This window comes from Peromyscus californicus, unplaced genomic scaffold (assembly GCF_007827085.1).
Source record: "Peromyscus californicus insignis strain IS unplaced genomic scaffold, ASM782708v3 Scaffold_23__1_contigs__length_62951481, whole genome shotgun sequence".
NCBI lineage: Eukaryota > Metazoa > Chordata > Mammalia > Rodentia > Cricetidae > Peromyscus > Peromyscus californicus.
Window position 1 is genome coordinate 13,624,501 of NW_026294534.1, and position 60,196 is coordinate 13,684,696.

A 60,196-nucleotide genomic window follows, 5' to 3' on the forward strand; every position below is an offset into this window, starting at 1 on the left:
AGTTCAAGGCTTGATAACAAGTTATACAACAGTTGAACAGTGGCTGGCCAATCAAACTTCCTGTATTTCTTCAAACTGACGGACCAACCCTAAATTAGGGGAACACTCTTTAGAGGCTTAAAAATCCCAGCCCCAAGAAGAGATTAGATTTTTTTGGCTGAGTCTCTGCTTTGTAGAGGGTCTTTTTTTTCCCCTGTATGTCTGCTGTGTGCATGTTTCCTCACCCCAAATAGTCACCTTTCTTCAACTACTAATTCTGTCTGTGCGGTTTGAGATTTCTCTGCTGCCACAAAAACGAATCTGATCAAGACCTCTAGACTGTATCAATTTGGGGCTACAGAGATAGCCAGGATTATAATCTTACAAGGTAAAAAGCCACTGAGGCTATACAAAGGGTTTAATGCATGTCTTTCCCCTATAAATGAAATTTCTAGTGAGATTCCTGGAAATGGAAACTTTATGGTTGGGAAGAGAGAGAGCCTCAGGCTCATGATTGTATCAGAAATCTTGTTTCTCTGTCAACAAAGGCTGACATCTAACACTGTGATGTCAATGCTTCCACAAATGGGTCATCTAACTATCTGGTGTATGCCACTGGCCAACATGCAGAGAACCCCGAATTTCCAGAGACCTTCAGGTTGGCTCAGTCCCTGCTTTTGATGGGGTCAATCAACAGCTCATCTGCCAGTGTGGATCTGCAGTCCATCTGCCTAACAGTTCCTTTGTCTGGACTATGTCCTGTCCTTTCACCTCTGCATCTGGATTACATTGGACACTTTGTCAAATTTGTGACCCACAGTGGCCCAGGAACAGCAGCTTCTTCCCTGCAGCTGGTTTATATGTTATCAATACAGAGACTCTTGCATCCCTATCAGTTTCTCAGCTTTGGCTTCCCAAGGCTTTTAAACTCCTTGCCCCTTTTTAACCCTTTGTAGGCACTGTAACACACACACACACACACACACATATACATATACATAAACATATAGAGACAAACTTACTGAGTGATGTATGTGGATCTCAGTTAATATTAGTAATTACTACTGCAGTAAATGAACCTGTGTTTGCCTTAGCCAGAGCTACCAAGTAAAGTGGGACTCTTTGGTGCCAGTGAAACCACTGTACTTGTTGAATTGACTGTAATTCAATAAATTCCGATATTGTGAATGCACATAAACACGTCCATCTGTTTCTGACATAGTGTGCATACGTCATGGAGTCATCTGTGTGCCTTAAGCCCATTTCAGAGGTGATGGGAAAGTAACGTGGGGCAAGAGATGAAGGAAAGTGAAGGACAAGGAAGGAGAGACAAGTGGTGGGAAGATGATGATTCAGTGGTCTGGATTGGAAAGGGAGACAACAGAGTCAGTAATTACCTCAGGGTCGCTCACAGAAATCAACATATTTACACACGCACACACAATTTAAAATTGACCTTATACAAATCTGAATGTGCACACGGACCTGTTTTCTTCTATACCTTCCAGTCCAGGGTTGCCTGGTCTCCACGAGTTAGGGCAGAAGGGCCCAGACTTCTGGATAGGTTTTTACTGCTTCTTAACCTTTCTAGTTTTTGGCGGGAAGAGAACTTATGGATTCTACATGTCTAGGAAAGCGCTTTTCTATACATTGAAAAAAAAAAAGGAGAGACGTAGGCTAGTAGGAAAAAGCACAGCAGAAACAAGGTAAAGAGAAAGAAGCTGCAAAGCGAAGCAAGAGTGGAACTTGGAAGGGTCTAATAAAGGGAGGAGACAGTCCTGGGAAAGGGGAACCAAGGCTCCGGGAGACGGACCCGGCCTCGTTCTGCATCGATCGGGCGGGAAGGAGCGCTTCCTATGCCCTCGGGGACACGGGTGGCCCTCCGGCACGCCAAGGGGCTGCAGCCGCCCGTTAGTAACCTGCGGCGCTGAGCTCCTCCTGCGCTCCACGACCCGAGTCGGCTCACGCGTGTCTTGCAGGGCGCATCCTCGTGTCCCCACGCCGCTGTCTTCAGGCTGGCCCAAGGCTGAACGCCCGCCTAGGCCCAAACCCACCTTCTCACATCTTCCCGGGCTCAGCCACAGCCAACATCCGCAGCCGAGCATGCGTCGTGACGCGGCCGGGTCCGGGCCAATCAGAGCGCGTGTTACGGCCGCCAGCCGGCCAATCAGGAGGCGCCTTGTTGCCACGGAGGTCCCGCCTCACGCCGTCTCCCCGCTTGACAGGCGCGGTGCGCCCGGGGGAGCCAAGCGAACGCGCAGAGGCGAGCGCCCCGAGGCGAGCGCGCCCGGCAAGCCGAGGCGTGCCCTTTCCGCGGTGGCGGCGAGCCGGGGCCGCCACAGTCCCCGCCGGGTCCGGGGGCCCCCGCGGCCCATGCTGGGGGCGGAGCCAGGCTGGAGGGCGGCGGCGCGGCCGGCCCCGCGCGGTGATTGGCGGGCGGCCGGCGGTGGCTGAGGTCCTGGCGGCCGCGCGGGCAACGCAGGCGGAGTCGGCGGCTGGCGAGCCGAGAGGATGCTGCTGTCCCTGGTGCTCCACACGTACTCTATGCGCTACCTGCTCCCGAGCATCTTGATGTTGGGCTCGGCGCCCACCTACCTGCTGGCCTGGACGCTGTGGCGGGTGCTGTCGGCGCTGCTGCCCGCCCGCCTGTACCAGCGCGTGGACGACCGGCTTTACTGCGTCTACCAGAACATGGTGCTCTTCTTCTTCGAGAACTACACCGGGGTCCAGGTGAGGCGCGCGCCCCCCCCCCCTTCCCCCCGGGGGACGGTGCAGCTTGCAGCCCGGCGAGCACGTGCTGCAGCACCCGGCCCTCCCGCCGCGGGGTAGGGTGCGGGGGGGGGGGGGGCGGAGTGGGGGTGGGGGAGAAGTTTGTGCTTCTCACTTGAGGGTTCCTTCTGGAACGTCCTGCAGAGGCTAAGTGTGTTCCCGGGTCCACCCCACCCCCCGCCCCGGCCGGCTGTTCCTGCCCGTCTCGGTGCCTGGCAAAGTAGGGCATTGAGTCCGAGGTGGGGCTGGTGGGACTGGCCCCATTTGCCCTGCCCGAGGTCTTGTAGATGAGGAAGCCCTCTCTCTAGACGCTGACCGGAGTGACAGTTGTGAAGGACAGCTCTTCGCCTCGCGTCCCTCCCGGGTGAAAGCGAGAGCCTGGCGAGGAAATGAATACATTGGTTACAATAGGAGCCTCACTGTGGATACAGTTCTCCGCCAGCTTCCACTGGGCTTCAATGCGGGGCTGATCGCTTGTCACATTGCTTTCTTCCTGCTACTGTTTCTTTTTTCTGTGGAGGTTGAACTTGGAAAACAATAAAAGTAGAAAGAAAAGGCCTCCCGACATGGCTTAGTTGTATGAAGTCTCATAAAAAAAAAACTTGCAAGTGTGCTTCTCTTTTAGTTTTCAGTTTGCAGGAAGAGCTCTGTTTGGGATCCCCCTCGTGTTCAGGATGGACAGAATGGAGCTGTATCATTTATGTTTTATCCCCCCCCCCCCCCCCCCCACACACACACACTTCGCAGCTCTTTTCATTCTGTGTCAGGGGATGCAGTCGGGGAGAGATCCTTATTGAGTTTGCTCCAGTTAGAATTGATGTCTGAGGAAGGGAATTAGGAGAGGCGAGGAGTCACTCATTATAAGTGTTTTCCTAGGAAACAGAAAAATCACCGTTCCATGTCGAGGTTTCTGAGCAGTTGCCTTTTAGAATAGGATTTCATTCAGAATTTTCAGGAATTCTAGGCTGATGGCTAGAATTCCTCCCTCTGCCACTTTACCAAGTGTGTCAAATGAATGTATGGTATAACCATGGGTAAGTATTTAATTTCACATATTTTCACTAGCTGTTGGGACAGCTGGGAAGGCGACTTAAAGTTGCTGACCTTGCACATGACAAGTACCCCTCAGAGCCTCAGGGACCTCAAGTGCGGCCCATATTACTGCAGAGAAATTCAGGATGAGTCAGAGTGAAGCAAAGTTAGAGAGTTTATTGATTGGGAGAGAGGGCATGCATTTGAGGACAGTCGAATGGAACCTACCCCAGGGTTACAGCAGCTGCTGTGGAGGTGATTTGAGGACTTTTGGAGTTACTAGTATGAAGGAAGTAATTTTAAAACTAAGATTAAGCCGGGCGGTGGTGGTGCACGCCTTTAATCCCAGCACTCGGGAGGCAGAGCCAGGCGGATCTCTGTGAGTTCGAGGCCAGCCTGGTCTCCACAGCGAGTTCCAGGAAAGGCGCAAAGCTACACAGAGAAACCCTGTCTCGAAAAACCAAAAAAAAAAAAAAAAAAAAAAAAAAAACTAAGATTAAGAGAGAGAGAAAAAAAATGTGCTCCTCTACTCCTTTTCCATATCGAGCTTTAGAAATTAAGAGAAAGAGAGAAAAAAAATGTACTCCTCTACTCTTTTTCCATATCGAGCTTTAGAAACAAACCAACCAGGATCTCACCATGTAGTCCTGGTGAGCTGGAATTCTGTACATAGACCTCATAGTCCTCAAGCTCACAGAGATCTGCCTGCCTCTGTCTCCTGAGTGCTGAGACTAGAGGCATGTGCTAGCTACCATGTCTGCCTTCAACTTTTTTTTAGTATATGAAACTTAAAGGGGGTTCATGATGGTACTGAGCAAATTTACACGAGGGAGAAATATGGCTAGACAGGAATATAGATTAAAATCATCGTGATCAACCGTTCATTGGTCATAAGAGTTTAAGACATAGGCTTTCTTCTTCCTTGGTTCACTAGCCTTATGAATAATAGTTTTAGAGAATATGTACAGTGTAGGATAGTCTCCAGGCAGCTGGATCCAAACTCTTACTTACAGTTCCTCCTCAGTTCCACTTGAAGAGGGAGAAGGTGAGGGTGAAAGCCTCTTTTGTTGTGCAGAAGCAGATTGTGTGGTGTAACATTGGATTCTGTGAAAATACAGGTGCTTTCCTATTCTCATTTTTGAGATCATATTCATTACTGAAATTCTGAATAACTTGTGTATCCTTTCAGGTTTCAAAAATCTGTGTGTGCATGTCCATGTGTGTATGGACTGCATGTACATAGGTATTCATATTCAGGATTATGGGGGCACTGTGTCATGGCATACATACAGAGGTCATAGGACAGCCTTGGGTGTTGATCTGCACCTTGTACTTTGAGTCAGGGTCTCTCGCTCCCCACGTGTGTGCCAGCTCAGCTGGCTTTTGAGTTTCCAGATCCTCTCCTGTATCTGCTTCCCTCTCACTGCAGGAGCACTGGATTACACACAGCAGCTTGTCTGGCTTCCTGTGGGGTCTGGGGATCTGAATTCAGGACCTCATGCTTATGTGACAGGTGCTCTACACACTGAGCCATCCGCCCACACCACTATAGAGCTTTTTTCGGGTTCCTGTAATCAGTCACTACTGAAAGTGAGCAGTGTGTCCCTTTTCCCATTTATTCCTTTAGGGTAAGTAATGGGATGTTTCTAAGTTTTATTAATCTAAAATCCATTGAAAAGGAACTAGAGGGACAGGAGCGACATCAGTGGTTAAATGGACTGCTCTTACAGTAGACCCGAATTTGCTTTCCAGAACCCACATTGGTTCCTTCACAGCTACCTGTAACTGTAGCTCCAGGGTGGAGGTCTGATAGTTCTGACCCCCCTTGGGTACTAGCACTCACACACACATATCCCCACCCTTCCATATACATACTTTAAAATTCTTTTTAATCTTAAAAAAAGCGGGGGGTGGGGTGGGGGGAGGAAAGAAAAGCAACTGGAGTCTCTTTAACATTGTAAAAAGTCCATTTCTCGAGGCTACCGCAACAGATTGCCTCAGGGTTAGTGGCTGAAACAGATTGGGTTATTCTCACAGCTCCAGAGGCCAGAAGTCTGAAGTCAAGGTTTAGTTTGGATTTCACTCCCTCTAGGATTTTTGTATCTTTCAGTTTCTGGATGCTGGCTACTTTCTTTGACTAGAGGCCCATCCGTATATGCCTCATAGTGTTATTTCCCCTTTTCTGTCTCAAATCTCCATCTCCCTTTGTATTGTGGTGACATTTGTCATTGGATTGTAACCTGTAGGCTCACCTGGATAATCTAGGATGATTTTGATCTCCTCAAGATTCTTAATTTCATCCTCAAGACTAGTTAAAAACAAAAATAAACAAAACATTTATTTACTTGTGTGGGTACACTTGTTCCATAGTGTGTATGTGGAGACCAGAGGACAACTTTCAGGAGTCACTTCTTGCCTTCCACCATGTAAGTCCCAGGGATTGAATTTAGACTGTTAGTCTTGGCAGCAAGCACCTTTACCTGCTGAGCCATCTTGCCAGCCTCAGAGACACCTTTTCAAAATAAGGGAATGTGCACAGCTTCTAAGGCTTAGGGTGTGGATGTAGGGTTTGGGGACCACAGTTCAGTCCTTTACAACAGTGAGTTCTAAATACTCAATATTTTGTTGTTATTTCTTAGTTTAGTGTTATAGCTTAGTATTTGTTTTTACTTTCTTTGATATACAAGTAAAAGGCTGGCTCCCTCTGCTCTGGTTCGCTTAAATAATCTCCTATAATACTTTAATTTCTTATTTATGAATTTGTAAATTTACCTCACATTCCTTAAGCAGAACATGTAATTAGTTGTTTAATTTTCAGATCAAGCTGATTTCTGAATAACAACTGACTTTTTTTTTTGTTTTGTTTTGTTTTGTTTTGTTTTTTGAGACAGGGTTTCTCTGTGTAGCTTTGCGCCTTTCCTGAACTCACTTTGGAGACCAGGCTGGCCTCGAACTCACAGAGATCCACCTGCCTCTGCCTCCCGAGTGCTGGGATTAAAGGCGTGCGCCACCACCGCCCGGCTAACAACTGACTTCTTGCTAATGTTTTGGTACTCTCTTCTTTTTTTAAATTTTATTTTGTGCATGTATGAGTGTTTTGCATGTTTTTATGTGTACCATGTGCCTGCCTACAGGAGCCAAATAGAGGGCATTGGATCCCCTGGGACTGGAGTTACAGATGGTTGTGAGCCACCATGTGGGTGCTGGGAATTGAACCTGGGTCCTCTGCAAGTGCTCTTAACTGCTGAGTCAACTCTCTAGCCCTCTTTTAATTCTTAATTGATTTTGAAATGACTATCTCCTGATAGCTGATAGTGTACCAAAACCCAACAATATGAGCAAACCCTTTAAACAAGACCTCATAGCAGATGTGACATAACCTTTGTTTGTTTGTTTTTCAAGACAGGATTTTTCTGTGTAGCCCTGGCTGTCCTGGAACTCGATCTAGACCAGGCTATTTTGAATTCACAGAGATCCATCTGTCTCTGCCTCCTAAGTGCTGGGATTAAAGGCATGTGCCACCACCACCTAGCAACTTGTTTTTTTTTTTATTTCAAATTTTTATTCATACTTTTACATGGTCAGATCATAACTGACTTTAAGATTATTTCTAGACAGGTTCTTTATAGTGTCAAATAGAACAATTCGAAGCCTTACAAATGAATTTTTAAAAAAAAATATGACAAATACACAATTTCTGCAAATAAAATTGTACTAATCCTTCTTGGTTTCAAGTGAACAGCTTAGGCAGATATCCAGACATTGCCCATGAATCACATAGACATAAGGAAGAAATAACTTTTATGTTGAGAGTTTATACATGATAGGACGAGGACATTGGCATTTGGTTTTGCTTTTGTACAAAAAGGACTTGGATTGGGCTGCTTGGAGACCCAGAATAAGAGGCCATGTTTGTCCTTGAGCCAGAGTTGAAGACAAACTTGTGGGGAGCTGAGCAGAAAGTGTTTAATGCTGGCAGAGGGGTGACTGGGACATCTCCAAAAAAGAAATGGCAGAACCGTGTTGTGCCATCTTTAGTTGCGGTAAAGCTGAATTTATCACATCTCTGATCAAAGACTCTAGATGAGTACTCAGGTTGAGATCGCCATATAGACTGTAGTAGTCATGATAGAAAATGAAATATCCTTATTTTCTTGTTTATATATTTTTTTTTCAGACAGGGTGTCACTCTGTAGCTCAGGTTGGCTTAGAATTCACTCAAGGGGCTGGAGAGATGGCTCAGGGGTTAAGAGCACTGGCTGCTCTTCCAGAGGTCCTGAGTTTAATTCCCAGCAACCACATGGTGGCTCACAACCATCTGTAATGACATCTAGTGTCCTCATCTGGCCCTCAAGGATACATGCAGGCATAATACTGTATATGTAATAAATAAATCTTTAAAAAAAGCAAAAAAACAAAAAAAAATCACTCGAACTTATAGTGATCCTCCTGCTTCAGCATTCTAGGTCCTGGGATTAAAGAAGGAAGCCACCACACCTGGCTTTAACATTTTGAGTGTATATTGTGTGTATGGTGCTTGTGTGTGAGTGTTCAGGTGAAGATGTACACACAGGGAAGCCAGAACAGGATTGGGTTGTCTTCCTCTATTGCTCTCCCCCTTTTGCTTTAACATGGGGTCTCTAAACTCAGTCAGAAGCTTGCCATTTTCAGCTAGGCTAGGTAGCCAGCACACTTTTGGGATTTACCTGTCTATCCATAAATTTTGAAATTATAGGCATGCACAAACGTGCTTGACCTTTTTTTAAGACTTGGGAACTTGTGGTTCAAACTCAGATCCTGATACTTGCAGGGCAAGTACTCTTACCTGTTGAATCATCACCCCAGTCCTTTTAGCTTTTTTTTTTTTTTTTTAAGTTATTAAAAGTTAATATGAGTGGGCTGGTCAAATGGCTCAGTGGTCAAAGTCACCTGCCACCAATTCTGATGATCTGAGTTTGATTCCCAGCACCCACATAGTAGAAGAACTATTTTTAAAAGTTGTCTTCTGACCTCCACAAGCACAAGCTCGGGTTGGGCCTTGTGGGGAGAGGAGAGAAGGGAACCAGGTGCAGCAGCCTGGAGGCCAAAGGTACAAAAGGGCGGGTAGCCATAATATCTGGATTATATAGGGAAGAGTTTCTGGGAAAGGGCAGCCCAGCCCCTGGACTGGAGAATTCAGGGTAGAGGGTGGGATGGGGTGAGCTATGCTAGCCATACCCTGTAATGTCAAGGAGAACCTGGAGGCCAGGTCCGCCTTGATATGTTAAATAGGTATCTCAGCCATTTGTCCCACATTTGAAACTTAACACTAAGAAGCATGAAGTCCTGAGTTCATATTCCTAACAACCACATAAAAAGCCATGCATGGCTGTGTGTACCTGTAGCCCCAGCACTGTGGTGGATAGAGACAGGATCATTGGAGCTTGGTCGCTGCCATCCTAACTTCAGTTTAGTAAAGACCCTGTCTCAAGGGCATAAGGTAGAGAGTGATAGAGCAGGGCACCAGACGTCCTGCTCTAGCCTCTAGGAGTGAGCATGGGCATGCACACATGTGCATACACCACTCATACCCACACCCCAAAATTAATTCATGTTTTCAAGTATTTCTCTTCTCATTGCAATGAAATCCAGTAAAAACTGGTTATTGGTATTTAAAGATGTCTCCTCAATACTGGTGAATGTTTTTGTCACCATTGTATTTTCCCTTAAATTTGTTATTAACAATTAGAATTTACTTTAAAATATAATTCCCATTAATGGCTTTGACTGCTATTCCCGTCTGGCCCAAATATTAGTGTTGTATTAATCAAATTGTAGTAACAATGAGTCTTAGGTTATTGTTTATTTACATATTTATTTTGAGATACAGAGTCTCACTTTATAGTGGACACCAACCTTGAATCTGGATTTCCAGCTTGGGTCTCAAGAATAGCTGGGATTGTAGGCCTGTGCCATCACCCCTTGGCTGAGATCCTTTATGTAAAATAAGTTTAAAATTTTCAATGGACCTGCTTTATGTTATAGAATAGTTTGAGAGTACTGGGAGCAGATAGTGGTTAGATCTGAGTTGCTGCTGTTTGTATAATGTGCACAGACTCTAGACTTCTCTAGGCTTTGTACCTTACACAGAAGCTTCTTTCAAGTTCTCAGAAACAAAGGCTTCTACCTGGCAGCCATATAAAGCTGGTTTGTTCTTTCTGACTTATCGAGCATCCTAAACTTCCTGAGTCAAGTTTGCATCTGATTCTTGCTGAAGGCAGCTAAATTCCTGGGATGAAATATGTTTACTTAGAGTTGGAGGGGACTCCCAGGTCATCCAGTCTGATCCTTGTATCAGGTCTGAATTCTTTCCACTGTCAGTGATCTTAAAAAAATGTTAATTGTTTATACCCTCAGTTTTGTTCCTCTTTGCTTATTTATCATCCTTGTGATTCTTAAACACACTAAATTACTTGCTTTGTTTAGCTGGGAGCAATAGACCTGGGTAGACCTGGGTGTGCCTTTGCTTAAGCAGATTGAGCGAAACCTTTGGTTCAGGAAATTAAAACACTTCCCAAGTCTAATTCTAGTCTAACACAACTTAAATCTGGCTAAGAAACTGGCTAAACTTAAGAGATTTATAAGATAATTTAGAAAAATGTAATTAAAACTTTATTTTTATACTTTTTATGAACATAAAACAAACCTAGTATTTAAATGTTTCAGTTGTGAAGTCGTCTGTAAAATAATGTTTTTATTTATTCTTTGAGAATTTTATACAATACATTTTGACCATATTCTTTTTCCTCTCCCAGTTCTTCCCAAATCCTCTGCCTTGTGTAGTCTTTTATGCCTTATTTTTCTATTTTAAATAACAGATGCTATCTTAGTTGGCATTTCTATTGCTGTGAAGAAACACCATGACCATGGCAACTTTTATAAAGGAAAACATTTAACTGAGGTGACAACTTACAGTTTCAGAGGTTTAGTCCATTATCATCATGGCTGAAGCATGGCAGCATGCAGGCAGACATGGTGATGGCTACATCTTGATCAGAAGGCAACAGGAAGTCAACTTTGACTGGGAGTAGCTTGAGCATAGAACTCAAAGGCCGCCCCCACAGTGACTCACTTCCTCTAAGCCCACACCTACTCCAACAAAGCCACACCTCCTAATAGTACCACTCCCTTTGGGGGCCATTTTATTTCAAACCACCACAGATATAATGAAACATTCAGACATTTTGAGAAAGCCATATTTCCCCATGTGCTTACTCTACACACCTCTTCCTTAGATCTGTAACTAGTTTGGTGTGAAATTTTAGACTTCTTCGAAGAACTTTAAATAAACATTGAAGTTGGGGGAGATGCCTCCATGACAGTGATATCTTGGATGGGTTTTTATCATGGCATTGCATATGACTGTGCACTTTCATGAGGAAAGCAAAGGGAAGCATGGCTGCTTTTTTTCTAAAATGATCCAAGTTTGAAGAGCTGAAGAAACTTGGGAGGTGACACTTCTTAATGGAATTAGAGGTTAATTCTTTCTGTATTTTCATCTTACAGTTTCTTAGACAGTGGTTGATATTAATAGCTAGAGAATCTATCACTAAGTAATATTCCCAAAAGGATTCTCAGAGCTTAGGTTTTCATCTGTGTATCCATATATCAGCATTCACATGTGCACTTTGTTTCAGGTGCTGTGCTGGTGTCTGATGGGTGAAGAACTGTGTGGAGCTCATATTTTAGTGGGGAGACAAGCCGTAACAAGATGACTCCCATTGACTGCTCTGTGACCCTGTTTACCCTAGGGGGTGGAGGGTAGGGCCTTAGAAAGCTGCTCTGAGCAAGTGCTCCGAGGGTGTGTGCTCTGAAAAGGGATCAGTGTGGAAGCTCTTAGGGCAGTCCAGGTAGAGATGCTGGTCAGGGTCGTGAAAGAGTACATATGCTGAGAATGACAAGAGTCCTCCCAGGTCTGTTTCAGACATAGCCAGGATGGGGGCTGGAGAAATGGCTCAGAGCATAAGAGCAGGTACTCCTCTTCCTGAGGACCTGAGCTGTGTTCCATGCCAGGTGGCTTACAACCATCTGTGACTCCAGTTCCACCGGGATCCAATGCCTCTGGCCTTTTCAGGCACCTGTACTCATGTGCACATGGCAATACACCTGTACACGCAGTAAATTAAAAATAATTTTTTTTAAAAAAGCAGGTGTGAATTTGTGATTGGTAACAAAGCCTTTACTGAATTCTACCGTATATCAGTATTGTTTATGAAGATCATTCATCCTACACAGTAGGCACCATTCTTAGCTTTTTATAGACAGAAAACAGGTCCAGACACAATGTAGTCTTCATGACAGTCCAGTTTGGGGGCTGTGTTTGAAGATGCTTTTACAGGTGGTGACTGAAGTGAGTTCACTGTTCTTGAGGTATTCCTGCTATAAAAAGCATGGAGAAACAATCGCAGAAAATACTTGATATTTGAAACTGTAGAATAGTTGTTTACTAGCTCTTCCAAATAGAGGGAAAGGAACACTTCAGAGCAACTTCTTTCTTGGGCTATTCAGATATGCTTCATTGCTGCTGACAAATTCCTTTGAATCTTCACTTCCAGTACAAGTCACATAGTTATATGATTGAGCTAGGCAAAGTGGTTCTCATTTGATACTAGAGAGAATGTGATACCAGAATTACTGCGAAGACTTCAGACATGGCATTTAAATTTCAGTTCTGCCCTGCCCTGCCGCACCATTCTCTGGTTTCACTCTACCCCATCTGTTCCTTTTTGCATTATAAAAATAGTCTCTATAGTGTACTTTTGAACTGATCCTCTACACTTAAGGTGCAGCTCAAACCTGTGCTAGTCCTCATCTGTCATCATCACACCCTACCCTTTACATTATTAACGTATCATTTTGACATGAAATTAGTATGTCATTTTACACACACACACACACACACACACACACACACACACACACACACACACACACACAGTCTCCTTTCCAAGATTGTAGTCTCAGAACTGTCAGCAAAGGGAGAATGACCTTCCTTTTGAACAACAAGGGCAGAATACCTCAGGGAATCCCACTCTAGAGGTCTGTGGCCATGTGATAAGTCTTACTTTTAAGGAATGGGGGTTCTAGAATGGTTTGCTAGGATGGTTAAGTGTTTATCTAGCAAGGTTCATAATTGCTGAGACTATTGAACCCCCAGGAATATGAAATGGGTACAGCAAAACAATGTAAAAGAATTCTGGGACTGCCAAGGAACAGAGAAACATTTGTGTGCTGGGCTTGAAAGCCTGTGATTTTAGAATTTTTTTTTTTTTTTTTTTTTTTTTTTTTTTTTTTTGGTTTTTTGAGACAGGGTTTCTCTGTGTAGCTTTGCGCCTTTCCTGGAACTCGCTTTGGAGACCAGGCTGGCCTTGAACTCACAGAGATCTGCCTGGCTCTGCCTCCCGAGTGCTAGAATTTTTAAAATTGCAACACACCAGGGCTGGAGAGATGGCTCAGTGGTTAAGAGCACTGGCTGTTCTTCCAGAGGTCCTGAGTTCAATTCCCAGCAACCACATGGTGGCTCACAACCATCTGTAATGAGATCTGGCGCCCTCTTCTGGCCTGCAGGGACACATGCAGGCAGAGCAAAGTATGCACAATAAATAAATACATCTTTAAAAAAAAAAAAATTGCAACACACCAAGGTTTCCTTTATTTCTTCCATGACACTAAAAGCAGCTACAGATGGAAGTGTTGTGAAGGTGTTTGAGTGTTTGTGTGTACAGATAAGAGGTAGTTCACAGGCTGGCAGCTTTGCTGTTACATCTTAGGCTGGGAATTCAAGGATAGGAAATAAATGAGTTCACATCTAGAAGAGTTGTGTTAAGTTCTAGCCATGTAGTAGGTGGTAACCATGGTTAGGGACCGGTGTTTTGCATTGATAAAATGGCTATCATTCAGGATAGAAAGAAGTCAGTTAATAAGAAAGAACAGTAACTGTGTAATGAGATAAGGACCAAAATAAAGACATAAATAACTTTGGAAGTAAGGAATAATGCAGCTGAATCCCAGAGTTTCTTTGAACGGGATTGGGGCTGTTCTTGGTATTAGTTAGTGATTCTCTGTGACTTGCAATGAATGTCACTTCTCTATACACCTATAGAATGACTTGTTCCTTTTCTGAGTATGTATTGCTGTAGGATATTTTTATGTTTTTTTCATTCTTTATGGTTTCTTATATCTTACCCTTATGATTAATATTCAGAATGAAAAAACTATGTAAGTTTCTTTAAAAAAATTTTTTTTATTTAAAATAGGATTTTATATAGCCCAGGCTGTCCTCAGACTCATTATGTAAGATGACCTTGAACTTCTGATGTCCCCTAGTGCTGGGATTTTTGTGGTGCTTAGGTTCATATCCAGGGTTTCATACATGCAAGGCCAGCTAGCACTCAACCAACTGAACTTTCCCCAGGCCCCATATGTGAACATTTGTAGAGAATACTTTCCTTAAGACTTTGGAATCTTGGAGAAGCCTGGGTATAATACCTTTTCCTTTGTCACACTGTATCAAGTAAGCTTCTCAACCTTGGTGTTCTTACCCTTAAATGGAATACATTTGTCCTGCTGTTTTGAAGACTTTAATGGTTAATCCGAAGTGTCAACTTGACTGGATTTAGAATCACCCAGGAGATATGCTTCTGGATCTGTCTGTGAGGGTGTTTCCAGAAAGGTTTAACCGAGGGTGTCCTCATCACATAGGGATGAGGCCAAAAGAGGAAGCCAGGTGAGCAGCAGCATTCACCTGTCTCCCAGCCATGGACACTGTGTGGCCAGCTGCGTCACACTCCTGCTACCATGCCTTTCTACCTTGGTGGACTGGATCTACTCTTAAACACACCCCATCCCCCCAGACGGAGTTTCTCTGTGTAGCCCTAGCTGTATTGGAACTCTCTAGGTAGACCAGGCTGTTCTGAAACTCAAAGGACTAAAAGAGTGTGCCACCTTGGCCGACTAAAATAAATTCTTCTTAAATGGCTTCTTTCAGATACTTTGACATAACAAGAAAAGTAAGTAATAAAAAATTAAATGAGATAATATATTGTCTAGTTCAGAGTCAGAAAAAAATGAACCTTTCTGAAGGACAGTGTCAAGAGACATGCATGCTGATTGTCTGAGTTTTGTGATATGTAAGTTTCTACTCACATATCACATGGTAATTGTTTTATATTCTGATCTTTAATCAAATTGTGTTTACTAATTTAGTCTTGTTACAAAGTATAATTTTACTAATTAGTAATATAGCAAATTTGCTATTTACTTAATGAAACATTGCAAATGGGGCTCAGAAAAAGACCACAGGTTTTGTACATATTACAGTAGAAATCTCTTAATCAAAATCTGTGTTTCTTTACAAGGGCATGCCTAGAACAGGTTCTTAGGTGATTTCATTAAGCAAACAGGAGGAGTGTGGTTGCACCAGTTAGCCTAACCAGTCAGCATGGTCTCTTAAAGCCATAAATGCAGAGTGGGAGCCTTTTTTTAAATATATAGGAATTCTCTAAAATAACTATAGTATAGTAAGTACATGAACCAGTAGTTATTACTATAAAATATTGTGCAATGGTATGTGCCATTCTTTTGTGTGACTGGAAGAATTATTTTTTTTTATACCAGTAACCCCTAGAAGATGGCTGTCATATAGGCCTTGGGAAGTTTTCAGCTCTTGAAACCTGGGGACTACTGCTCTAGTTGTCTATGCTGCCCATGGTTGGCTAATGTGTTAAATGGTGCATGATTGTTTCCTGGACATAAAAACACATTTAAGAATTCATTTCAGCCGGGCGGTGGTGGCGCACGCCTTTAATCCCAGCACTCGGGAGGCAGAGCCAGGCGGATCTCTGTGAGTTCGAGGCCAGCCTGGACTACCAAGTGAGTTCCAGGAAAGGCGCAAAGCTACACAGAGAAACCCTGTCTCGAAAAACCAAAAAAAAAAAAAAAAAAAAAAAAAAAGAATTCATTTCAAATGATTGTAAAATAGAGTTTAAACTATACATTCAATCTTAGTCAATGTCCTTGTAGCTACATTTCAGTGCAATTGGAGGGATATGGACTAGTTAGCTGTTTATTTTTTATTTTTTACTTGATAACAGTTTTGAATGAAAAGTCTGTTAGATACAGAAAATAATTTAACTATTAATCTTCCCTCCCACCCCCCACATGCTACCATACTGAGCATTAACCATTGATTTTTACCAGATGATGACTGCCAGATGTACCAGGTGTATATAAAGTAGTTTATGTAGTCTCATTTATGTCAGTGTAATCCTATGAGGAGCAATTAGTGTATTATACTTTACAGTTAATGAAATAGGTGTGGAGAAAGCAGGTATAGCACATCCATTCTTGTGTAAGCTGGAGGACTGGGATTCAAATTTACACCTTCGTCCAAGTCTAATACTTTGCAGCCTGTGATCCTAGTGATCACGTTGCACAAAGGGCAACCTCTTCTTCAGATTGTGTATCCAAGACCTGTGAATTAAATGGCCAAAGGCAGGTTAACTGTAGAAAAAGTGTCAGGTTTACGGATGTTAGTATTTTTACATGGGGAAGGGAACTGGGAAGAAATGACAAACCCTAGTCAAGGGGGTGATGAAAAGTACAGTGATGTGTGAAGGAAAGAGTCTATAAGGGATATTGAGCTTCGAGGAAATGTTATATACCTGCGGGTGGTCCTCACTTAGACTCATACTGGTCAACAGGTTTTGCTGCTGTAGATGGGGGACTGTTTTATTTAATGGGAACTTGCTGTGGAATAATGCTTTTGTACACTGTGGGATGTTCTGTATACTGTGAATATGTGTTGCTCTGATTGGTTGATAAATAAAACGCTGATTGACCAGTAGCCAGGCAGGAAGTGTAGGTGTGATAAGCAGACAAGAAGAATTCTGGGAAGAAGAAGGCTGAGTCAGGAGATGCCAGCCCACCTTCCAGGAAGCAGCATGTAATGGCACACAGGTAAAGCCACAGAACACATGGCGACCTATAGATTAACAGAAATGGGATGAGTTTAAGTGTAAGAGCTAGTCAGTGGTAGGCCTGAGCTAATGGCCGAGCAGTTTTAATTAATATTAAGCCTCTGTGTGTTTACTTGGGTCTGAGCAGCTGAGAGCCGGGCTACAGGAACTTTATGTCCCCTTTATAGGAAGTTACAGTCTGTCTCTAGGCAGAAAACTGAGGGCAGAGAACTCTACCAGTGCCTATTTCTTAGCTGTTTTCACTCAGAATCATTCTTATGCTAAAGGGCATATTTTGGAATGAGTTATGATTTCTTTCAATGTCATTTATATTTGAGAACAAATGAGACTTTTCTCAATATGTGTTATATTTCAACTTTTGCATGCTGAAAATAATGGACCCTGCTGAGATAAGTGAAGAAGACACTTTTAAATGTTATTAGTTCTTTTATGTCACCATGACCAAAACACTTGACAGAGAGAAGTGCTTTATTTTGACTCCCAGTCTTGATGGTTTTTGTTTTTAGTCCCTCACAACAGAGAAGCCTGGCGGTGGCAGCAGGAGTTTGTTCACATGGTAATAGACCAGGAAGTGAAGAACAAAGCCAGAACTAGGGGCCAGTATAACCTTCAAAGGTCAAACTTGTAACTACTTCCTGAAGGTTCCACCCCCCACCCCACCCTCAAAACAGTGCGACCAACTGGAGGACAAACACCCAAAGCATAAGCTAGTGGGAACCATTCCAGATTCAAAGCATGGCCTAACAAAGCAAGAATGTGGTGTTCTATGGAGATCTTGGGTTTTGAGTGAGTGAGAGAGAGAGAGAGAGAGAGAGAGAGAGAGAGAGAGAGAGAGAGAGAGAGAGAGAACGAGCCCTCAAGTAGTGTACATGTCATGGAACAAATTAAAAACTGTAGAAAACTGATCAGCACAAGAGATTCTATGCAGGTGAACAGGCTTCACTACAGCAGAAAATTATCTAAAGTATTTGATTGTCTGCCATCTAGTTAATTAATTGAAAAAAGGAAAATTAATCCTTTTCTCTAAAGGGACTTTGGATGAGCTTTACAGTTATTTGCACGCGCGTGCGCGTTTGTGTGTGTGTGTGTGTGTGTGTGTGTGTGTGTGTGTGTGTGTGTGTGTGTGTGTGAATGTGAAAGAGGACAGCTTTCAGGAGTTGGTTCTCGACCATGTGGACCCTAGAAATCAAACTCAGGTCGTCAGCCTTGGTGGCAGGTGTCTATATACAGAGTCATCTTACTGGCCTTAGATGAGCTTTGAAAAAAAGTGGATCAATCTAAAGTTACTTAAATAATTATATAAAATTTAAAAACATGTTTTCAAAATGCTTTGTGAAATATTTTGATTAGAGTTATTAAAGTAAATGGGAACTAGAAGGTTCACAGAATGATGTCTTTAAAAGTTTCCAGTATACTTAGCATGTTTTATTTATGTTTATTCTAAAATTTCTTTTGTGTTTAAAAGGAGACAGTTTTACTGGTACAAAACAAAAGTGTAAACTTAATGATTTCGTGAACATCTGTCTTTGGAAACTATCTAGGTGCTCAAGTCTAGGCTAGAAAACAGGCCACAGGAGAGTGTGACTTGTAAGTCAGCCTGTACAAGATGTCCTTGGCCCTCTCCTAGGACTGTGAACAGGACACCCTGTGGTACAAAGTGGCTACGATAAATGAAGCCTGTGGTCGGGCTGACGGTGGAAAGGCATCAGTGTGGAGTGAGTAACTGAGAGAGGCGCCCCAGAGAGGATCATAGAGTCAGGCGCATAGGCAATCATACGGTGATCTACAGTTTTTATATGTAGATAGTGTGTAAGTTCTTAACCCTTTAAATTTTCTTTTTAATTTTTTCCCCCAGTCTCACTCTAAGCCTTGGGTGGCCTCACATTCATATAATCCCTTTGACACAGCCTCTCAAATGCTGGGATTACAAGTATGAGCTACTGTGCCTGGCTTCTTAGCTTTTTAAAATTTGAGAACACTACAGCCTTCTAATTAGTTATATATTTGTTAATAAAATAGTAGCTGCTGGGTCTGGAGAGATGGCTCAGAGATAAAAAAACACTGGCTGCTTTTCCAGAGGGAGCCAGGTTCAATTCCCAGGAGCCACATGATAGCTTACAACCATCTGTAGCTCTAGTTCTATGGAGCTGATGACCTTTTCTGGCTTCTGCAGGCACCAGGCAGGCATGTATACACAGACATACATGCATACACATAAAACAATATTTTAAAAATTATAGAATAACATCTTGAAATTTTATATTTTTGTATGTATATGGTGTACATGTGTGTAATATGCATGTTTGCGTGTATATGGGTGTTTGTGTGCAGGCACACATGGCAACCAGAGGCTGATGCTATATGTCTTCCCGCATTGCTCACCAATGCTCTCCAACCTTGTATATTGAGGCAGGGTCTTTCACTTGAACCCAGAGCTTACTCATTTGGCTAGTGTAGCTAGCTGGCTTGCTCCAGGGATCCCTGTCTCTACTTCCCTAGAGCTGGGATTACAGGCAGGCCACTGTGCCTGCCTTGCATTTCTGTGAGTACTGGAATCTAAAGTCTAGTTCATATGCTGTGGCAAGTGCATTATCCACCGAGCCTCATCTCTAAAAATCTCAGTCTTTTATGTATGTATATATGAGTTATTTATTTATTTGGTTTTTCAAGACAGGGTTTCTCTGTGTAGCCCCAGCTGTCCTGGAACTTGCTCTGTAGATCGTCCTGCCTCTACCATCTGATTGCTGGGATTAACAGTGTTTACCACCCCCACCCTTTCCCCCAGCTAAAATCTCTGTCTTTTAAATGAAAACTTTTGGGGCTATAGAGATGGCTCAGTGGTTAAGAACGCTTTTGCAGAGGATCAGAGTTCAGTTTCTAGAAGCCATGTCCAGAACCACCCATAACTATAGCTCCAGGGGATGGATGTCCTCTTCTGGACTCTCAACAGCACCCGCATTTGCATGTACATGTACCCCTCATACATACATATAATTAAAAATAAATCTTTAAAATAGTTTCTTCCCCTTCATATTAATAAATGTAAAGTATAACCTTTATTCTTCAAAGAATGGAAGAAATTTGAATTATTTTAGATAGAAGTGTTTATTCATTCTTGGAACTTTAGAAATGTAGAGTCTTTAAAATTGTGTATATTAGATACATAAATGCTATTTATGCATTCTTTTCTTTATTAATAACTATTCAAAGTACTTGTGATGATTTGCATCAATTTAAGATTTACGGTTTGATTTTTCAGTTTGCTTTCAGATCTTTTGCAGTTTTACAAGTTGAGGACTATTCTATAATTTGAGTTTTTATTTCTATAGATTCCAAGCAGCTGTAGTTTAAATGAAATAGTTAAAAAGAGGCTGGTGCTCAGGTATCTCCTCTGAGATAATGCTTTTTTGGCCTCTTTATGTTTCAGCTGGATACAGCTGCCCTTTCACTAAGCTATTGTGCATATGGGCGAAAAAACTACAATCTACTTGTGCATGCATATACACACTTGAGTCTTGTGTGTTTATATAAATAAGTACATAGGTAAACTCTCTTAAAGGGATGTGAATTAAGTTCTGGGTGCTTTGTTTGTTTGAGGGATGGACTTTCTTGTATCCCATGTTTCTTGTATTCAAATCCAGTATATATAAAGCTGAGGATATCCTTGACATTTTCTGATGTTCCTGCCTCCATCTCCCTGGTGCTGCAGATGTGAATTACTATGTCTGGTAAACAGGAGCCTTCTGTACACTGGACTTAGCACTCAACTGAGCTACATTCCTAGCTTCATGAATTAAGTTCTTGATGCTACTTTTCTTCCTTGTTTTCTGTCTTTAAGATTAGAGAAATTAATTGGTAGAAACAGAATAGGCGGCCTTTTCTGCCGAGCTTTGCAGTCATACTTGTGTCCAAGAACAGTAGTAGACAGTTCTGTGTTTTAAAGGTACAGGTGTGGACTCTTAAGCTGACCTTGCCATTAACTGATCTTCGGGTTTGGTTTTATTTTGTTTTCAACAAGAAACTTGTGCCATTAACTGACCATTGGTTGTTTTTTGTGTTGTTTTGTTTTCTTGAATTTGGTCGCTGTTCTTATACTTTATCGTTAAGGATTATGCAAAAGTTAGCTAAGGCTTTTTTTTTTTTTTTTTTTTTTTAACTTTAATGCCTTAACTCACCTATGTGTAAAATCAGTGCTGAACCAGTCCAGAAAAGGACATCCATCCCCTGGAGCTGTAGTTACGGGTGGTTCTGGACATGGCTTCCAGAAACTGAACTCTGATCCTCTATAGCCCCAAAAGTTTTCATTTAAAAGATAGAGATTTTAGCTGGGGGAGAGGGTGGGGGTGGTACACACTGTTAATCCCAGCAATCAGATAGTAGAGGCAGGAGAATCTACAGAGCAATCTTTTACTTTAATGCCTTAACTCACCTACATGTAAAATCAGTGCTGATCCAGGTAGTCTTCTTTTCCTTCTGTGTCCTAGAATGTATTGAATGTACTATTGGTGTGTGTGTGTCTGTGTGTGTAGTGTGTGTCTGAGTGTGTGTGTGTGGTATGTGTGTCTGAGTGTGTGTCCTTGTGTTGGGGGCATGTGGGGTGTGTGTGTGTGTGTGTGTGTGTGTGTGTGTGTGTGTGTGTGTGTGTGTGTTTGTGTGTGTTAAATCAGTGCTGGACCAGGTAGTCTTCGTTTCCTTCTGTGTCCTTTAATGTATTGAATATACTATTGGGGTGTGTGTGTGTGTGTGTGTGTGTGTGTGTGTGTGTGTGTGTTTGTGTGTGTTAAATCAGTGCTGGACCAGATAGTCTTCGTTTCCTTCTGTGTCCTTTAATGTATTGAATATACTATTGGTGTGTGTGTGTGTGTGTGTGTGTGTGTGTGTGTGTGTGTGTGTGTGGTGTGTATGTCTGTGTGTGATGTGATGCTGGATGGTTGGCATGGGTGTGTGTGTGTGTGTTGCTGGATGGTGACCCCAGGACCTCTAGCATGCATGGCAGGCTTTCTGCCAGTAAATAAAGGCCATAGCTATGGTGTTATTTTATGACCATAGTGGGGGTACCACTTACTTTGTGGTTTCTTCTCTAGTCCTCTAGTCCTCATTATGCTTGTTTTATTTTTAAATTCAATACAGTCTCATACAGGACAACCTTGAAGTTCTGTCTTTTAATCCTGTGATTTTATACTGCCTTTTAGTAGTTTGTTTGCAATCTACATTCAAAAGATACATTTTAGTAATTAATATCAACCAAACCATCCACAGGAAATAGAGAAGGATGAATGGTCAGACAGACAGACAGACAGAGACAGAGACAGAGTTGTATGTGTATAACTGGCTCTTGCTGAGCAGCCCAGGCTGGCCTCAAATTCCTACTCCTCCTGCTTTATCCACTCAAGTGTCAGGGATTTCAGGCACCTTTGGATGGTTTGAGTGTTGTCTTCAGCATGGAAGCTAGACCTATCTCTAAAAAACCTTAGATCTTATCAAAAAAGTGTGTATGTGTGTACACACATACACACACATATATACATACATACACACATACACATATATATATACATACATACATACATATGTATGTATGTATCTCCAAAACACTGCTGTGTATCTGTAGTTCTTCTAAATCCAGCATGTACCCAATAGTCCTCAAATAGTTCTAGTTTATTGCTAAGAGAAGTAAGAGAAGGGTGATTGGTCATGAGCTGGCACCTCTATATTAACCCTGCACAGATCAACTAATCATTTGTTATGTACTTGTTTATAAACTTTGTTAGAAATAATTGGACACATGTGAACATACTCACTGTGCAGTTTTCTAAGGTAACAGAGACCTTAGTCTAAGTTCTTGAAATCCTGACGTTATATCATGTAGCTGTATTGTTTTCACAGAGGATTTATTAATACCTTTTTCTTTTTTGTTGTTGTTAAGATATTAGAGAGTAGTTTCACAACCAAGAAGGTAATCCCACAAACCCAAAGCCTTAGCTAACTCTTGCGTAATCCATAATGATAAAATATAAGAACAGCAACCAAATAAAGATGCCCCAAAGAAAGAAAACAAATGAGCATTAGCAGTCCTTTGTTGCTTTTATCATTGAATACTTAAGATCACAACAGAACCAGGACAGTGAAAACATGTCCTCATCACTTGGTCTGAAGGTGAGATGTAACCAGGTGGGTAGAGCGGCACACACTGCAGTCCCAGCACTCGGGAGGTGGAGGCCAGCCTGGGCGGCTTGAGACCCTGACTTGATGTTCCAGCTCAGAGAGACCCTTCTGGCTTCCCTGTTCCAGTCTCCTCACTCCTTAGCCTGAGTTTTGTTCCACACACTGGTGTACTAACAGAGGACTCCAACACACAGCTTTCATTTGGTCTTCTGTTCAGAAAACCTCTAATCTCATTGGCAGAAACCATACCTAATGAATACACCAGCTCTCCATTTTACAGATCCTTAAAATATAGAGTAAAAATAGAGTATTTTTTATAATATTTGTGTTACGTCTCATTATAGTTGATATGTATATGCCTGCCTTCCATTGTACGGTGAAGTTTTATATATTATTAGCAATCAATACGTTTTCTGGATTTTCTTACAGGGATATCAATCATCCTGCCTTACTTTATGATCATTAACCTGTCCTATATTTAAGTACTTAATAAGCATGAGCTATTTATGTTGTATGGGGCTCTCAAGAGAGCTCTGATGTTTATTAGTCATGGATAGGGCTAGTTATAGTATGTGCTTGTCAATTTTCTTTCACATTCTTTTTTCTGTAATTTCATGCACGTGTTTTGAATTATCAAAGTAATGATTCTTTTTGTCTTCTCTTTTAGATATTGCTATATGGAGATTTGCCAAAAAATAAAGAAAATGTAATATATTTAGCAAATCATCAAAGCACAGGTATGTATTTCATTTGCCTGAAATTTGGGTTTTTCTACAAATGGTAAATGAGCATTAAAATATACAAACATACATATGTTCTAGAGACAGGATTTCATGTAACCCAGAATGGCCTCGTACTCTCTAAGTGGCTGAGAATGATTTTAAGCTTGGGATACACCTGCCTTCACCTCCCAAGCACAGGAATTACGGGTGTTTTGTATACCTGGCTTATGTGGTGCTGGGATTAAATCCATGCTAGACAAGCGCTGTACCATCTGAGCTCATCAAAGTAATATCTTTAAGTTCATTTATTTAATTGGATTTATTATGTGTATATGTGTCTGTCTATGGGTTTGACCATGTGAGTGCACTTGCCTGTGGAGGCCAGAAGAGAGCATCAGATCTGCCACAGAGCTTTAATTACAGGTGGTTGTTAGCTGCTCTGTGTGGAATAGCTCTTTAGTCTATTCAGTTTTCTGTTTGTAAGTTGTATTTCTAAAAGTGGAATTGGTGGATCCATGTCTATATATTTTAATTATTAATTCTTTGTCTAGCCTTTTATTTACTTTGAGACACACTCGTGCTATGTTGCCTGGGCTGGCCTCTAACTCATGATTCTCCTGCCTCAGTCTCTGAAGTAATGGATTGCAGTTGTATGCCACCACTGTCTGCACTTTATATTTTTGATTATTAAGTTGCTTATTGGTGTGCTGATGTGTGACCGCTCATTTCCTGGATGCAGTGTTGTGTTATAATTAGCTCTCACATCTCTAGTTCCTTTTGCCTCTTGAGTCATGGTGGTTTAATTCTAGCTTGCTATTCTTCCATCAGAGACGGCATAAGACTAGTTTCCAGTATAGAACTCTATTTACTTTCAGTCAGGTCAAATATGTAAAACTATGTATTTTTAAATAATTATCAGTAAATTGTAAAAGCTATACATTGAGTCCTGCGGTCCCTTCATGAAGTTTCTCCACATGGGACGTCTAACAGGTGCAGAACATGAGCCAGGGGGTCAGGTGATTAGCCAAAGTATGCTTTAATTATCCAAGTAATTCACTTCCTCCAAAAATCCCACTTTGTGTATTTTTTAAACCAATGACTACTTTGGATACATACCTTCTGTGTTTCATTTTTATTGCTTTGAAAAGAACAGTACCTAGAAGCCCAAAGCCAAAACACCCCAAACAATGATAATATTCTGAATGGAGAGTCACTTGTGCCTATGACCTTGTTTCCCTCCTGTCAGCCAACTTGTTGGGATTTTGTTGCTTTTATACTACGTGCACCGTAGACAATGCATAGACAAAGGAGTTGAAAAGAGTTTTTCTCTGTTTGACACACTGGTAATTTTATCAGATTGATCGGACAGTGGCTGAAGCTCCAAAGCTGCATAGAGATTTTGATATCAGATGTATTATCCTGGGTCATGTTTATGAGACTGGCTTAGACTCTGCATTTGACTTTTAGCAGAACCACAAAATAGCCCAGGGTGACTGTCTGCTTCTAATTGGCCTGTCCAGACATGCTGACCTTTTTCACCACAGCCTGACCTCCTGTTGTTGAGGGGAGTTTTTACCTGGCTCAAATATCCATGCAGGTTTCTTTAGCTTCTTTCTTCTGGTTTAATGAAAATAAGCTTTCCTGCAGTCCTAGCAAGGGCATGTGGAACCACAAACTCTAGTTCTTCTGGGGGCCGTGCAGTAACAGGCCTGCTGAGGAGGGAGTTGAGGCTGTCATTTCACTGTTGTCCATGCTGGCCTTTGGTATTCCTTTAGAGCAGACCTCAGGAAAAGCATTGTAAGTGAGCAGCAGATAAGAATCCTACTTGGTGTTGGGAATTTGAAGGTGACCTGGGAAGCAAGAGATCCAACCCAGGCCATACTGACTTAGCCAATTCCTTTCTTAGTCTAGAGAGACATTCCCCCACTCTGCATCCAAGAGACCAGCTCTAGGACTGATGCCTAATAACACCCAGCCCTTAGGGGTTGAGAATGTTGTGCTCTGAGGCTCTGAATCAGCCCAAGCAGACACAAGAGGTTACTGCAGAGCAGGATTTAATGCAGGGCAGCACAGAAGAAGTGGGGAAGGGGAGGATCCGATTGATCAGGCCACAGATTGGGAGCTGAACTGAGACCCTGGACGTCAGTTGAAGCAAGTATTTAAGCACAAAAATCACAAACTTTTGTTGCCGAGTTACAGCTACAGTTTTCATCAATCAGGATTTAGACATTAGGGGCTTCCTTGAATGTTTCATCATTGTCAGTTGACATACAATGCAAGCTTTTCAGTCCAACCAATCAGCTTCATTTGTTCTTTCTGTTGTTAAGAGCAGGCATAATGTTTCCAGAGAACCAAAGATGCATAATGACTATTTCTATGATTTAGGGATGAGGTGGATCAGCTATTGAAAGATTCCCAGCCTGCCTAGGGCTTGGGAACCTGGACTTGGTTTCATCCTTTAGGTGAAATGGAGTCTGAAGTCACAATGGCAGTACCAAGGACAAGGTGATTTTTTTCCTGTTCCCAACAAGAACACCCTTCTCCCCAACACCCCCAAGCAGGCATTCTCTGTGTAGCTCTGGCTGTCCTAGAACTCACTCTGCAGACCAGACTGTCCTCGAACTCACAGAGATCAGCGTCCATCTGCCTTTGAAGTGCTGGGATTAAAGGCATATTCTACCACCTACTGGCAAACAGTTTTTTTTTCAATTTTTTAATTTTTTTGTCAATGTGAAGATAGTACCCAGAGCTCCTTGCTTGTTAAGCAAGAACTCTGCTGAACACATACATGTTCCACAAACTAAGAAGGCTACATTTTATGCACCTTTAAAAAACCCACAATTTGGGAACATACTAGAAAATGACTTTGAATTGCATTAGAATTGCATGTTAGTCTGTATATGCTGGAGAAAGGTATGGAGTCTGGTCTGAGAAAACTACACCTGTTTTTTTGCATGTAATTCTAGGCTTCCAGAGGCTTCTAAAGCCCGGCCACCCAGTGTGGGTTGCCGTATTTGTAAGAATCACAGTGGAACATGTCTGAGAATGTCAGAAGTGTTGGTCCAGCCTTGCTCGCCCTCACCTGGCACTTGCTGGTGATGCTCATGTAGAGTTGACATTTATATTAGTCTCTCAGCTGCTGCCTTTACATGACATCTTTGTCTCTGTATCCTTATTTATGTAAACTTTTGACTCCAGAGGAGTGATTCCTCCTCTCCCTCTTAATTGTCTGCTTTGACACTGCTTACCTTTTAAACTTCATTACTGCTCATTTAGTTTAGATGGCAGTTTCCTGACTATGTATGGTTGAGTAAATGGTCATAAACACTTGAGAGCTTTGCAGTCTGGGAGACCCTGTGTACGTGTGCTCCTGCTGTAGACTCTGTGCCAATGGACAGAGTACTCGGCTTCTCTGAGACCGTGGGTTAGATGTGAGTGATACCTACTGATCGAGGCTTTAAGGCAGTGTACAAATAGTTACATTCATAATCCCAGTAGAGTGCCTGGCATATGGGTAACATTTAGCAGTCATGTGTAGGATGGTGGTTATAGCACAGTACTGGATCATGGGCCTAAGCTCTTATGTGTCATATATCATAACCCAAAGAATTAGAGACTCGTAAGACACAACTATACAGATGAGGAGAATAAGGCTTATTTGTCTGTTCTCTCTCCAAGTTAAGGGGAGCATGGCTTTGCTTCCCCTAACTAACCAAATTAAATTATTCTTGCCAGAGCACAAAATACAAACATTTATGGGAATACAGTGCATTCCCTTCTATGTTTTAATCCAGTGTTATCTCCAAAACCTCAATGTGAGTGAATAGAGTAGACATGGTGAGTCTATGATATATCATTTGACTAAGTTCTTTTTTATTTGGGACAAGGTTTTACTATGTAGCTCCAGCTGGCCTAGAACTTGCTTTGTAGACCAGACTGGCCTTGAACTCACAGAGATTTGCCTGACTCAGCTTTCCCAGCTCTGAGATTAAAGGCATTGCCACCATGCTAAAAATTTCAAATTTAAGGGCGTGATTCAAGGCAGTTTATCCTATGATACATGATACATCCAAAATACATGACGTATTTTGAAATATTTATATATTCTCTTAATAGTTCTTAGAAGGTGCACCAGAGTCCAGAATATAGCTGCTTATTTAAATATGAAAATGAATTTATTATTTCCTAAGCTTTAAAAAAATATCAGGAAAAGATATCAAATTTGGCTTTTAGCTATTTATCTCATTTATATCCAGGAACATGTTTCTCAACCTGTAAGTCATGACCCATTTGGGGTTGCATATCAGATATTTACATTATGAATCATAACAATAGCAAAATTACAGTTATGACATAGCAATGAAATAATTATATGGTTGGGGTCACGGCAGCATGAGGAACTGTATTAAAGGGTCGCAGCATTAATAAGGTTGAGAACCCCTGCCATAGAGCCTTCACAGAGTTAGTTCTCAGCATCTATATAGACAACATTTATATTAAATATTCTTCTCACAGGCTTGGTTATATTTCCAAGATATAACTAGAAATAACTGTTTTGTAATTTCTAATTTAAAATAGTTAATTAAGATTTTTCTTAAAAGTTGATTATTCATTATTTAAAGAGATAAAATCCTAGAATGTTCCACTTGTATGTACATTAGGAAAGAATTTTAAATGGTCAAGAGTTATACTATAGCTGTGGAAAAGTGCCCCATTTTGATAAGTCTTTAAACTCCAGTAACTTTATAATTTTCCCATAGTTTGCACACACACACACACACACACACACACACACACACACACACACACACTTTCTTTCATGCTGAGCTAGAGCCCAGGGACACACACAGGATTGGGATGTATTCCATTACTGAGCTACACCCCCAGTCCTTTTTATTTCTTTTGAAGCATAGTCTCACTAAGTTACTTTGGTGGGCCTTGAGTTCATGATCCTTCTGCCACAGTCTTTCAAGTAGCTGGGATTACAGGCCTGCACATCAGACTGGCTGTAATCGTTTGTTGTTTTACAATAAATGTTTCCTCTAATTCACTCCATTTGTTCTCATTTTCATGGCCCTGAATACGCTTCACTTCAGATTCTCAGCAACATCCCTATTTCTTTTCTTCTTTCTTTCTTTTTTTTTTTTTTTTTTAATTTTTTGAGACAGGGTTTCTCTGTGTAGCTTTGCGCCTTTCCTGGAACTCACTTTGTAGACCAGGCTGGCCTTGAACTCACAGAGATCTGCCTGCCTCTGCCTCTGGAGTGCTGGGATTAAAGGCGTGCCCCACCACTGCCCAGCCAACATGCCTATTTCACACCCTTGAATTCCTCTCTAAATCCTAGCAGACTTTTCCTTACCTCTCACCTTGATGTTTCCATTCTCATGGAAGGTTCAGCAGCTATTTATTAAGTCTTAAATTTTTCCAAATTTTAGGACACTTTATTTCTATTTATTTCACCTGAGAAAGTTTTACATGACCCCCAGGTATATAAGTATAATATGATCAAACATTTATTAATAATAAATAGTAAAGAGATTTATTTTTAAATACATATAATTTTAGCATTTATTAAAGATGAAAGAATCTGCATAATGATATGCTTGAATTTGTAAATAAGAAGAACTTGACTTTGACTGAGTATTTGATGCTACAGGATGTAGACCATTTCAGTGTTTTTCATAATTCATCAGAATTTTAATTTTGTAGTTGTTGATGCTAAGAATGTTGTTTCCATAAACACATAGTACAACACAGCACAATTGTATTTAATGCCATTCCAGAAATTGTTTGAAATTCCATTCTATTATTAGGTCAAAATTCACTTAATGAAACTCAAGCTAACAATTAAACAGCAGTTTTTTAAATCAAACGTCCAATCAAATGCAATACAATTGAAAGATATACTAGTTTGGTACTTATATGCTGAAGAATGGTACTGGTGAAATATTAAATATCTTCTGTAATTAAACCATTATATTTCTGTAGCAGCGGGAAACTGTGTGTGTGTGTGTGTGTGTGTGTGTGTGTGTGTGTGTGTGTGTGTGTGTGGTGGTAAATGCACTGCACTTAATAACATTCTACTGGTCTTGAATCTGAGTCATGTTTGGTTCTGGCACCATTGATTGGCATTGCATGTTGGGACAGCACATGCAGTTAAGAAAAGAAGCACACGTGTTGCGTGTTCAGAACGGAAGCTGCTCAATACAGCATGGGGGAGAGATGCCGGAAGCACCCGAATCAATATGCTTTTGATTTTGAATTAATTTTGGTCATTGTTAAAAAAACTTTTATCTCCAAAGTTTTTTCAACCTCTAAAGTGACCTTTTATGGGATTGCAACTCACAGTTTCAAATGCTGAGAAATAAGAAATACATATCTACCTAGCACTGTTTAAGTCACATGAGATCCTTGTTTGGGTGCCGTTCCAGTTGAACACTGTCCATGAAGTCATTAGTAAAGATGTAGTGCGGTGGCCTTTTGTCAGAAACTGTGTATATAGAACATTTAACTGCACTTGTTTCCTTTGCCATTTTTTTATAATTTCCTACTCTTCATTAAAAAAGAAACATTTCTGTTTTTCAGCCTTAATTTAAAGTGACTTTGTTCCATTTATATTCTGTTAGTGGATTATTTTAGTATTTTATTAAGTTTTTAAACATTTGTTTTTTATTTTTATGTGTGTGTGTGTGTGTTTGTGTGTGAGTCCTTGCATATATGTATGAATATGTACCATTTATATACCTGGTGCACTTGGAACTCAGAGGAGGGCATCACTGGACGTGGAGTTAGAGGCAGAGCCACTATGTGGGTACCAGACCTGGGTCCTCTGCTAGAACAGCAAATGTCCTTAACCAGTGAGCAAAATCTCTCCAGCCCTATGTATTTTGTAGTTTTTTTGTGTTTTATCCTTGAAATAAAAGGCCTTTTAAGAAATGGGGAAAGATAGCTCCTCCTTAATTTAAGGTTTATTTATTTTTAATGTGTCTGGAGTTGGCTTTGTTTTAAGCATTTTAATCATATTTTCTTTTTGAAAATTAAAAAAGCTATTTCAACACATGTCTTGCTGTGTTTCCTACTGGGCCTGAACCTGATCTGTAGCCCAGGTTGGCTTTGCGCTCCTGGTCCTTCTGCCTCTGCCTCCGTAGTCATGTTTTCAGTTATCTTGTGCAGACCGTGCTCTGAAGAAGAGCTTTTGTTTCTGTGAGGGGAAGGTGGAAGTTGACTTTGGCTAGTCATGTACTGACTGGGTTCTTTCTTACAGTTGACTGGATTATCGCGGACATGCTGGCTGCCCGGCAGGATGCCCTTGGACATGTGCGCTATGTGCTGAAAGACCAGTTAAAATGGCTTCCGTTGTATGGGTTTTACTTTGCTCAGGTAACCTTTGTCTTTGCTCTTTTGTTTCAAATTCAACACAATTTAATGAAAATATGTCTGATTTTCTTTGTTTTATGGTACTAGTGATTGAACATGGGCCTCGTGCATGCTCGGTACAGATGTTTTTAAAATGGCTTATTTTAAATGTAAGTATTTTTATTTAGAATTCTGTGTGTGCACACATAATGTGCATGATGCATATGGAGGTCAGGGGACAGTTTTTGGCACAACTGTGGGTGTCACTGCTCAAGCACCTTCCACTTTTTGTTTGAGACAATCTCCTAGACCTTTGCCATGTTGGCCAGGCTAGCTAGCCAGTGAACCCCAGGAACTCCCTGTCTCTGCCTCCTTGCCATTACTGGGATTACAAGTGTGCACTGCTGTGCTGAGTTATTTACATGGATTCTAGGGATCCAAACTTGGGTCCTCATATTTGTGAGACAAGTGCTTTCCCAACTAAGCCTTCTCCACAGCTCTTATTCTTAATGGTGAGTCTCTACATGTCTGGTTTTCCAAATAGTCAAATGGAATAGCAGAAATACAAATACCTAGAAGTCAAATAGAAAATTAAAAGGTATAGAATTTGACAATCAATCAATTATGTTAAGATATTGATTCAAGGGGCTGGAGAGATAGCTCAGTGATCAAGAGCACTGACTGCTCTTCCAGAGGCCCTGGGTTCAATTCCCAGCACTCACATGACAACTTATAACTGTCTGTGACTCCAGTTCCAGAGGATCTGACACCCTCACTCAGACATACATGAAGGCAAAAACCAATTGCATATAAAATAAAAACAAATTATTTATTTATTTATTTATTTATTTATTTATTTATTTTCCAAGACAGGGTTTCTCTGTGTAGTTTTGGTGCCTGTCCTGGATCTCACTCTGTAGACCAGGCTGGCCTCGAACTCACAGAGATCCGCCTGGCTCTGCCTCCCAAGTACTGGGATTAAAGACACATGCCACTGCCACCCGGCAATAAATTATTTTTAAAAAGTTTTAAAAAATTGATTCCAAAATAGTTAGTAATCTGTAGGCGATAAAACCAGGTACTGGGGGGCTGGAGAAATGGCTCAGAGGTTAAGAACACCAGCTGCTCTTCCAGAGGTCCTGAGTTCAATTCCCAGCACCCACATGGTGGCTCACAACCATCTGTAATGAGATCTGGCTCCCTCTTCTGGCCTTCAGGGATACATGCAAACAGAATACTGTATACATAATAAATAAATAAATCTTTAAAAAAAAAACAAAAAAAAAAACCCAGGTACTGAGCTCAGTATATGAAGTGTTCAGTGTGAAGGAATGTATTTCTCACAGTTTTGAAGGCTAAAAATCTCAAGATCAGACTATGTGTGGGTGGTACTGCTTTTTTTCAAGGCCCACATTTCTGACTTGCAGACTGCCTTCTCTCTGTATTCTGAGCTGGCCTTTTTTCCACATATATGCATTCTTGGTGTGTGTTCCACTAGCAGGGCCCTAGCTAGTATTTCACTTAACTGTAATTATTTTCTTACAGACCTTATCTCCATATATAGTCACTGTGGAAGTTGGGGCTTCAATATAAAATTTGGGGGAGACAAAATTCAGTCTGTAATGATGTCACATAAATCTCTGTAGCTGAGTACATATTTTAATTTCCTAAAGGTAGTAAATGTAGACTTTTTTAAAATTATTTTTTATGCCCTTCCCTCCTGGCCAGTAGCCAGCTTTCTTTTTTTTCTTCTTTCCTCTCTCCCTTCCTTCCTTCATTTATTTATTGTTTTTAATTTATTTTGTGTGATTGAGTGTCTTGAGTATATGTATTTCTAGTACTTAGTCCATATTTTAATTCCCTAAAGATTGTAAGTGTAGATAGACTTTAAAAAAAAATTTTTATACCCTTCCTTCCCAGCCAGTGGCCGCTTTTATTTATTATTTTTAATTGGCTTTATTTTATGTCATTGAGTGTCTTGTGTATATATGTTCCTGGTGCTCATGGAGGTCAGAAAAAGACACTGAATCCCCTGCAACTGGGTTAGAGATGGTTGTGACCGTGTGGGTGCTGGGAACTGAACCCTGGTCCTCTGAAAGAGCAGCAAGTGCTCTTAGCCACTGAGCCATCTCTCATCCTGGATACTTTTAATTGACTTTGTTGATGACAGTCATCAATGAGTCAATAGAAATCAGTGAGTTAAGATCCATCACAAGAAGTTTTTGAACTAAATCTTTTAAAGAAGGAAGAATATTTTAACTGCTAACAAAATTAAATGTTTGTGTATTTTCTAGTACAGTGCAGCATGCAGTTTTTCTTGGGTTCTGTAGAAATAGAATTTTCAGTTATAAATTGTATAGATGGTAATATTTAAATATTAACTGTAGTTCTGAAATGTAGTTTTATACTTTACTCATTGGGAGTAAAGCTGCCTTTTTGATGACTATGATGATTAGTTATTTAAAGAGTAATTCTCTTTCTCTTTTTCTTTTTTATGTACCAGCATGGAGGAATTTATGTAAAACGAAGTGCCAAATTTAATGAAAAAGAAATGAGAAACAAGCTTCAGAGCTACGTGAACGCAGGAACACCAGTAAGAGTGCCTGTTTCCACTCCTCAACTCAGTTTGCAACTTAAGAAATTAAAATCTGAGTCATTTTGAAAACATATTACCCCATAAAGAATAACTAATTCAGAGTTTTGCTGAGATGAACTGTCCTTTTGGCTATCAGGAAAGATTGTTACTGATGATTATAAGGGTTTTTTTTTTTTGTGATTATCAGTATTGACTCAGGAAGAGCAAGCATGTGTCTTTTAGTCTACAGAGGATGAAGGTTCATTGGCAGCTTTGCATTTAAGCACTAAAGAACTAGTCTTCATTTTAGATTTAGTTTTAGAAGAACAACTGTTTTCTGTTTGTGTAAATGTGGATTTTTATTGCATAAGTTAAGGTTTACAAAAAGCAAAGTAAAGAGTCTCCTGATGAAAAATCATTTAGAGTGAATATTTTACAGAACTTTTCCCCATAAAGGGGGGAAAATAATTTCAATCTTCTATTTCAAGAATGCCAGTTGCTTTTTTCCAAATGCCTTTTCCCTGTGGCTCCCTCTCTGTAGTTGACCTTAATGACTGTGGTAAGAACTTGCAGAGTTCTTTTCTTTTTCCTCTCACCTTCTTCTAACATCATGCCCTCCACTTACCAGGCAGCAGCCAGAGCTGCTTATTGGCTGGTATGATCAGTGTTTACTTCTGAGTACCTTCCAGGACTTTCTAAGGTAGGAAGTTGCACCTAATGTGGAGATGGTGGTGATAGGATATAATGGTGAGCAGTGGCCCTTTCTCCATTTACAGCACACCCAGAGAACAACCATAACACAGAAAAGGGGATGCCTTGGTTTGAAATGGTGTGAAATTTAATAGAAGTTTTTGTTTGTTTGTTTGTTTTTAAATATCTTCAGAAGACAGAACTGTACTTTTCTGAAAATGTAAAATATGAAGGCATAGACTTGTGTGTGCCCCTTCTTTCCTCCAGCTCGCCAGCCAACCCAGCCAGAGACAATTACTTTAGAGTTTCTTGTGTCTTCTGCTGTGGGGTTGTATCTAGGAAGCAAATAAACAGCTTCATTTTTGCACGGACATTGGCCTTGTATTCACAGTCCGCCCTTTCTTTGTATCTTCTAGTAAAATGGTCATCAGAGTGCTGTGTGTGGAGACTGTTCTGTGTGTTGCAGCCTGTTTTCTCTGGCTGCTTTCATCAGCTGGTCTTTGCCTCTGTCTTAAGCAAAGTAGTATAGGTTTGTTTTTGTTTTAAACCTAGATGAGCCTTTCTGAGCTTGGTTCTGTGGTTTATTATCACTAATTTTGGAAAATACATGGATGTTACAAGTTCAGTACTCCTGATCTAAAACGTTATAGTTCCTTTTGGAGACTAGAAAGAATAACATTCTTGACTTTCCAGCTTTTAGCTGTTGCCTGTCGGATGATTTCAGGACATATCCAAAACCAGCAGCAACTGGTCTGTGCTTCCCTTAGTGGCACTTCCTTGGACTGATTCTTCACCAAGGCTTTTCCTGTGATAGGTCCCTTGTGATTACATTGGCCTCCTGGGTAGTTTATGGTGATCACCCTTGTAAGGGCCAGGGAGCTTCCCTTGTCATGTCACGTGACTACCATGTTGTCACAAATTTCTGAGATACAGGTATAGATGCAGCTTACTGTCTTTCCTTCCATACTTTGTGTGTGTGTGTGTGTGTGTGTGTGTGTGTGTGTGTGTGTGTGTGTGTGTGTATACATGTGACTTTTCCATGGTTGATAATAAGCTTGATGAGGAAGGAATTATATTTTACAGTTTTCTTGTAAACATATTATGGAGTATACAACTAATCAAGATTTAAAGTTCTAAGGTTATTGCTGTATGAATGTGTTGACTCTGAAAACTAACTAGTAAGTTAGTTTTTTTTTTTTTAACTAAAATAGAAAGAAATTTTAAGAGCATGCAAATTGCTGCTTGGAGTTTCCTCTAGTCCTTTAACAGTCTCTCACTGTGAAATAAGAGACTGAGACTCGGTGAAAAAGTAAATGAATTAATGCAGTTCATAGGGAAAAACTGCTTTTAAAAGAAAATTATCATTTCAATAATAGGCTATAATTTAAACATTTAGAAATTTAATAATTGTGTTAATAGCTCTTCATTTTGAATAGTTTTTAGTGTAAAACAGATTTCCACTTTTCCATCAGAGGCTGAAGCATCTCTTTAAAATGATATTTTGTGTCTTAAATATGTATTTTTAAAAATACATAGAAGATCATCATAGAAGAGAATGAAACTGATTCTTTTGGTAAAAGTTCAACAGATAAGGCAATGAATGTGGTAGTAGCAAACAGCCTGAACATGGTCTCTGTGATGTAGCTTGCCAGGCTTTCTCTGTGGTTCTTACTCCTCCTGTTCTTGAGCAGGGATTTCATGTACATAGTCGCAGTTGAGAAGAGAGTCTAGAAGTTTAAGGCTGCCCTTTGCTCATTCTTTTCTTGCCAGGCCCTTCAGGTTTAACCTCCTCCTCCTTTGTGACCACCTGCCTCGTGTCCATGACAACACCATGATAAATACCAATTTTTGGCCAGCAGCAAAGAAGTTAGTACATGTAACCAACATTAAAAAGTTTTATTTATTTATTTGTTTGGGGTTTTTGTTTTTTTTTGTCACAGGGTTTCTTTACATAGCCCTGGCTGTCTTGGAACTTGCTCTGTAGACTAGGCTGGCCTCAAAATCAGAGATCTGCTTGTGTCTGCCTCCCAAGTTCTAGAATTAAAGGCATACACTACCACTGCCTAGCTGAATATTTTTAATAAAGGGAGAAGAAAAATATTATGAATCCAGGAGGGGGTACAAAAAAAAGAATTGTGATTTTCAATTAATAGAGTGGTTGGCCTTATTTATATAGTATAACAGACAAACTTAGAGAAAGATTGTTGGAATAAGATTTGAAACTAGCCCACTCTTGGCAACTGCCCTAAGAATGTTTATTTTGCATGCTTCTTTTTTAATTTATTCTTCTGTCATACAATACGTCCCAACTACAGTTTCCCCTCCCTCCACTCCTGCCAGTTACCTGAACACACCTCCCCTCTCCCCCAGATTCATTCCTTCTCTGTTTCTTTTCTGAAAAGAGCAGGCCTCCCAGGGATATCAACAGAACACAGTATAACAAGACTAGGCACAAACCCCTGTATCAAGGTTGGGCAAGGCAACCCAATAGGAGGAAAAGGGTCCCAAGAGCAGACAAAAGAGTCAGAGACACCCCCACTTTGACTGTTAGGAGTCCCACCAAAACACCAAGCTAACAACCATAACATATATGTAGAGGACCTAGTGCAGACCCATGCAGGCTCTATGTCACTTTCTGTGTACCATCATAAGCTAGGAAGTCCCAATGGTGTGCTTACCCTGTTTACTCTTATGAACAGACTCAGTTTGCCTCATTCCTAGTTGGGTAACCTGGACTCCTCCCCAAAGCCATTCATCCATCAAGATTTGAGTTCCTTTTCCAAAGACACACCAGATGCCACTCATCTGAGCACTCTTCCCATGTATTGTGGACGGCTGCCTCTCAGCAGGGAGGGCCGTTAGACCCACCCTCAGCAATGCCTTAGGGACACATGCTCAGTGCCTCTGTGGGCCATTTCCACTTACGGTAAGAATGCAGTTTGCCTTGTTAATTCTTAGCACACCTATAAAGAGCCCTTCCTTGCCCTTATACCTAGCTGGGAAGATAATCTACTCACCAACTCCACTCTGTGCAACCCAATCAGCTCTACCATGCCTGTCAGGACCCATAAATCTTATACCTGAATTCAGACTGGTGAATCCACATCACTCATTCCATGCTTTCTTCTAAATCAACAGTTCTAGCCTGAATGTCAGACTCTGTGCCCAAGCCTAGTCCTGTCAGCCCTGTCCAGAGTAACTCTAACCTTCAGGATTAGACCAGATCTATATCCTGTATACCAGCCCAGTTCCTTTTGTCACCTGAGTTCATCTCTTCCATGCCATATCCAGTGTTCAGGCTCAACCCTCTGCACATAGGGTGGGCTTTCCCAGCTTCCTTCACTCATATCAAATACAGAAACAACAAAAGAGGTCCACGTGCCCAGGCCTCATCACATAAACAAAAACATTATATGTGATACTTTGCAAGACAATCTCCACTTGAGGCTCAGATACTTGAAAACTTGGTTCTCATGTAGTCACGCTGATTACATCAGTTTAGGAAGCATGGCTTTGCTAGAGAGAGTATATAACTAGGGAAGGGCTTTGAGATTTAAAAGCCCCACACTAGTCCCTGTTGTTCGAATCTTAGATGGTCTTTTAATAAAAACCCAGAGCCAGATATAAGGATGAAAGCTGAAAGATTAGAGAGGCAGAACAGCCAGCCACTAGCTCTTACCTCTACGAAATCCTCAGCCTAAAGAGAGTTCCTGTTTCTTCACGCCTTATATACCTTTCTCTGCCCAGACATCACTTCCTGGGATTAAAGGTATGTGTGTGCTTCCCAGTACTGGGATTAAAGGTGTGTGCCACCACTGCCTGACCTCTATGTCTAATCTAGTGGCTGGCTCTGTCCCCTGATCCCCAGGCAAGTTTATTAGGGTACACAATATATTACCACAATTCCCAGTCCAAACTCTGCTACCTGCTCAAAGTTTGAGACATGAACTCTCACTCTTCCTGATGCCTTATCTCCTATCTGCTTCCACAATTCCCTACCATGATTGATCCCTTTCTTGCTGGAATCCTAAACCGAAATAAATACTTCTGTCTTAAAAACAAACAAACAACAATGACAAATTTGGCAATGATAATGGATTTTAAAGAGTCTTCTCTGGTTGGGCAAAAACCTAATATATTTGCGTGGACACTGTATTGCTTTCTCATTGGTATGACTAAATACCTGACAAGAAGCAAGGTAAAGGAAGAAGGAGGTATTTGGATGTGTAGTTTGGGGATACCAGGACTGAGAAGGCATGGCAACAGCTGTGGCAGCAAGAGCCTTCTTGCTCAGATCTCTGTGGGTCTGGGGACAGGACAGGAAGCAAGACCAGGCTCTAAATCTGAGTTCCACTTCTTCCAGTGGGGCACCATGTCTTGAAGGTTCCACAGTTCCCAAAACAGTACCTGCCACCTGGAAACCAAATGTTCACATTCCTGAGCCTGTGGTGGATATTTTACATCCTAACTGGCACATTTCATCCCTAACCCTGTAAGTTCATGGCCATCTTATAATGCAAAATGCTTCCAGTCCAACTTCAAGTCTTATGGTCTTATAATTCTAACACTTCAAAACTACAAAGCCTGCTAAGACTCAAGGCAGATTGTTATTTGTAAGCCCCTGTAAAATTAAAAAAAAAAATAAAATCAAGATACATACTTCAATATACAATAGCACAGAATAAACATTGTTATTCTAAAAAAGGAATTGGGAGCACAAGGAAAGATCAGATCAAAGCAAGACTGAAACCCATCATTGTAAACACCAAACCCTGGAGTTCCGTGTCTGCCAACTTGGGTTCTTGGCATCATGGCAGCTCTGCTGGGCCTGGGTAGACCCACACCTTTCCAGCTGTGTTACCAGCAATGCACATTCAGCCTCTCTTGTTAGTCTGGCTCTCTCCAGTGCCTGTAGCTTTCCTGGGTCAATATCCCTCACTTTTGGAGTCTCCATTGCAACTTAGGGCTTCTCCTTTATAGTTTCACATAACAGCTCACTCAGGAGCTCCATGCAGGGAATCAGCCCTGCTACATGCTTGTCTGATTGGCTTTCTGGAGCCTGTGTACAAGCCTCCATTACTTCTTCATTTCACTTTTAATGCCTGGTGTGTGTGCAGACCAGCACCGACTTGATGCTGCTACCAAAATCTGCTCTTTGGAGAAACAGCCTGGACCCGTTGGACCACAGTGACCTTTGAAATGTAACTTCAGAATATACTTTCCTAGGTGATTTTGTTTTCGAGGAGATAATCCCTGCTGAGGCTTTTTCAGTTCAAACTCTCTCCTCTCAGATGAATTTGCTATTTTATAAGCTGGACCCTTCCATGGATGGGAATCTTTTGCCCTGAGGGCATCCTTTGTCTTGGTGAAGAATATGAGGTTTTTCTGTACCAGCTTTAACCTCTAATGTAGCTGCTTTCTTCACACCTTTTTTGTCTGCAGCTTTGAACTTGCTCACATTCCTTTCATTCCCAAAGCACATATTTTCCCCCACATCTTTCTGGTCTTTCTCACTGTAAATCTGGCCAAGAGTGGTGAGCAGTAATAATGCCAGAGCCTGGATACTATTGTCTTGAGAGTTCCTTCACCAAACATATTAATCCATTGCTTTTTAATTCAGCCTAACTCATATTATCAGGAAATGGGTAAAATGCAGCCAGATTCTTTCTAGAATGTAATAAAAACAGTCTCTTGGAATAATTCCCAATCTTTATTGTTTATTCTGAAACATAATGAACCTGGCCCCACTGTTTGCATTTCTCTCATCCGGATTTTCTAAACTATCATCAGATTGGCCAGTCAAGCTCTAGTTACAATGTTTTAGGGGTTCTCTACATAATAGCTCCAAAATCTTCCACATTCTACCCTCAAACAGCTGTAAGGCCTAAAACCAAATGCCTAAGAGCCATGGGTCAGGTTTACCATAGCAAGAACACCACTCTCTGTACTAATTTTCTGTATTACCCACTCTGCTTGGTGCCCTAGTTAAATTTCTAATAAGAAGCAACTTGAGAGAAGGCTTTATTTTGGCCTGTGCTTTGTTGGTATGTCCCATCATGCAGAGTGGCACTGTGACATAGCTGAGGCCACCAGAGAATGATACTGTTTGCTCACGTCTGGGTAGGACAGGAAGTGGAACTGGTTATATTCTCAAGGCCTGCCTCTCTGTGACTTCCTTCAGTTAGGCCCTATACTTTAGAGGCTCCACAAGCTCCCAACATAATGCTACAGCTGGGGATCAGCTGTTCACAATGCCAGACAGCCCTTGGGAACAAAAGGAGCTGCAAATGGAGAGTTGCAGAGATGCTGTTGTACATTATACTAGCTTTTCAGATGAATCACTGCGTTTCTTTGTAGGCTTGTTTCATAAACAAATTTATTATATTCTCCTATAGGTTCATTTAGTAGGAGTTTTATATCCACAGATTGCTCAGGAAAAACATTGCTTCTTATACTGACTGTGTAGGGAAATAGTATTGTTGGGGATCATTTGAGCATGGATAAATGGACATAGTTTCCTCTCATGAATCCCTATCCTATTGTTTTCTATATTATTGTGTTTACTTAGTGAGTTTTGTCTGTTGGCCACCAATTAAAAAGTGTTTTTTACATCACTCAGTTCTCAAGTAGAAGTTTTCTTGTTACATGGCCTTAATATTTTTATTTTTACTTTCATAAGATATTAAATATAAAAGCATATCAATTGATGACTTAGTATCTATCTTGATACTTTGTTTTGTTTGCAGATATTGCATTCTCAGTTTTATGTATGAGTATGACGTGGCTTAAAGTAAATGATGTAAAAAAGCACTCGGAGAGCTCTATAAAATGGAATATTGTAGGAGCCTTTTGAAACGCAAATACTAAATTCATAAGCAGTTTTCAGATAGATGTACTGTTAGCCTTGATACTTAAGGACATTGCCAGCTACACTCCTGTAATGGTGGAAGATTGAAGGTTGGATATGATGAGTGTGCTCTGTGTGTGTTTGTGCAGACATACAGCAGATTCCACTAACATGTAGAGTTAATATGTGCTAATAAAATTTTAATATATGCAAAAATAAAATGTCATGTGTAACTAGAGTTTTCCTGCCTGGCCCACAGTCAGGACAAATCTCTGTCACCCACCAGTCCCACAGCCGCTCAGAACCAACCAAGTAAACACAGACTTATATTGCTTACAAACTGTATGGCCGTGGCAGGCTTCTTGCTAACTGTTCTTATATCTTAAACTAATCCATTTCTATAAATCTATACCTTGTCACATGGCTCGTGGCTTACCGGCATCTTCACATGCTGCTTGTCATGGTGGCGGCTGGCAGTGTCTCTCTGCCTCGGCCTTCCACTTCCCAGAATTCTCTTCTCTGCCTGTCCCGCCTATCCTTCCTGCCTGGCTACTGGCCAATCAGTGTTTTATTTACTAACCAACCAGAGCAACAGATTTGACATACAGACCATCCCACAGCAGTCATGATTTATTTTTGGGAACTGGAGGTGGGTGATCATTAATCACAGGGCAGCATTTTGTGTCCAGATTTTATATTAGTGACTAACTAGCATGTTCTAAAACTTTTTAAAACAGTTTTAGATTTTTAAAGATTGGCTTTACCTTAAATGTAGACCTACATTTTATTATAGCCCATGTTGTGGTCGGCCTTAATTGAATCTGCATTTGGGTCACTCTGCTAAAAGTAAAGGTTGTTTATACATGAATACGCGTTTTCTCACCATATGAAACACTACTGCAACAGTAACAGTTCGAATTGCTTAGTCAGTGCTAACAACAGTGGACTCACACAAACTAAAGTTCATTTATGCCCCACAGATGTATCTTGTGATTTTTCCAGAGGGAACAAGGTATAAAAGAACACAGACAAAACTCCTTTCAGCCAGCCAGGCATTTGCTGCTCAACGAGGTAAGTCAAAGTTTGACTATATTCAGAAAAATACTTTTTAAGGAGAATGATCTTTGTTTTCTTTAGATTCCTTCTTCCTGGAGAACATCTGTTTCTTCCTTTTTTTTTTTTTCCTTTTTAAGATTACTTATTTATTTATTTATTATGTATACAGTGTTCTGCTTGCATGTCAGAAGAGGGCACCAGATCTCATTGTAGATGATTGTGAGCCACCATGTGTGATTGCTGGAAATTGAACTCAGGACCTCTGGAAGAGCTCCTAACCTCTGAGCCATCTCCAGTCCATGAGAATATGTGTTTCTCATAAGAACTGGATGAAAGAATATCTGATCTTTTACAGAGTTAAGTAGATTCTTAGTAATTTGTGTTGTAGAGGTTAGATTCACATGCTTGCTGTGGCACATATTCCCATGCTGTGAATTGGGTTAAAATGTAAGTAAATGATTATTCAGAGAAAGTGCACTTTTGTGAGTGACTTAGTATAAAAACTGGTGTATAACAAAAGTAAACATACACAAATTTATATGTATCATACAGAAATACAGGTGTATGTGTAATAATCAGAGAGTGGATGTCAGATGCCACAGCAGGCAGGTCTGTTAGTGATGGCTAAGCTAATGTTGAGAGACACAGTAGAAAGACCAAGAAGACTGGATTTGCTCACTCTGAAGACAGAGCTCATTATGTGCCATAGCTGTGTGTTTAAGAAGCATGTGTTAGGGAGCAAACCCATGTGCTATCTCAGCCATCTCACTAGCCCCACTGAGCCCATTTGTTTCTGCCTCTCATTTCTGAAACATCAGCAACCCTATTTGTTTTCTCTTTTCTCTGGCCATTAAGAACATCATAAACTCTCTGCTGTCTTAGTTAGGATTCCCATTACTTTGATAAAATACCATGACCCAAAGCAACCTGGGGAGGAAAGGGTTTGTTTCAGCCTATAGTTCTACATCATAGTCCATCTTTGAGGGCAGACAGCAGAAAGTCAAACAGGCAGGAACCTGGAGGCAAGCACTGATGCAGAGACCATGGAGGAGTGCTGCTCGTTGGCTTACTCCTCATGACTTGCTCAACTTGCTTTCTTATAGCCCCTAGGACCACCATCCTAGATGTGGCATTACCCACCATGAGCTGGGCCCTCCCACATTGGTTATCAATCAAAAAAAATGCACTATAGGCTGGCCTACAGGAGGCATTTTCTTAATTGACAGCCCCTCTTCCCAAATGACTCTAACCTGTGTGTAGTTACCCAGCCACCACTGTGTTTCTGAGGGTGAACCTTGACCAAAGGGTTTAGTAGTTTTGTTTTATTTTGGTTTTGGTTTTTTGAGACAGTTTCTCTGTGTTGTCTTGGCTGTCCTGGAACTCGCTCTGTACACCAGGCTGGCCTCGAACTCACAGAGATCTTCTGCCTCTGCCTCTCAAGTGCTGGGATTAAAGGCATGCGCCACCACCGCCTGGCTTAATTATTAGTTTTTTTAAATTAGTCCATAAAATATGAGTTCATTATGGCATTTTCGTACAAGTCCCTTAAGTCTATGTCTAGGAATTGGGTAAATACACTATGAAGGATCAGTTAGCTAATGACTTCACATTTCAGGAGAGTGTGTACCACATCATGCTTCAGAACTGAGAAGCACTTGGTTGGGATCACAATTCTTTCTGCATGAAGACTAGAGGGGACATGCTATCTGACTTAGGATGGAGGTTTCCTTCTGTGTAATCACAGAAGGGCTAGGCTTTGTCTTAGTTGTAGACATAGTTTGTGTGGTTGGAATAATTGAACATTAGTGGACTGGGTGTTAATAGGTACAGACAGGCAAGAATTTTCTGTGAGTTTTTTCTCCTCATGTTGACACCACATCTAACCCTCCTTTTGGGCTTCTAGTCCTAATCATCTAATAAAAACACTGGTTGAGCCAGAAATGGTAGTGCATCCCTGTGATCCCAGCGCCTAGCTCTAAAGTGGGAGGATCAGAAATTTGAGGCCAGCCTGGGTCTGTCAAAAAAAAAAAAAAAAAAAAAAAAATCTGGTCAAGGTAACTTGCAAGTTTGACAGTGTATGTTTATCAAAGTCCTGAGACTGGATGGCCTCCAGTAGCAAAGAAGGACTTAGCTGACAAGAAATGTTCCCCAGCTTGGTTGACTTTTCAGACTTTGGTACAAGTTTATGAATAAATTATACTTCTTCTGCCCTGGGGACTGAAGTCAGACATGTGGTTGTGGGAATTGTTTTCTTTCCCACACCACCCTGCATTTTAAAAATTCTTCTGTAGACAGTCCCACCATACTGTAGCTGTTCTTCCTTATGTAGCCACTTTCCCTGGAGAGAGGCAGTAGAAACTTCAAATCGAGTTCTCCCTAATCACTGTTCAGATTACATAGTAAGACCTAGTGTTTCCTGTGAAATTGTCAGTCCACACTCAAGTCAAGAAGAGGAAGCAGCAGAAGAAAGTGGAGGGAATGATGAATTCTTCTCCTAAGAAAATTTGAGTGATTGGCAAGATGTTGTTGCCCTTCTGTGGTATCTTTCCTGCCAGGGTTACCAAAGAGAAGGGTCCCAGTGGGTCATAAGCTTCCTGAGGACCACCTTCCATCAGGAGGTCTCATTCATGTAGAAGGTTAATGAATATATGTTCAGTGTGTTTTGACCTAAGAAAAGATGGTAATGCAGGAGAGCATTCTAAGCATATAGCCACCTCATAGATGTGAGGTTAGGGCATAAACTTTAATTCCTGTCTATTTGTGGTAGCTGATAAGTAATTTAGATGTTGAACTTAATGTATTCCTAATCATGACCGCACTGAATCCACCTGCTTTCTAGGCCTTCCAGTATTAAAGCACGTGTTGACACCAAGAATAAAGGCAACTCACGTTGCTTTTGATTCTATGAAGAATCATTTAGATGCAATTTACGATGTCACAGTGGTTTATGAAGGGACTGAGAAAGGGTCAGAAAAATACTCAAACTCACCGTCCATGACTGGTAAGTCCTTATTTCCGTGTATTGGAGGCTGAGTAGTACATGAGACAGGTAAGATATAAACTCTTTTCTTTCTTTCTTTCTTGTTTTAATTGGTGAGTGTGCTCACTGCTTTACTGGGGAAGTATGGTGTCTTGCTATCTAGCTCTAGCCTCAAATTTGCAGTCCTCCTGATTCAACCACCCCTGTTAAGATTGTCTAGCCCCGCAGATGGCTTCCTGTATTTCACTTACTGGTGGGTACTAATGTATGTCATTTGAAATTTCACTCATCATTCTAAATTTCACGTGTCTGATGAGTCTGTGGAGGTCTTTAACCTGGCTTCTTTCTGCCAGAGGCTCACATATGAAACTGGAAAGATCTACAAAGAGATGAGGACAGGCTGCTCATCTAGCAGTGTCAAGGAGTACAGTGATGGTCAGTGTAGCCTTGAACCTTCTTCTTTTGTGCTGTTTGTTTTGTTTGGCTTGGTTTGGTTTTATTTTTCAATACAGGGTCCCACTGTGTTGCTCTGGCTCTCCTGGAACTCAACTATGTAGACCAAGCTGCCCTGGAGCTCGAGCTACTACACCCAACTCCCCCCCCCACCTCCCCACCCCCACCCCCGCCCCCTTAATGCTTTTTGTCTCGAACCTTCTTTATAGCATGTTTGGGAAGGACATTTGTATTATTGGACAAGAAGAAATTGTGCCTTTTCAAGCGTGTGCTAGATTTTAACCAAAGGGTTTTGAGTGAGAAAAGTTTAGGTAACTGTAGCCACAAAGTCAACATTTGAACGTGGGAACAGGTGAATAAAGGAGTGGTGAAAGATTCTGGCCCCTTTCAGAGTATTAGTTTTAGAGAGATGGGAAAGAGGGAGAGAGGAGAGAGACATATTTGCCACATGCGAAGAGCTCTATTATAATCCCAGTACTACGGAGGAAGAGGCAGAAGGCAGATGTGCTCTAAGAAATGTCTGCACACCACTGTGATGAAGACTTCAAGTTTATTTTTTAAAAAAATCTGCAGTCCCTGACTCCACACATTCCTTTTGTATTAAATACTTTTCTAGCACTCATCTTTATCTTCATGTTAAGCTGTAGGAACATGAAGCAGTTTGATGGTCAAAACCAGCCAGCTTTCTTACATACTTTGAGGAAGGAATTGGCTTTGAAAGTAAAAGAGAGAAAACATTAAAACATAAAATACTCTAACTTTTAACTATTTTAAAAATTAATTTTTCAGTTAGTATACAAAGTGATAGGTTTCATTAGGACATTTCCATTAGGAGGGATGGCTGCTCCTCGAGTTCGGCTGTTAGAGTCAGTGACAGCCAGCCCAGAGTTAGCACGTGCTGTGGGCTAATATGGATGGATTTTTCAGCCTGAGCTTAATACTGCAAGTCATGAGTTTATAGTTGTTTTGGTTTTTTGGTTTTGGTTTTTTTGTTTGTTTTTTTTTTTTTTTCCAGCTTTTTGGGTCTTTATCGATTTGTTTTCATTGTAAGTTACATTATATAATCATGAATTCTAGAGTAGTAAGACCTGAAATCTTTTTCTTCTTTGTTAGAGTTTCTCTGCAAACAGTGTCCCAGACTTCATATTCACTTTGATCGTATAGACAAAAATGAAGTTCCAGAGGAACAAGAACACATGAAAAAATGGCTTCATGAGCGTTTTGAGATAAAAGATAAGTAAGTGGTAACAGTTCCAGCATTCAGAAACTGCAGTTCAACTAAATTTCACTATAGTAACTAAGTTGAAAAGGAGGTGTTTTCGTTATTTAGGAAATACTAATTAAACTTGCATAGATAAGGCCTTACATACTTCCTATGTAACACATTTAATGGTGCATTGCCCTTGTATAAAAATTAACTTTAACGTTTCTACATCAGTACAGCTTTTGGTTTCTGTACAGTGACAACTCAACACGGGCAACTGGGAGGCCTTTTTCAAAAGCTAATGGCACAGCTAAAGTGAAAATAAAGTTTGTATTGTTTCAAGAATGCTTTTGATGAACTCGGGTTAAATCTTACTCTGTCCTTACGTTTTCTAATTTTAAACTATTATGAGTCACTGTGAAGATCATGTCATGGTGGCCTACCTGTAGTGTTATCTGGGCAGTAGTCTGCTCTGGGATAAGATGTAAAGGAAGAGCCTTTCTTCTGTGCTAGCTACACAAGGAACAGCAAGGCTGTGGACATGGAGACTTTGAAGTACAGGTGAGCACACCACCAGTGTGCTGTGGGAAGAGCAAGGGCAGTTGATATTTTTGTAATGATATTGTCTCCTTTCTTGAGTTAGTAAAAAAAATACTGCAAGTAGAGCCATTTGAAAATGAAACTTCATATTAGATTTATGCATTGCGTTGTCAAGTGTTAGTACCTGACATAGTTTTGCAGCCCATCAATTCAAGATCGCTTTGGTGATGGGAACAGTTTAAGAAGACTTATGTATCTTAATATGAAAATGTATTTTCAGAAAAGGACTGGACAGTGTTTAATATCTACCTGTTTGTGTTACAGACACTTAACATGTGTAGCTGTTTTTTGTTTTTTTTTTTTAATTCTTTGGATCTTTTGCTCTTTGGAAGCTCGCCACCCAGCTCCCAAATAAATCACACAGAGGCTTGTTCTTTCTTATGAATGCCCGGCCTTAGGTTGGCTTGTTTCTAGCCAGCTTTTCCTAACTTAAGTTATCCTATCTACTTTAGGTCCTCTGGGCTTTTACCTTTTTCTATTTCTGTATACCTTTCTTCTTACTCCATGGCTGGCTGTGTGGCTGAGTAGCTGGCCCCTGGAGTCCTCTTCTCTTCCCTTCTTTTGTACGTCAATCTTTTCCTCCTAGATTTTTCCTCCTATCTATTCTCTCTGCCTGCCAGCCCCGCCTATCCTTTCTCCTGCCTTGCTATTGGCTGTTCAGCACTTTATTAGACCATCAGGTGTTTTAGACAGGCACAGTAACACAGCTTCACAGTCAAACAAATGCAACATAAAATAATGCAACACATCTTTACATCATTAAACAAATGTTCCACAGCATAAACAAATGTAACACACCTTAAAATAATATTCTACAACAAACATGTACTCATCATTACCTCTATGAATGTGCCCATAAGGCAATAGGAATACTTCCTGTGTTGCATGTGCTGCAGCTATAATCTTGCATGTTTTAAGTCAGAGGGGAGAATGAATGAACTATGCTCTTTATTTGTCTCATCTGTTTTTATAATTACATGGGAATAAGAACTTTGGGGAGGTGTCTTAGTCACTGTTCTGTTGCTGCGAGGAGACACCACGACCAAAGCAACTCTTTTTTTTTTTTTTTGGTTTTTCGAGACGGTTTCTCTGTGTAGCTTTGCGCCTCTCCTGGAACTCACTTGGTAGCCCAGGCTGGCCTCGAACTCACAGAGATCCGCCTGGCTCTGCCTCCCGAGTGCTGGGATTAAAGACGTGCGCCACCACCGCCCGGCGACCAAAGCAACTCTTAAAAGAGAAAGAATTTAATTAGGTACTTCCTTCTGACTTCAGAGGTTTAGACCGTTATCATCTTGATGGGGAACATGGGAACATTCAGACAGGAATGGTGCTAGAGAAGTAGTTGAGAGTTAAATTCTGATCCACAGGCAATAGAGACTGAACCTGGCATGGGCTTTTGAAACCTCAAAGCCCACCCCCAGTGACACACTTCTAACAGGGCCACACCTACTCATCCAAATAGTCACCATTCCCTGGTGACTAAACATTCAAATATATGAACCTGTGGGGGACATTCTTATTCAAACTGCCACAGGATGAAAACTCCATGTATGTTGTAAGAATTTCTTTTCTTTAACTTCTTTGAAAGCTTATTTTTAGAGACTAGATCTAGGGGCTCACACATGATAGGCAAGTGCTCTGCTATTGAGCTACAGCCTCAACCCTTTTCTTGACTTCTCATGGGCTGAGAGCTATGGGGGGAAGGGGTGAAAGTAGTCACTAGTCATATGAATCAGGTTGCTATAGCTTCTTACAGATGGAACAAAAATGGGCTGGAGTGGTTGGTGGCTCAGCAGTTAAGAGCTCTCTCTGCCAGAGGACCTGGGTTCATTTCCCAGCACCCACATGGTGGCTCACAATTGTTTGTAACTCCTATTTCAGTGGATCTGACACCCTCTCTGGCCTTTGCAGGCACTAGACACGCATGCGCATGGTACACACACAAGCAAAACACCCATACACATAAAATAAAAGTGTATGTGTGTGTGTGTGTGTGTGTGTGTGTGTGTGTGTGTGTATGTGTATGTGTGTGTGTATGTGTGTGTATCTCCCAAAGTCTTCATCAAAGGCTTAAACCAAGTGTTTTGTGTTTTACTTCCTGTGTGGTAAGGATAGACTATAATACTGTAAACCAGTAGTGAGCACCCTGCCGAGCTGTCTCTGATGTCTTTTCTCCTACCTGGGTTTTCTAAGGAACTCTACTTTCTCAGCAAGTAATTAGTATCCAGTAGATGATTTTTGTTTGCTTGTTTGAACACCAAAATGTCCAAAACTGAAAGTATCAATTTTGTTGTTTTTCATTCTGGCCGCAGGTTGCTCGTAGAATTCTATGATTCACCAGATCCAGAAAGAAGAAACAAATTTCCTGGGAAAAGTGTTCATTCCAGACTAAGTGTCAGGAAGACTCTACCGTCAGTGTTGGTCTTGGGTAGTCTGACTGCTGTCATGCTCATGACGGAGTCTGGAAGGAAACTGTATGTGGGCACCTGGTTGTATGGAACCCTCCTTGGCTGCCTATGGTTTGTTATTAAAACATAAGCAAGGAGCGAGCTCCAGTCATGTCTCTTACTGATGGCTACACATTACGTCACATTGTTTCCTGAATTAAATAAGAAGTTTTTTAAAAGCCTTGTTGATTGAACACTGGATAAAATAGAATTAGTGACCACAGCCAACATGCGATTGATTTGGGGCAAACACACGTGGCTTTTCAGGTGCTGGGATTGCTGGAAACATGAACGTTAAGTGGAGTTTATGCTATTTTTCATGTTCTTCATGAACTGATATCCACTTGTGAAGATTATTTGGATTATATAATTTGATGTTGTTTGTAATTCAGATGGCTGTATTTTAACATTACTTTGTAGCATATTTCACTATATTGGTTATCTTCCATTTTGATTACTGGGCAGCTCAAACTCTTTATCACTAAAGTATTTTATATTTTGAAGCTATGTGATGCTGGGTTTTCGTTAAATTTTGCAAGTCAATGAAAGATACTGTAATTATGTGTTGAGATGTTCAAAGAAAAAGGTGAGAAATATTCATGGCAAAAAAGATCTGTCTATTGTATATTTTTATTATATTGCTCTATTTAGCTACTTTTCTTTATATTTACAAAATAACAAACACTTCTAATATTTATTAAAATTGCTTAAGTTGCATACCCCCCATTCTACAGAGAATAATGTGTAAAGTGTCAGAATAGAGTTGAAGCTCTGTTATAACTGTCTCATTTGGCAGAGCTTTAAATAGCCCAGCGTCTGAGCTGCTGAGGTAGCACCTCCCAGCATCTGTGCTGTGAGTTCTTATAAACTGAGGGTCCCTGTTACTTTCATATCAGACTGGACATCCACAGGGCTCTAGGTGGTGGAGGTTGGCCAGCATCCTGACTCTGTCCTAGCACGTGCCTTCTGCCTGTCTCCCTCTGCTTTGGCACTGCATTTGGTTTGAGCGTGTGCACTCTGGTCGCTTGCTGCTTATTCCAGCCCCTGCCCTCTGGCTTGGTGTCCTGCAGTGGTGCTGTTCATTGTCTGGGTGCAGGCAGTGCTGCCCGGCTCAGAGGGCGTTTCCCTGGCTCCTGTGGGTAAGCCTCCTTGGCTGCTGCAGAAGCGGTTTGCATTTGTTTATGTCAAGAAATACCAGGATTGGGTAAACGTCATTTCTCTTTAGTTTTCATGCACCCACACTGTTGATACATATCACCTGTGAACAAGAGCTACCTTCCAGGACCAAATCACACTGTTCTCAGTCGTAGAACAGTGTATCCTATGGAAGGAGGCTTACTAAAATTTGATTTGCTGTATTTTTATGTTGTGATTTAAGCATGATTGCCTACTAGTCCTTTAAGGTAACATTTCTGCATACGTCATACAGATTTTTGTCACAAAATTATTATACCAATGATCGAGTTGAAATAGACCATTTTAATCACAATAAATTTTTTTAATTGAGGGAAAATTTGCCTCTTATATTGTTTTCCTAAAACCAGAAAATGAGCCATTTTAAATGTCTTTGAAATGTCATGTGCTGTCACTTGGTTTCTGTGTTTGTATATTCATATATGGATATGTATATTCACATAAATATGTATATCCGATATGAATATGCATATCCATATACGAGTATGTATATTCACATATGGATATACATGATCACATGTGGATATGTATATTCATATGCAATACACATACATCCACAGAATATAGTGGCCTAAAAACAAAAAAACTTGTTCATCATGTTACTGTGCCGAATTGTAATCATCTTTTACTTAAAAAATGAAGTGGAGATCAATCTTACATCTTAGCTAAATATATTTTCTTAGCGGTCCTATTAGAACTTATTTTGACCAGATCAAAATCAGTACAAGTTATGAGACTTTAGACATGGCTGAGGGCTGGAGAAGCAGCTCAGCAGTTAAGAGCAATTGCCGTTCTTGCAGAGGGTTCAGTTCCCAGCGCCTTCATGGAGGCTCACAAAAACCTATAATTCCAGCTCAGTTGGAATCAGACACATTCTCTGGCCTCTGTGAAGAGCCACATGCACATGCATACATACATACACATAAATTAAAACAGATCTTTAAATATTATGTATGTGCTGTGCATTTGAATTTTAGAAGACAGCACCATTAGAATTACATGGGTGTAACTGGTTCTTTTTAAACAGAGCAAAGCAGTCTGCATATGATCTTTTGAACATTAGCACTGTACTTATTCTTCTCAAGAGCAGTCAATGTGGTAATTGGAAATAAATTGTGTCAAAATGTTTGAAAAATTAGAAGCATCTCTCAACATGTTAATTTTGACTTGACATAACTATTTTCTGAAAATTAACAGCCTACCTATGAATCCTTTCACATAATATAATTTAAGATTTTATTTATATTACTGTTGAATTTCAGCTTAGGGGCTACAATAGCTTTTCTTTATAAGAGTGCCATCAGTGTGCATGGTTTTATGTTTTTCAGAAAGGGTATTTGGATGAAAGTAAGAAAATAAAGTCTCTCATTACTCTCATGTCTGTGCTGTCTAACATTTCATGACTCAGGTATGCATAAAAGGTTTAGTGGTTAGTTCTGCATTCCAACTTTATAAAGCTACAATATTTTTTAAATATTGAACAAAGTTAAAAAAATACATTGAAATACCCAAACCGTGAAGCAATATGATAGTTGGACTATATTAGCTAATTTTCCTACTTTAGAGGGTATGTGCCTGTGTTTGGTTGGCAGTTCAGGGATCAGCAGGTGACCCCCGGGAAGCATGTCAGGTGTCATTCAACAAGGCTGTAAATAAAAGTGCGAATCTGGCCAATTCTTAGACACTTGGTGGCTTCTTCCATTTTTTTTTTCTATGTGATTTTCTTTTTTACTTAGAGTAGTATCAGTTTTTCTTTATTGTTTATATATACGTTATTTTCCCCTTTATAATATAAAATGCTTTATCAACCAAATGACCTAACTAGATTAGCTATTAAGAAAAAAACTAGAAATTAAAATCTGCCAAAATGTAGGCATAAAGTAACTGACTCCTAATTGTGTACCAGATTCACATTTGAGACAGAAATGTCTCACAAGAAAGTAAGGTCAAGTGTAAAATATTAAAAATGAGTTTTAACCTTACAAATTGTTTTTGAAGTGCTAAGATTGAAGACTGGGTATAAGGTTTTTTGGCAGGTTCTCCAGCACTGGTTTATGGAATGTTAACGTATCTACAAGCAAGCTGGTGTCTCCTTGTTGTCTTCTAGACTGAAGATTGCCTGACTTAAAATATTACTAGTTGCATAAAATTTGCATTATAGGCTGAATATGTAACATTTAAGCATTAGTGTGAAAATCTGTACTCTGATGAAAGTAAATAGGTATATTCAGATAATTTGATATTGTGTAGGTAAAGTATTTATGTGATTGACTGAATTTAAAACGTTTTATTCAGCTATCATGGGTAAAGGCTGTGTGTTGTGGCACATGGCTGTAGTCAAGGTACTCAGAAAACCCAGGCAGGAGGATAGCTGCACTTTGGAGGTAAGCCTGCTCTACGTAGCAAGTTCCGGACTAGTCAGGACTCCATACTGAGATCCTCTTCACCCTGTCCACACAGACAACAGAAGTTATATAGAGAATCACTTTGAATTTAGTTGCAGTGTTTTTGTTAAGATTTTGTTTGAGGGGCTGGAGAGATGGCTCAGAGGTTAAGAGCGCTGGCTGCCCTTCCAGAGGGCCAGGTTTGATTCTCAGAACTCATGGCAGTAACTGAAGTTACAATTTGTAACTCCAGTTCCAGGGGATCTGACACTCTCACACAGACACACATGCAGGCAAAACACAAGCACACGTAAAATAAAAATAAATAAGTTATAAAAAATGTTTAAAAATATTTAATTTGATGTGTATTTTTAGTTTGCATATGCTGAGGTAGATCTGTTGTTTTTGGTAAACAGGGAGTCATACATGGAGTTTTATTAGAGACCAGAAATCTACCTGTCATAATGTACCTTATATAACACTTACATGTATTATTTATGTAATTTAACTACACTTGATTGTTACCCAAGCAGAGAAGTTCCCTGGAAGAGCTGCTTCCAATAGAAATCTGCCATCAGAGCAGATGCTCAGTATATACCTTTTGATGATGAGACAGGCCAATGTTTCCTCCAGACTATTGGTTTGTGATTTATGTCTGAATAAATAAATAACAAAGATATGTTCTACAATTTCATAAATCCTCATCTGTAAAACAAAATGGGAATGCTGCTGACACAATCTGTTTCTGAAGTGATCAAGTAATCAAGTTCTGAAGTAATCAAGAAGTACTTGATAACTGCATTTCCTTATACAGCTTCAGAATAAATCCTGAAAGAGTCCCTGGGTTCACTGGTGCTTTGTAATTTAGCACAAGGGAAAATACAAACCTCAATTTTTTTGATAATAAAAATCTACTGACAAAAAGTTACATTGTTAGATAAAATGTGTTTATGTTTTATGTGTATATGTATGTTTTATTGCCAGGTGTAGCTGTAAAGTCATATTATTTCAGATATGTATTTTGTTGGAGATTTGCTAAGTGTTCACTGTGTGCCAGGCACTGCTGAACCTCTTGTAGACACCACCCTGTCTGATCCATGAGTAGTGAGTCTGCAGGCAGGCCACTACATGTTGAGTCCTTCTACCACTGGGTAGCCATCCAACCTTGGACAGCTTTAAATAAACTGTGCCCCAATTTTATCACCTGTAGAACATTGCTAAGGTGTTAGCCACAAAGAATTGTTGAAACCAAATGAGCTACTACAGATAAAGCAGCTGATGCAGAGCGCCGGGAGAACACAGCAGATGTTAATGCAGGTTCATCTTCTGTCTTCATAGATGACTTTCAGGGCAGACCGAGCTTGAGTGAAGTCACATGAAACCCACAGTACTGTGATGTAATGTAATCCTTTCCTGTTTCACAAAGAGACGATGGGGTGTGAAAGAGGATAGTCCTAGTTGTGGTACAGAGTGTAGGTTTTGTTTAAGATTTGATCAAGTGGTGTAGAGGTATGACAAAAGGAAGGACATCTCCATCCTTTATAAATCTCTGGGCCTCTCAACCTCTGCTGGATAGGAGGTGGATCTTCAGGGCTGGGTGGGGCCTGACTGCTCCTGCTGAGGCTCAGGTGAAGAGAATGGCATGTCCTCTGCAGTGATGCCTGAGCGGTTCCTCCTAGCATTCTGCACTAAGGTAAATCCTAGACTAAGTCTGTGCTGATGTAACCTTCAGGACAGGCCTGTTGCCACTTTCCTTTATCTGTAGTGGAGAGTGCGCTGAATTCTGTTGGGGAGGTCAGTGTGGTGATGACTCCATGGAGTGCGGATTCTATATGTAACGTTTCACTCAGCTCAGCTCTACTTGTCAGAAGTGTGGGTAAATGTTGTTCATTATTTTCTGATATATATTGGAACTCAGAATTGTCAGAAATGTTTATTATTAAACATTTTTCCTTGTCACTTAAAACCATACCTATATATTGGCTTCTATTCTATGCCTTCATGGGTTACTTTTTGCCAGGACCAGGAGTAATTTTGATAATTGTCTGGACATCTACCATATTTCCACTTGCTAACATTCGTATTTGTTCGAGGCCTCTTCCCTTCCACTTTCTTACCTGTGTTGTGCCCAGATCGTGACCCCCAGAGAGACCACCAAAGACAAGCATGCCGGAATGCAAAAGCAAGGTTTAATTTCGGGATATCCAAAAGCAATACAAGCCTAGGCAGGGACTTCGTCCAATTCATCCAACACAGTGGAGGCTGGAGGAAGCGCCCGCCTGTCTGCAAGCTCAGTTTTTAAAGGGAAAAGTCACAAGGTTACATCGTTTAGGGGTGCTAGTACAGGTACAATTCTGATTGGCTCACTTCTAGGGGCTTGTAGAAATTACTTCTAAGGGAGTGGTTGCCCGCCACCATTTCTCATTGGCTGCCCTCAAGTGGGGGCATTTTTATGGTCAGTTACCCTGGAAACCAGGGAGAGGACATTCCATAGTCCGGCAGGCATTACCTCGTGACTATCTTGTGACTCTGTACTTTTACACTTCCTGGTTTCTGGAATCTGAACTGACTTGTTTCTGTAACTATTGGCCTATTCCTAGAAGGAAAAATCTTAGGCCTTAGTTTTTGGGTGAAGGCATTTTGGTCTTATTTCTAAGATGGCTCATTTTGGTCTCACACCTGCACTGTCCCTTCACTATGCTGCAGAAATAGCAGAGAAAGCCCTCTTGTCTCCTAGCCCTGCCAGGGTCTCTGCTCCCTTGCTGGGATAGAAAACAACCAACAGCTAGTGTAGCAACCATCTTCTCTCTTTGTAATAGAAATGAGAGAAGCTAACTTACATTGAAGAACCGGGGTACCTCCGTGTCACTGTCTTTTCCCCCACCTCATTTCTCCCGGAGAACTCCATTGTAGTTTGGGTGGCTGGAAGGCCTGATCAAGGTGGCAGCTCCTGCGGTACAGTGAGGGCCTCATTGCTGAGCTGTGGGAGGCCAAAGGGACAAGGGACCAGGCTACCCCAAGTCCCTTGATGGCATTACTTCATTCATGAGGGCTCCACCTAGTGCCCGACCCTTCCAAAGACCCTTCTTTTCAACCTTGTGGCATTGCTGATTAAGTTTTTAGTGCTTGAATTTCGGAGAGACATTCAGACCATGATAAACCCCTCATGATCACTGAGTCCGATACTTGGGAGATTCTTAGGGAGTTCTGAAGGAACTGCTTTTAAAAGTAGACAGCCTTCCTGATGAAGTTGGATTGGGGTCCTGCATATACAACTCCCCTCCCCTCAGAATGAACGGCTTGAACAGCTGGTTTCTTTTCCAAAGCAACATAGAGTTGGATTCATCTGTTATTAGGGATCTAAGTTCTCATCTGCCTGCACCGCTAGCCTCAGCCTCACAAAATGTACTTCATAGGCCATAGTGGTTGCCAGAGGCCCACAATCACCTCTCGTTAAAGCCAGCAAAGGAAACAGTCAAGGACAAAGGGATGCCTGTGTCCCTCTAAGGCCTTTCCGGAGAGTTCCTGACGTTTCTACTTACAGTTCCTGACTAGAACTTATTTGCAAAACTTTATTTAGCTGCAATTGAAGTTGAAAAGTGAAATCTTCAGCATTGCTACCCTGAATAAAATTGAAGATCTGAAGGATGAAAATGTTCTGAGAAGAGTGGCAATGTTCGCGGTCCTTTGAGTATAAATGCTGAAGATTACTTTTAAATGGATATGGTGAATTTTACCAGTCAAATCAGTATAGCAGGCTGGGGATGTGGATAAGTTGGTACAGTGCTTGCCTAGCATAGAACACCCTGATTTGATCCCCAGCACCACATAAACATGCTGTGGTAACACTAATCCCAAGCACTCGGCTTGCAGATGCAGGAGGATTAGAAATTCAAGGTCATCCTCAGCTAAATAGTGAGTTGGAGACCACCTTGGGGCCGCAGGAATATATCCTAAGAACTCAGCTGGTTATGGCAAAGTCACTACCTGGAGGAATCAGGGAATTCCTCCAGATGAAGCCAAATCCCACGGAGTTTTTGGTGTTACTTGGCTTGTTATATATCAGCTGTATTCTGTTACGAAAATCATGTGTGCCTTCATAGTTTTCCCAATTGACTTTTCCCTAAGAAGGGCCAACAGTGTGGACTGATCACTCTCTGGACATACACATTCCAGGTATTTGGAGAACAGCCTCAGGAAAGGCTTTCTCTGCAATCAGATATCTCCCTTAGCCACTTTCAAGGACTTCAGGAAACACCACCCAGGTGGGCGCCCAACTTCCGAGGACTGACAATGATAACAGCCCACGTACAAGTCTCCTGACTTAAATTCCACAAGGAGACACCGCCCAGGTGGGCCCCAACTTTCAAGGACTATCAGTGAGAGCAGCCCACATGCAAGTCTCCTGATTTAAGGTAAATTCCACAAGGGGACACCGCCTAGGTCAGGTGGACATTAAGTAATAGCTTTACACAATTTAGCTCGGACCCTCCCTTTATATACCGGGACTTCCAGGGCACAGGACGGAGAAGAGAAAAGAGAATGGAAGAACTAGATGGGTAAGAACTTGAGAGGAACAAACTGAGATGGGGAAGAACTAGATTGAAGGGCTAGAAGAGAGTACTAGAGGAACGAGATGGAAGATGAGGAAGAACCAGATGGGGAAGTACAAGATGAGGAAGAGCCAGATGGGAGAGGAGCTGATAGGAGAAAGAACTAGATAGATGAGAACCCAGAAAGGACAGAACTAGATGAAGGAACTAAGATAGAACCTAGAGGGGACAATAGATAAATAGAGAAATCAGGCTAGAAAGGAGCTAGGCATGAGAGCAGAATAGAAGCTGTGTAAAGAGAGAACTATCACAGAATAATAAAGTGTATGAACTAAGGAGTTTCATGTACATAGATTCGTTTCTTTTCATCAAAGTTTAGTTATCAGCTGGTTGTAGATTCTTCCCGGACCCTGGGAGGGGACTATCGAGGGGCTGGACCCCCTTAGTCCCCGATAACTCCAACCTTACCTTTCAAGACAGTATCACCGAATCTGGAATTCACTGATTTAACAGGACAGACTCACAAATCCCAGCAGCTCTGCCTCTGCCCCCCAAGTACTATGGCTTTTTTTTTTTAACATGCATGCTGGGTATCCAAACTCATGTCCTCGTCCTTTCATGGCAAGAACTTTACCGACTGAGCCTCCTCTCAAGCCCACTCTGTTGTTTTTGACTGGCAAAAATTCACCGTGACTATTTAAAAGTGCTCTTCAACATCTATTTGTGTTTTCTTTTTTTTTTCTTTTCTTTTTTTTTTTTTTGAGACATGGTCTCTCTACATAGCCCTGATTGTCCTAGAACTCACTATGTAGATCAAGCTGTCCTTGAACTCATAAGGATCTGCCTGCCTCCACCTCCCAAATGCTGGGGTTAAAGGTGTGTCACCACGCCCTGGCCTCTTTGGGTTCTTAAAGGGCAGTTTCCAAGACCAATGAAGGAGAGCTATAACGAGAAGAATTTTTGTGAAGGTACCATTTAGCTAATGTGAATTGTGAGTGTGTGCCCCAAAGTCCTGAAACATATCTACAAAATAGAATGGGATTTTCATTATCTTGTTCACCCTCTTCTGTTGGTTTGATTTTACTCTGAGTAGTTTTCACTAGCAACTTTCAAGGTGGAATTACAGCAGTTGAAGTCTAATCTTAGTGAGAAAGACAGGAAAGAATAGTGCAACTGTACCGTTGTTCTGCAGCCTCTCCAGAACTGTTTGCCTCCCAATGTCTGTGGAGTGCCTGCTCTGCATTAGGTGCCAGATAATGAGATGCCAACATTTCTTGCCTACTGTAAGGCAAGCTTGGTGAGCACTAAGGATGAAAGAAAGAACTCCACTGTCCCATGAACACATTGAGTGTGCAGGCACCCATCTCTATCTCCTCTGCCATGCACCTGGTTCAGATTTTGGTAGACACCATGAGCATGGTGCTTCGGAGGGCTGAAGGATAGCTCTAGGGAATGGTGGCACATTAGGGTCACGTCTTTTTTTATTATGTAGGTGGGTATGTGCACATGAGTGTAGTGCCCATTCAGGCCAGCAGAGGGCATCGTGTCCCCTGGCTGTTGTGAGCTGCCTGGAATAGATGCTGGAAACTGAACTTGAGGAGCATTGAGTGCATTTACTCACCGTCTCTCCAGCCTCACACTCTATCTTTCAGTATGTCTAGTTTGTGGGGGCAATTTGGGGAGATCTGGGTGTGGGTCAGTTACTGTGGGAATAAGTTCTGGAGCTGACAGGACTGGATCCCTGTCTTGTGACCAGCCAGCAAGGGGAGCTGTGTAGTGTCTTCATATGTCTGCCTCAGTTTCCTTAATTCTGGAAAGGAGGACCTGATGGCATCACTAAGTTCAGGCTTATTTTAAGGATCCATCTATGTGATGTATTTGCAATAGTGCCCCTCCCCTTCTGAGCGGCAAGCATCGCCTGTTGGCTCTACCAATTCTGTGCTGTGGCAGGAAGTCCAGCAGGAAATGGGCTGCAGGATGATCGCAGCCCCAGCATTTGTTGCAGACCCCTTTGCTCACACATGTTGTAAGATTATATTTCATCCTCGAGCAGATAACTTTCATTTTGGGACAGGCTTTTGTTGCATAGCCTAAGCCAGCCTGGAACCCATGCTCCTCCTGCCTCTCAGTCCCTTGAGTGTTAAGAATGGCAGTAGACATGTACCATCCTGCCC

General features: G+C 41.1%; 1 protein-coding gene across 1 annotated transcript; it reads left to right on the forward strand.

Moving 5' to 3' along the window:
* The first annotated feature begins 2,379 nt into the window (after positions 1-2,379).
* Positions 2,380-52,462, forward strand: Agpat5 (1-acylglycerol-3-phosphate O-acyltransferase 5). The gene is made up of 8 exons (XM_052751777.1): positions 2,380-2,709; positions 23,629-23,698; positions 30,948-31,063; positions 33,543-33,632; positions 42,132-42,222; positions 45,047-45,208; positions 46,754-46,877; positions 49,757-52,462. Exons 1-8 carry the CDS (start codon positions 2,491-2,493, stop codon positions 49,980-49,982), a joined length of 1,098 nt encoding a protein of 365 aa, XP_052607737.1. The 5' UTR covers positions 2,380-2,490; the 3' UTR covers positions 49,983-52,462.
* The last annotated feature ends 7,734 nt before the right edge of the window (positions 52,463-60,196 follow it).

Coding starts and splice junctions, on each gene's coding strand:
- Agpat5 (XM_052751777.1), top strand. CDS start 2,491: ATGCTGCTGTCCCTGGTGCTCCACACGTACTCTATGCGCTACCTGCTC. Junction 23,699..30,947: donor AGCAAATCATCAAAGCACAG/GTATGTATTTCA, acceptor TCTTTCTTACAG/TTGACTGGATTATCGCGGAC. Junction 46,878..49,756: donor CGTTTTGAGATAAAAGATAA/GTAAGTGGTAAC, acceptor TTCTGGCCGCAG/GTTGCTCGTAGAATTCTATG.